The sequence below is a fragment of the Aythya ferina genome, assembly GCF_964211825.1.
Source record: "Aythya ferina genome assembly, chromosome: 1".
Lineage (NCBI taxonomy): Eukaryota > Metazoa > Chordata > Aves > Anseriformes > Anatidae > Aythya > Aythya ferina.
This window is the reverse complement of record NC_140296.1, coordinates 169,724,378-169,796,466: the sequence shown is the minus strand read 5'-3', so window position 1 is coordinate 169,796,466 and position 72,089 is coordinate 169,724,378. Positions and strand designations below refer to the sequence as shown.

Sequence of the window (72,089 nt, the reverse complement as noted above, 5' to 3'; positions counted from 1 at the left end):
CTCAAACATTCACGTTGTTTTCCTCTGCATAGAGGGTTATGTGCCAGTACCTTTCTTTTTAATGACCTGAAAACAGATTGTGCTGAATGTATCCATCAGCTAAGCATGGTGAGATCTTCTTCTCAATCATCCTCTGGTGTCAGCAGAGTTTTTGGAGAATATGGGGAACACAAGCACAGGTTGCTGGTCTCAGAGAGGCAAGCTGCTGATGAGCATGGCAGTACCTTCTTTCTAGCCATTTGTCACCTTGCAATCACTTTACTTGTCTCCAAACTTTGAATGCCCTTGGCCTTGCTCAAGTAGAATGGGATTTCTTTTTCTAAAATCCCCACATATTTCGTGGAGCAACAAACCCTCTTCCATTCCAGTGGTAACAGTAAAGGAGCCCCAGATAGCCAGAAATAGCCCGAAATTGAGAAGCGGGGTGGTGACCCCACCACCATCCACGCCGAAGATCCCACCTCACACGGGGGACATCCCAGCAGCGGGGGTGATGCTGGGTACCAACCCAAGAAACTCTAAATTTAATGTTGACGTGGGCTGCTCTTCTCCAGCCACCACCACGGCTGCCTGCTGGCTTGGAGTTCACGTCTGCCAGCCATTGTGCTGAGTTTTACGTGAAGCGCTCTTTCCTCTGCTGCGGGTAGAAAAACAGGCTGCCTTTTCCACTAACAGTGTGTGGTTTCTCATTCACAAAATTTTTTTCCTCACATATAGGAGTCTCGATTGTAAATACTTTATCAAGTGACTAATTTATCACGCCTGTGGTTTATCTTGTTGAGCTCTCTTCATCACTTGGAAAGTGCTACCAGTTATTCCCTGATTGTGGTACAGGAACAGAGAAAACACACTGACATGATCAAGTTTGTCTAGGAGACGTCAGTGGGTTCTTCGCTCGTGGTTAGGGACAACATTCAGGGCTAGCACGTATCATCTCTTCTTTCTTGCGGGGAGGGAGAAAGCAGGAAGGAATTGATGATGTTTAATTAATGATTGGCATCCATGCCAATTAAGTGATTGATGCTTTTCCTTCCACTTTCCCTCTCCGCTGCTCGTTGAACTCATTTTGGTGCTTTTATAGTGCAACCATGCTTTGAACCGAGCTGATCAGAAGGAAGTTACGTCCCTGAAGAAGCCAAGGTGCAGAGCTGTTTTCGTTTGCTTGTTTCTGCCGATTATTGGGCTCCAACTATGATGATCAGCCCCCTGCAGCCCTTCTAACTAACCAAACAACTAACCAAATCTTCAGCAGAAACAAGCTAACGTAACCTACTTCTCATCAGCTCAGTTGAAAGCATGGTTGCACTATAAAAGTACCAAAATGAGTTCAACGAGCAGCGGAGGGAGGGGGAAAGTGGAAGGAAAAGCATCAATCGGTTAATGGTAACAAGTGATTCGCACAAACAGGACAGAACTGTGGTATTATGTCATGCGTCTAAAGGTCTCCGAGACCTTAGAGAGAATAAAAATGTGATAATTGACTAAAGGCTGGTGGAAAAGCAAAGCCAAATTTGCATACCCCTTAAAGGGAAACGAAAATTGTGTGCCCAGCCGCCACTGGTCCACCAGTGCTCAGCAGTCAGCTGCGTCATCTCCAGATGAGTTGTCAGTAGTGTTCAGGAGACGTGGCAAACCTCCTGCCCCCATGGCCAGCTCAGGAGTCCACTAAGTGTCGGCTCCAAGGCTGAAGCAGGGAACACGTGCTGGATCCCAGGCTTGAAAGAAGCAGTCCAACTACGTGATCTACCTCCAAAGCTATCAGCAACTTTTGTGTGTGGTTCGGAGAGAATGAAGTGCCATTGATGAACGTATTTCTGAGTTAAGTAAAAGAGCACAAAGTGAATACAGGCATTTCCAGAGTCAAAATAGACTGTGGAAATGGCACTGATCTTCCTTCAAGGGAGATTCCCTCAGGTTAATTTAATGGAAATTAATTTTATGCCCTTCATAAGAAAAGATTACATCACCTTCTCACTATTTGAAAACTGCAGGACCTGTCCCTAACACTGTCAGGATTATAGTTTATTCTGGACACTGTTTTTGTAGCAGTAATGAAATTAATACCCATGTACGATCTCATGCATACTCTCTAATAGTATTTCATTATTTTCTCTGCAACTTCAGCTGCTGGAAGCCCCACTCCCTGCTATCTTTAAACTGTTTATTCTGTCTGCAAAGTATAGCAACAGACTGAGGCTAAAGCTGAGAACTGGACACCCTGAGCTCCTGTATTCTCCTGGTGGCGCTCTTCTGCACTCCCAAGCCAGCTTCATCTGGTGCCCTCTCCTTCTATATATCTTCTCTTACTATGCCATGTGAAATTTAGATTTTCATCTTTTTTTATCTTTGAATATTCAAAAATCAGGTAATAGTAATCAGATAGCTGTTATTACTTAAATATTTTATCACGATATGCTCTTTCACTGCCATGCCAAGTTGCTGGAACATAAGAAAACTTAACTGACACTGCTGAGTCTGGAAGCAAGTTTCTCACCCCAGGAAGTGAGGTATCTCCTAAAAAATCACCAAAAGCTGTGGCGAGGGGGTGAGACATAGCAGGGAGAGAAAAAAAGAGAAGGCAGGAACAGGCTGTAGGTCTCTGGTTTGGACACCAGCCTGCTCAGAGGGAAGGTCAAGGTCCTTTGCATGGTGTCTAACCTGCCCTAAAAGAATGGCCATCTTGGACTACGGAGTCTTCAAGGTTGGGTCCTGTGCCTGCATTTCTCTGCTCATTTTGCATGAAAAGCAAAAGCTTCAGCAAGGGGACTGCAGTCTTTCTCAGAGATAATTTACTAAGAGAGAAACATCTATGACTTCTTATCTCTCTTAATTATATTTCAAAACTTATTTAACCCTTTGCTCTGACAGGACTTGATGATCTCCTACAGCTATTCTTTCCCCCAGCACAGATATTTTATGGCAAGGCACTTGCATGTACTTTTTCTTTCCACTGTGGAAATAAAGCCCCTTGTCCTTCAGCTAACCTTCTCAAGACACAGATGGCCAATGGTGACCATGGGACTGTATTTGATGTAGCTGCAGCTGTACACAGAGGAGGGTTTGACAGGGCCAACTAGGGGGCTTCCAGGTATGACATGCATGTTTTTATGACAGAAGAGCATCACTGAGGCTGCATAGACATAGGCTGCTCACAGTCTGGCTGCATCCATCTCTGTAACACTTTATCTTGTCCAGAAATGGGACAATAGTCCTTAAAAGCCAGCCTTCTATAGCTCCTAACAGAGGTTTTTGAGACCTAACTAAATAAAGTCCCAGACAGCCTGATTCAACCCCCTGGCTGATGCTGCTGTGAGCAGGAGGTTGGACCAGGCCTGTGGAGGTCCCTGACAGCCTGAATTAATTACCCTGTGGTCCTGTGACTTTATGATAACTGATGCCTTTCAGAGCTGCACCACTACCCATGGGATTGAAAAAAACATTATTTGAAATATTTTGCAGCTTAGCATTCAAACCTACTCCTGACACGTTACCAACATCTTTATTCCATGATCATCTGCAGCTTCACTCAACAGTATTATATTTCCGTTACCTTCCGTTTCCATCTAGCAATGCTCCTTGTACACCTATTGCCTGCCCTTACAATTCCTAATCCCTCTTCTACTGGAGCCAATAGAATAGGGATACTGAACTAAATACTGTTTTTAAAGTGAAATCTGAATTAAAGTGAGACTATTCTCTGGATGTGTTCATGGAAAGCTCAATATTTCCTGTCAATTACCAAAAGAGAATATCGTGGTGACAGTCATTTTTTACAACAAATAAAAGCTTGAGTAGACATGGGAAAAAACTGCGAAGTGACCACATCGTGTTGGGCAAGCAGTGGCGTAATCTTTCCCTTCCAGTAACAGCGCTGCCTGCACAGACATCCTTTCTGTTCGCGGCCACATAGGTGCTGACGGGGAAGATAACATAAGCAGTACCTGGGCACAGTGGCTGCAGGAGGCCATTTTGGGAAGCATCTTGCCAAGCATTAGACCCACAACTCCATACATTTCACGTCCGGCCACACATCTTCGTGGTGAGGAGGCTACCACGGATGTTAGTGTATGTTGTGGGCGTGGAAAAACAGTGACCAAATCCAACACAAGTTACACAATCATCCAAATCCTGTTCTTATTCCCGTGTTTCAAGAAAAATTACCTTCCTTCTAAGGCTGTCTGAAGGAAACCATCACAGTGTCTGCAAAGGACTACTTTATAATGCCACCTCAGGGCTCCAGCTGAGATCAGGAATTTGCAGTATATAGTACCGGCTATAGCAGAAATTGCTTATTAAGAGATGATCTCTGGTCTGATGATTTTGCACTTCAGAGAAAAAAGCCTGAGAAAATAGATAAATTTTGTACTTTGTCTTACCTTTGATGGAAATTGTTGTCTTTGCTGACTGTTGCTGTATTATTTACATAACGCCAAAACTATACGTACAGCTGCCACTTTCCACTAGATCAGTGTTTTTCACAAAGTTACAAGGTAGTGACAATTTTATTGCACAGCCACACATTTTTCATTCTTACTTTTACAGTAACAGTCACAAAATACCCTTTTTCCCTGTAATAACAGTCAGTACTCCAAAAAGACCAAAACACTGTGATAAGACAAGCTGTGCTAAACCGTGTTGCCAAATAACACTACATACGTTAATTTGCTTCTGCAGATTCCCGTGCACAAAGCAAAGAAAAGCTAATTTATGCAAATAATTGATAGACATTTTTTCCACTTGCCACATGAGAATGGTGCCTGAAGTGACTTGCCTCAAGTCACATAAGAAGACTGTAACAAATTCAGGGACTAAATTAATATTTGATTTATAAACCTAGTTTTTGCTTAGATGCCCATCTTTCTTCCCCTGCACTTTTAATTCTAAAATTGTTGCAAATTAATTAAAAAAAAAAAAAAAAATCTTTGAATCCAACTGTTTATCTATCTCAGTTTTACATGCAAGGAAACTACTTATGAAACGTGATCTAACACTTTCTCCGTTAACTGAAGAGTCAAAAGTAAACTGGGACCAACATGAATCTTGTTTTCTAAGAGTGACACCTAGAGTTTCATTTGAAGAATGAAAAAGGTTTTCTTTACTTTTTCAAGGTTCAAAGGCAATAGGCATTTTTGTACAAGTTTATTACTTCAAATTGATGGTTAAATATATACAATACTGATTATTTTGCTATGTTTTTGTGTAGATACCATACACAAAATCTGTTGTTAAGTGGCTTGCATATGTTATCTGTCATTTGCTGGAACAATTCTCTATTAAACAAAAGCCTTTATTTTGCAGGCCCCATAATTTACCTTTCATTCATGAGTGATTAATTGCTTTGGAAATGTGATTTGCCTTAGTGTATGAAGACATGCACAACACCCAGCGGTGCTCTCATTTTATAGAATCACAGAATCACTGAATTTTCTAGGTTAGAAGAGACCTCAAGATCATCGAGTCCAACCTCTGACCTAACGCTAGCAGTCCCCACTAAACCATATCCCTAAGCTCTACTTCTAAACGTCTTTTGAAGACTTCCAGGGATGGTGACTCCACCACCTCCCTGGGCAGCCTGTTCCAGTGCCTCACAACCCTTTCAGTGAAGAAGTTCTTCCTAACATCTAACCTAAAACTCCCCTGTCTCAACTTAAGCCCATTCCCCCTCATCCTGTCACCAGGCACGTGGGAGAACAGGCCAACCCCCACCTCGCTACAGCCTCCCTTGAAGTACCCATAGAGAGCGATAAGGTCGCCCCTGAGCCTCCTCTTCTCCAGGCTGAACAAGCCCAGCTCCCTCAGCCGCTCCTCGTAGGACTTGTTCTCCAGGCCCCTCACCAGCTTTGTCGCCCTTCTCTGCACCCGCTCAAGCACCTCGATGTCCTTCTTGTAGCGAGGGGCCCAAAACTGAACACAGTACTCGAGGTGCGGCCTCACCAGAGCTGAGTACAGGGGGAGAAGTAGACAAGGCAACCAAGATTCTGCAGTGTCCTAAACCGTAGGGAAAATGAGGGTGAGAACCCCTTTATGCCATGAGATAACCTGATTTTCTCATCAGATGGATGGAGGCAGCAGGGTTCAGTCTTGATGACAAAATCCTCTTGTTTTGGAGGTCTCCTGCCCGTAGTCAGAGCCAACCTGCAAGAGCACAGCGTTGAGGCTGGGTTTGCCTTTCCTCACCCCACCACTGTGAGGCAGTGTCCAAATCACTGAAGAAGAATGTGCTGCTTGAGGGTTGACATATAATTAGACAAATTGCTTAAATTAATCTGGAATCTTTAAAAATTAGCTATCATCTGATCTGTTTAGGCCCTTTTCAAACTGTGTCTGTTTCTTTCTGTGCCACCTCTGTATGGCTACATCCCTTCTAAAAACAAAGCAGCAAAGCTTATTTTGAGAAGATGTTTTAAGCCACTTCACTAATTTGGAAGAGCTGCTGCTTTTTTGTTCTAGGAACTCCTTTTCAGCACAAAGCTCATGTCCATCTTCACCTCTTGTCACAGTAAAACACAAATAATCCAAATTCAGTCATTGCAGACATCTTCTGCAGTTTTTAATTTTCAACTCTGAACATCCATGAGGGGAGAAAAAGCAAGACTGCATGTGGTAGCTTTACCACAAAATTTCCACAAGAAGAAAATCACAGAAGTCACTCAAAAATGTTGCTCATGGATTCTCTGAATTAAATGTGGAGGCTTTTCCGATTGCAGGCATCCGTTGCTGTCTTCAATGACAGAGAAGCAGCAGCTACTCCTGCTCCTGCATCCCTGGGAGCCCCTGGGACATCTGATGGAGACCATGCTCATGATCAGTTTTCTATTCCATACTCCAGGCCCGTTCCTGCCCTGGAGCTGGCTCTTCTGCAGTGGCCATCCCATGGCAGGTGAGGCTTTCCACCACGTACTGTGCCAGGCAAGCATCCAACAAACCTGCTCTGGGCTGTCACCAGGTCCTGTAGCATTTTCAGCTGCTTCCCTTCCCTCAGGTCCCCCCGCTGCCCCACTCACACACATCATGGGAGAACATCCAGGCTCCTGCTTCAGCTGTGTGTGGATCCTGCCCCTCTGGATAGTGGGGTCCTGAGATCTGCCCTGCTCTGTCTCTGCAGCTTCCTGTTAATTAAAGGGCTGTGACAGCTTTTCCTGCTCCTTTTCCCTGAATATGTCACAACAACCAGCTTCATGAAATCCAAAAGGGAGAGTTAGGACTGCATTTCAGCATCTGAACCTCTTAACTTACTATATATATATATATATATATAAGGACAGCATAACAAAACGACAAAAAAAAAAAAAAAAAAAAAAAAAAAGGAAAATCATTAAGATATAAATAATTTGAAAGTGATTCCTTAGAGCCAAAAATGCTTTTCTTCAGAGTTTGTTTGTTTTATACTATAATAAGCTGAAATAAAATATAGCATCCTGGTAAGGTACTGCAATAAAACCTGACATGCTGTATTCTGCAACTCCCTCTAGTAATAACATAATAACTAATGGAATATGACATAACAGGACATATCATAATACTAGGATTAAATCTCAGTCTCCTGGTTAAATACACAGGTGGTTCAGGTGGAGCTGGTATTCCTCTGGAGCAGCTAGAGGAAGCAGTCTCTGACCCTACCCAAGGGATGGGAGGGGCAGAAGGAAGCTTTCCTGGTTTCACCTGCTCTTTTTATGTAATTTCGTATGTGTTCTGGATTGACAAGTACCTGTCAAATTTAAAATCATAGTGTAGGATGGAGTATTAGGTTTGCTGTCTCCCAGAGTATGAAAGTTATGTTCACAAGAAAAGTTTTTGTCAGGTATTGTCGTGGTTTAACCCAGCTGGCAGCTAAATACCACGCAGCCGTTCGCTCACCCTCCCCCCTCCCTCTCTGGGACGGGGGAGAGAAATGGAAAGTGAAGCCCGTGAGTTGAGATAAAGACAGTTTAATAAGACAGGAAAATAATAATAACAAAATAATAATAACAATAATAACAATAATGTTACAATGGTGATAATAGGAAAATAATAATAATATGTACAAACAAGTGATGCACAATGCAATTGCTGACCGATGCCCAGCCTAACCCTGAGCAGTCCGGCCCCCTCCCCCCGGCTAGCCACCCCTATATATTGTTTAGCATGACGTCAGATGGTATGGAATACCCCTTTGGCTAGTTTGGGTCACCTGTCCTGGGTCTGTCCCCTCCCAGCTCTTACTGCACCCCCAGCCTGCCTGTTGGCAGGACAGAGCAAAAGGCTGAGATGTCCTTGGCTTGGTATAAGCACTGCTCTGCAACAATTAAAACATTGGGGTGTTATCAGCACTCTTCTCATCCTAAGCCAAAACACAGCATTCCACCAGCTACTAGGAAGAAAATTAATTCTGTTCTAACTGAAACCAGGACAGGCATATCTGTTATTCATCATGAGGAACAGGTTTAAATTTATAGTGCCAGGCTGTTAGGAACAATTTTAGCAAATAATATATTCTTCATTGATTGGTTGCTTTTTGGTGTGTTTCCTTGTTTGTTTGTTTGTTTGAGAATTATTTTAGCAATTTTTTTACTGTTTCATTAGATTTTATAGGAGTTTGCAACCGAATTTGTCTTACAAAATATTCTCACTCTTCTCTTTCCCTTCTGTGTGCCCTTTAACTTCAGTTGATGAGGAAGCTGGAGATTAGAGATGGTGTGAAAATGATACAGGTCAAAAAAGAGTTGCTCAACATGGAGGAGCTGTCAGTCACCACCTGACTAGTTATGTGAGAGGTGCCTTTGTTTTCTTCATGTATCATATTAGTTCATCTGTATAACTGATTTTCTGTCTTTGGAAGAGTAACAAGAAATTGAGTTTACCTGAGAATCATCCATAGTGGAGACTGTTGGATTTTCTCCTCCTTTCAGAATTCAAGTCATCCCTTCTTTTTACAGAACCTGTGGGTTACATGTAATCAGGTGAGATTATAGTAAACAAAGAAAATGGTCAGCAAACAGAAAATACCATGTACGAACATTTCTTTACATCACCGTTAGACCAAAGCATCTTCAGTGTTTATCCTAAAGTGTTAACCCTTGAGTGTTAACAAGTCAGCTTCTCTGGACTAGGATGGATAATATGTGATGGCTGCAGTCAACAATGGGGCATCAAGAGGCCCCTGCAAGAGATGTGTGTGCCAGTGTCATGGCACTGAGAGATGAACTCTGGAATACACAAAGCACACAAAGTGCTTGCTTTTATTGCTGCCCCAGAACTTTAGTCAGTCAGTGGTATTCCCAAGAACATCCAGTACAACAGCAAAATGTCCTATATTTCAACATGTAATGTATATATTTGCTTGATGTTAATTGCTAGAATGTAAAGCTAGAAAACCAATGTTATGACAGTTCATTGCTTGTGCTGAAAGGCTCATCATGTCTTCATTGCATGAAACTTAAGCACAAAGCAATTGCATTGTGTTCTCATTGAATATCAGCACTTGTACCTGTCTGAGATCATTTGTTATAAAAAACAATATTTAAAATACTGTGTTGTCATCAGAAGCTGCTCCTGCTGGTATTTGCTAAATGCTTTGGCATGTTCCCATAATCACAGAATCACAGAATTTCTAGGTTGGAAGAGACCTCAAGATCATCGAGTCCAACCTCTGACCTAACGCTAGCAGTCCCCACTAAACCAAATCCCTAAGCTCTACATCTAAACGTCTTTTGAAGACTTCCAGGGATGGTGACTCCACCACTTCCCTGGGCAGCCTGTTCCAATGCCTCACAACCCTTTCAGTAAAGAAGTTCTTCCTAACATCTAATCTAAAACTCCCCTGTCTCAACTTAAGCCCATTCCCCCTCGTCCTGTCACCAGGCACGTGGGAGAACAGACCAACCCCCACCTCACTACAGCCTCCTTTAATGTACTTATAAAGAGCGATAAGGTCGCCCCTGAGCCTCCTCTTCTCCAGGCTGAACAAGCCCAGCTCCCTCAGCCGCTCCTCGTAGGACTTGTTCTCCAGGCCCCTCACCAGCTTTGTCGCCCTTCTCTGCACCCGCTCAAGCACCTCGATGTCCTTGTAGCGAGGGGCCCAAAACTGAACACAGTACTCGAGGTGCGGCCTCACCAGAGCTGAGTACAGGGGGACGATCACCTCCCTAGCCCTGCTGGTCACACTGTTCCTGATACAAGCCAGGATGCCGTTGGCCTTCTTGGCCACCTGAGCACACTGCTGGCTCATATTCAGCCGACTGTCCACCATCACTCCCATAATAATGGTGTCCTGTTATTGTTTTTTGTTGTTGTTGTTGTTAATGATGATGATGATTTTTTGTTTATTTGTTTTTAATGAAATATAGGGTATTAATGAGTAACTTGAACACTGTAGTTTAATATTTTCTTTGGCTTTTGCCACAAGTGGTCAGTGTTGATGCTGTGTGTTGCAAAGTTGTGGAAGGAGCTGGAAGAGAAAGCCAGCCATGCTGCAGATCTCTGAGCCATACAAAAGGCCAAGACCGACATGCTTTGTGAGAAGGGAGAGGGGAGGTGGGGTTGTAAGGAGTTGCTGAAACATGGGCTAACATATAGCTCTGATCCCCTCAAGTGCAGGTCACTAGCTGGATTCACTCATGCTTTCTCACTTCCTTGATGCTGGGCAGTGATTCACAAACTTAAAGAAGAAGTGATCTCTTCTCTCTCCTCAGCTCTCACCATCTGCAAACAACTCACCTGGATGAGGATAGAAGCCCTCTGGCCCTTCCACAACTTCAGGAGAACAGGTAGCCATCCTGCCTACTACTGCTCATGCTATCATCTCTGCAGGATCCCCAGAGACCTTCTGAGTGGTCCCTGAATAAAAATGAAGGTGCATTGACCTGAGCCTGTTCAGGGAGCACATGTAGTCAGATCCTAAGGCGAAAAAGTGACTGACAGAGACCAACCACCACTACTCCTGGGCTGCAGAAAGCCACAGCACAGAGGAAGGACTGCCTTATGTTCTTCTGTATCAGTGCACTGACGTGTTCAATGCTCTGAGATAACAATCACTGTGAGATCTGAAATCTTGCAGAATTTCACCCTCATGGAAGTTCAAACACATAAAGTATGAATACCTTCATTACCTAGATAGTTTCTTCTGGTAAGTGTTTGCAAACGTTGGAAAACCAGAACTCTATTTTCAAACTGTACCATATGAAAGATCTTTTGGAAACAATTACCAACACTGAGTAACAACTTCATATAAATCCCACTCACAGCATCTTGCAATCGTAATCAACGATGATCCATTTATTGTGTTTTCTGCATTGTTTAATCTCAGGTAGAACATGTGACATCTGAAGGTTATGTACGAATCATAGACCAAAGTTTTGTCATTAATTGGAGTATGTTTATTAGGTATCAATTATTAACTTAAATTAATAATAACAATAATCAGCATAAACTTCATTTTTCTTATTGATATGTGGAATGGCTTCTGTATAGTGACATATCTATAGCAAACAAACAAACAAACAAACAAAAAAGAGGTATAGCTTAGGGGAAGGATTTCCAGAAGTGCTTCATGTTGCTTTGACTCATAATTACACAGGGGTGGCACAAGGCCTGGCTGGATAATGCCCAGTGCACACAGGACATCGTGTCTGATCCATGTGGGAGCAGACTTCAAGTTAGGCTTGTGCAATGTGCCTGGGGGCTGTCTGCAGCTAGCAGGCAGGTAGGACACAAAGTGCATCATGCTGTAAACACTCCAGAGGTTGCTCTTGCATTGAGAGCAGGCGTAGCTGCTATGCCAGGTCAACCTTGAAAGCTCTTGAAAATCCATCTTTATGCCTCTGCATTACAGAGACTCTCTTCCAGTGTGACAGAATTGCTGCCAGGCCAGTTGTATATCCAGCTCTCAGTTGATTTTCATGCCTTTTGGGTAAGGATCCGTTCTTAGCACAGAGGTGGCATGTTGTCGGTCACCTCCTTGTTCCTCATAAGATGGTTTGTATGTAGGTCTGAATCCAGGGAAGGAGAATATCCAGCTCACTGATGGCCTTGTAGATTCCCTTCTCTCCAAGCTGTCAAGAAGATAAAGACATTAGAAAAGAAGCCACCCTCAACACTTAAGCAGCGCGGGTGAGAGCCAACACCTCCTGGTCTTACCTTAAGAAATGTTGTCTTTATAATTTTGACTGGTGGAGTTAACCTTGTGGATGGAGCACATGGAAGCTGAAGGGATGAGAAGAAACCAAAAGTTTGTTGCACCAAAGATGCTGATGGAAAGACACAGTGGTGAGGAAGAGTCAAACCCACAGTGTGGCACCATCGGACTACTTGTAAAATGTGTGAAATCAGCATCATCTCAGTACCTCCTGCTACTACACTTGTGTCATTTTACTTGTGTGCCTACTGGAAAATTGAGTCCATACCACAAAAACTATAAAGTGAGTATCACCACATCTTCATATTACACACTTTCTATCCATCTCAGGGCTCTTTATATCCGTGGCAGTTACAACCTTTGCACAGTGTGGCCTATCTCTAAGGTTCAGGTCCTTTAACTTGAATTTCCAGCCTTGAGACACTGCCAGCAGGGGGTCCCCAGGCCTGGCATCCACCACCCTGCGGGGCTCCACCTGCTGTGCCACCACTGTCTGCTCACTCTGCATACTCACAGGTAAGTGCTCTCTCATCATAACTCTTTCAGTTGTGTTTTTTTAGAGAAGTCTAGCTAAACTTTCTGAGCAGCACCTTCAACATGGCTTCCTGACTCCCCAGCTCCCTGTGCTTTACAAGGAAAAGAATCCTTCTTTTAGGGAAACAGTGGGAAAATCTGGTATTTTCCAATTTATGAAGAAAGACAATGTTTTGGAAAAGAAAAAAGGCAAAAGTCTTGAGCTCATATGAAGATGAGTCCATCTTTCTACATCACACAGACTTTTTAAAAAGGAACACAAGTATTTTCTTTTCAAGTTACCTTTTTTACATGTTTTATTTACATGAAAATGTATAAAAATGCAACTCAAATTTATAAACCTTAAACCTCTTTATAAATTTATAAACCTTTTATAACTAGTTCAGACCTTCATGATCTGGGGCTTTTTTTAAGGTACATCTGCATGATGCAGATTTCCATAGAAGTAAATTGGTAGCAGAACTGAACACTGATTCAGTGACAAAACTGCCCCAAGTGTTAGTATGCTTTACAAACTCTTCTCTTCTTGCATACAAAGCAAATGAACAAATAAGCAAGCAAGCAAGTTTGCTTATTTCAAGCTATGCTGCAATATGCAATATCTGCTGAAGACCTAAAAGCACTGCCTGTAATGATTAAAAATTCTGCAGTGAATATATTGCCTTCCTGCACTCCATTGAATTGCAAGGGAAAAAAAAATTCCACAACCTCCTATTTATATAGGAACATCACAAGCAGCTCATAAACAGCTTGATGCTGTTCTCAACAGTGTTGTCATCCCAATAGGGCACACGAGCAAGTAAATGCGCTTTTTGTTGAGAGCCATGGTGCTGCAGATGGATGTTCCCAGTTTCCAAGAAGAAATGTGTATTCCCTTTACCATGCAATCATATTCTAAATGAAAGACCTCGATTTCACCGCAGAAAGGGGATTTAGAGATGTTGGTACCTATGCAGTTTTAAAAAAACAGGACACGGGCTCTTAAGTTATTGGAAAATGTTAATGTTTCTTTGTTTGGAAAGCAATCAATAAAAAAAATAAAAAATAATAAATTAAAAAAAAAAAAAAAAAAAAAACACCAAGAACTAGCAACATTAAAATCATGATGATAAGGTAGTAGAAAATCTTCAGTAGTGGTTTGGAAACAAATGTTAAGAATTTTAAATAGCATGATTATATAACTTGGTTCTATAACTGCCTGAATTAGACTAGAGTTCATGAAAGAATATAGGGTGGGTATATATATAAAGATGTCACTGTTTCCCTCAATTGTATAAAGAACTTGACCCCTGAAAGAGGATGAATTCCTTATGGAAGTATGTTGTCATGGTGGAAATCCCTTCTGATAAACATCTTATAATACAACCAGGTAATAAAAATTAAAGAGCTTATGTAAACAGGTGAATGAGATTGCTTATTTATTGGGAAATAATATAGTGGATAAATCCCAAACTGTGTTTTAGCAGAAGATTCATCACTTTCATTCTGATTACAGTTTCTAGTATGCATTCATATGATTTCTTTTGTTGGCTTTGAATTAATAAAAAATCTTTTTAAATTGTTACAGTTTTCAGAAATTAGATGTCTCCCAGAAAATCATGGCAAGTCATCATTTCAGAAAGAGATATTGTTTTTCTACTGTAACAGGAAGTCTTTTCTTTCCTACCAGTATTTTTTAAGATCTGGAAACTTAAATCATTTAGATTTGTGTTGGATAAAACACGGGTGCTAATTATGAAAAAGAATATAGGAGCTTTGAGAAAATCACTGCATTTTGTCTCCATACAGCACTAGAATCAAATGTATTGCTATATATATTACTGTATATATTGTGTATATATATATTACTGTATTATATAAATGTATTACTATACGTGATTCTATGATTCTGTGATATTATCTCCAGTCACTGATGGTATATCAGAATAAGTAATGTTCTGCTCTGAGTTGAGTCACAGCTGATAGTCTGAACTCTTCTGTGTGTACTGGCACTTGTATGGGGTGTAATTGCTTTTCCAGGCAAGAATGGAATCTCTTTCAATGATATTGTAGCGTACAATACCAGGAATTTTGACAGACACAGATAATTACAACAGCGTATGGAATGCTGTGAATAATGGCTGTAAATTGCAATGATGTAACCTGAGAACTGGTGGAGTTTTCTCCCACTGGGGTCTGAATATTTTTATATTTTACAAATATTTTGGTTGTGTTTTGTAATTCAGCAGCGCAAGGAGATGTCTGAAGATGCTTATTGTTGAATAGCAAATATTTGTGTGCATGTAGAACCAATGTTCCTTTCTTATATGCCACCACACAGTTAAGAACAGACAAATGTATAACTCAATAACATTTCATTGACTTCTCACCCTGCCTTCACTTTTTAAAATTACCATAGACATTTACCTGGCCATTCATGGTTATAAACCCCAAGTCACACTTGAGATTTTGTGACACTGTGATTTGTGAGGACTACAGGTTTTGTGGAGAAAAAAAATATATCCACAGGTCAAAAAGCTTTAAGACACACCCTGTCTTTATTCATGTACTCTTCAAAAAGAAGAGCCAGGTGGTAAGACCTCACAGGGTGTTCAGCAAGCTCACATGTAAGTGACAAGTCTGGGAAGAGAAAGGACCCACAATTGACACTGTCATGTTAGCACCACCCAGTAATCTATGTGTATATTTTCAGCAAAAGTATGCTTTAACTGCCGTCCTGGTGTCATTTACAGGTGAGATGATGATGTTGCTGGTAGAAGCACCTTTTCTCTGGAACACCTGGATCCACTGTAGGGACATGTTGCCAGTGGGCAACTGCTTTGACTTACAGGTATAACTGGCATACAGAAACTGCTCCCTTGTGGTTTATTCAACATCATAGGATCATAGAATCACAAAATCATAGGAACCATTTAGGTTGGAAAAGACCTTTGAGATCATCGAGTCCAACCATCCACCTAATGCTACACAACCACGACTAAACCATGTCCCTAAGCACTGCATCCATATGTCTCTGATACTTCCAAGAATGGCAACTCCACCACCTTCCTGGGCAGCCTGTTCCAATGCCTAACCACCCTTTCCATGAAGAAATTTTTCATGATATCCAATTTAAACCTCCCGTGGCACAACTTGAGGACATTGCCTTGCATCCTATCACTTGTTACCTGAGAAAAGAGACCGACACCCTCCTTGCTGCAAACTCCTTTCAGATAGCTGCAGAGAGAGATGAGATCTCCTCTCAGCCTCCCTTTTCTCCAGACTACACAGCACAGTTCCCTCAGTCACTCCTCATATGTCTTGTTTTCTGATCTCTTCACCTGCTTTGTTGCTCTTCTCTGGACACACTCGAGCAACTCAGTATCTGTGCAGTGAGGGGCCCAAAACTGGACACAGTACTGATGGTGTGCTCTCACCAGTGCCAAGAACAGAGGAATAATCTCTTCCCTAGAGCTGCTGGCCACACTGTTTCTGGTGTAGGCCAGGGTGCTGCTGGCCCTCTTGGCCACTTGGGCACACAGATGGTTGATGAGCAGCACCCCCAGGGCCTTTTCTGCCAGGCAACTTTCCAGCCACTCTTCCCCAAGCCTATATCACTGCATGTCACTGCTTGCTCAGGAGACACCACCAGCTCTTTCCAGAGTATGGTGGAGCAGAGATGACATGTGAGTAAAAGAACCTGAGTCCACTGGGTATGCTGCTGAAGAAGGAAAGTATGACCAGAGTTAATACTGTGGAAACAAAGAGCCACATCTCTCTGTTTACTCTGCATCTTTGCAGCTTTGGTGCTGAAGGGCAGTATGAGGCAACATCATCAGAAGCACCAGTGGGGAAGTGGGCTGTCTCCATGTCACCTCCACCACCTCGCCTGCCCCCTGCACTCACTCTGAGAGGAAATGAGTGGTGTGAAACCTCCCCAGGCTCAGGGGGAAGCCCTCGGGAAGCTGGGTCTTCTGCGATGTAGGGCACACCATGACTACAAATCACCTCCTCTGCTTGCTAAAAAGGTGTGATCTAGCCCTTTCTTAGCCTCTCAGATGGACAGAGGTAGTTTAGCTCTCACAGATATACTCACACATGCATTCATGTTCTCTTGCAGGACCTGGAAGGCGCTAATAAGGTACAACTTTTCACTTTCCACTTCAAGATGACTGAAAACATTTTTCACGTAGAATGAGAGGACCTGGTCTCGAACACTGCAATTTGTCTGAAAACAAAGCAGGTAAGCAGCTACCAAATGAAAACCTTACAAGTCACATATGACCTAAAATTTTCACCTTGTAAAAATACATGTAGTTAGAAAGCATACAATCAATAGAAATATTTTCGTGAACTTTAATGTTCAGCTCAACATACCCCTTTGTTTTCTGAAGGTAAGGCAAGAAGATGTTGCACTGGCACAGAAGGGCCTTATTAAGACTAGTCATGAAAAGAAGTGACAGCAACAAATACAACTAATTCACAAGGAATAAATGGAAGTTGAATATGGGAGTTAAACCAGATTATCTTGGCCAAATTGTAGGTGTCATTGTCTGATTCCTCCACACCAGTGTCCCATGCCATTCGAAGTGCTGTAAGGAATCCCAACTATCCCCAGCTGTTGCTCCAGAAGAGAACAGTCATCTTGTACATGCTATGTAATACATGTACCTTACTGAACCGTAGGATCTGTTGGATACCCAACAGTATTTCAAATGGCTATATGCCCATTTTTAGGCAACTGAACCAAGTATAGGGTGCAAAATTACCACCAGGAGGGGAAGGCAGATACAGATTAAGCCACCAAAATGCAGGTGTCCACACGTACATCCCATGGGCAAGTGAGGGGCATTCACTCCCAAGGTGATCAGTGAGATCCAGGGGAGTTCAAAGGCCAATAGGTCGCTCAAGGATAAACTGACTCAATTGGCCCTGCTGACTAGATCTCTGCATAAAGGTATGTGAGCTCACATACCTATGAATAGACCCCCCAAATCAGTATTTTACATGCCAAAGCTTACAGGGGTACTCTGATCTCCCTCTTCTAGAACATCTGCCGAGTTCAAAACCCAAAGCAGCTCTTGGGTGCTTGGGTGTCCTGGGTGCTCTGTAGCATCCCTGGGCCATCTGCACTTCTGCACACCCTCAGCAGAAGGTTTCTCAGTTCATGGGATGGTGGCTTTGGTTCTGGCCCTCATGTAAATAAGCTACTGCCTGAAAAGCATTGCTGGGAAGGACCACACACACTAAAGCATTCACAGGAGGAGCAAGAGCTACCACAAACACACGCCTCCCCAATGCGGCAAACACCCTCACCCCAACTGTCCAAGGAAAGTACCGCTGCAACCACCAAGAGACAAGTGTCTACAGCCAGGCTTTCCACATCCTCTTCTTTCTCCCCATATCACACTCACATCCCCTTCATGTCCCATAGGAAAATCACTTTCTTGGGGGGCAGAGATAACATTCTTCCTCTAAGTGAAGGATTTCATTAAATGTACGGCTCTCATAAATACAAAGTCCTTCCCAATTAAACACAGCTGACTTACGTGTCGGCTGTCATTCCTTTTGATCCCACATTCTTATCTCTACAAACCGAAGGAAAATCAAAGCAAGAAAATGGAAAAACAGTTATATAAATCTTACCATAAACAGCACTTTTGTTGTCTTTTTTAGAAGTCTTGTGTTCTTGATGAGATCCTTCTGTAAAATACAGTGTGCTAGTATTAATTAATCTAAGCAGAGGAAGGAAAAGAGAGCTTTGTCTAGTTGGTACAAAGCTTCGCTCTGCAGTAGTGTTTCATACCAAGGTTCTTTGGGTGTTGTAGTAGGAATAATGATAAAAATCTTCTACATCTTATTCAGATGTAGAATGAGGACTCAGCAAATCTATGCTCCAATCCCAGCCTAGCTACAAACTTCTTCCATGGCCTTGGCGAACTCATTCCACCTCTCTATGCATCTTCTTTTTTTCCATCTTTATGAAGGGAGTAGCATTTCCCTGTCTCTCAAGACCACAGAGATTATTCAGCTTATTAAATTTTCCAGGTGGTCAATAACGAAGCTGCCAAAGAAGCATCCATAAATAAATAAACTTCATCTAGTGGGATCAACTTACAGGAACAGATGATTTTAAACTAGTTGCCTTGATATACAGGTTCTCTGTCACTTGGGAGAGGAGTCCTTTTCGGCAGGTATGCTTTCCTGTAGGTGACTTTTTGCCTTCCACAGTGAAAAGACAAAGTAAAACTAAAAAATGCCCAGATCTGAAAATAGAATATACTTTCATCTTCGCTCCCAAATCTTCGTGCCTCTACAGTCACAGCGGCGTATGTGATACAGCAAGACTGGTTAGACGACAGAGGTTAACCTAATTTTGTTAACCCTCAAAGCAGCTTCTGCACTGAGATGCTCATGTAGATAACCTATTGCTCGTGTGCTGGCTGATCAGTATTGTTGCTGCGCTTTTTTATACATCTTGCTCCACTTTCAACAAATTTGACCACAATCATCTGTGACGTTTTCTAAACGATATCTCCATATTTACTGGCAGCAGGGTCAAGGTTTCCAAGAAAGAAGAACTTCCCTCTCATGTGAGAAGTTTTCTTTCATTTAAGTGGTGGTCAAGTGAGAAAAAAATTGTTGAGCTGGTTAGTTTGGTTTTGTAACAAAGTACACCTAGTGTGTGATTTTTTTTTTATTTTTCCACAAAACCTTATGGTAGCAGTTTTGTAAAAGGTAATGGCCCAGAGGAAAAAAAAAATGTGTTAACTTAACCGAGAAATTTTAGAAAATCAGTTATCTATAAGGAAGCTGGACTATCCTGCCTTTAAAACTTCATTGCCTAGCCTTTAATAAGTGTTTTGTTTTCGGGGTACGGCAGCTAGTAGCAAATGATCTTGCTATTTTAATCTCTTGAATTAGTCTTCTACTAGGGCAAGATTTGCACCTGTAGAAGCAGCATGCTACGTATTGTGAAAGAGAAGGCTCCAGCAAGGGCTCTGCTCAAGGACCAGAGCATGCCTGGCTATTGGGCTGCTTCAAGAACCCACCAAGAACCAAAGGTTGCTGGAAAATGGCATGTAGGGTCCCAACATACCCACCACAAAGGCAGTAAAATTTAAACCATAGAGTCAGATGCTCACTTTTCTACAGTCATGCTCAAACATAGATTGGGAAGTCTGTATCTCTAGCCTGCTTTTGAGATAGCCAAAGCTAAGAGCTTCAGAGCTGTCTGAAGTGAAGCTGGAAGAATGGGATAAATTCATCTCAAGTACCACTCAATAAATGCAGGGAACATCACATCAAAGATAGACTTGGAAATCCTGAAGCAGCACCAGCAGTATGATGCTGTTAAGACAAGAACTGGTGTAAATCAGCCATCAGACCCCTAGGACTAGCTGAGGTGTATGCAAGAAATGGGAGAAAGCAGCTTTTGGTCCAGCATAGCAATTCTTCAGCCTACATTGATACCAGCTCTGGGAGAAAGAAGGATGAGATGAGCTAGATTATAAACTCACCCCAGCCTGGATCCCACTAGCTATTTTATAAAAACAAATATACATAGCCTCCAGGCCAATCTGGACTCACATGTGGCCCCAGGGATCCAAGGATCATAGAAGTATTAGAGCAAGTCCAGAGGAAGACTATGAAGATGGTCAGAGGGCGAGCAAGTCCAGAGGAAGACTATGAAGATGGTCAAAGGGCTGGAGCATCTCTCTTATGACGACAGGCTAGGGGGGTTGGGGTTGTTCAGCCTGGAGAAGAGAAAGCTGTGGTGAGACCTTATAGTGGTCTTCCAGTGCCTAAAGGGGGCCTGCAGGAAAGCTGGAGAGGGACTCTTTGTCAGGCAGTGTAGTGATAGGACAAGGGCGAATGTTTTAAACAAAAAGAGTGTAGGTTTAAATTAGATATAAGGAGGAAATTCTTTACTCAGGGGGTGGTGAGGCAGTGGAACAGGTTGCCCAGAGAAGCTGTGGGTGCCCCATCCCTGGAGATGTTCAAGGCCAGGCTGGATGGGGCTTTGGGCAACCTGGTCTGGTGGGAGGTGTTCCTGCCCATGGAAGGGGGTTGGAACAGGGATCTTTAAGGTCTCTTCCAACCCAAACCATTCTGTGATTCTATGATCCCACCTGTAACAGCTCCTGCAAAAGGGTTTAAGCACACAACCACCCACACATCCCATTAGCTTCACCAGTGCTGAAGAGCTCTTGGGGTCCAGGCCCAAAGAGGGCTGCCAAGAGAGCTTAGATTTTGGTAAGTGGAGATGATGGAGACCTGATTCCCTGCATGCATTGTAGTGCTCATTTGAACTATGGTCTGTGCTTAAGCTCTCTAAATGCTGTCAGACTTGCTTGATGAGATACACAAAACCTCAGCATACGATGTATGTGGATGGAACGTTAACCACTTGCTCCAAATTTCTTCCTAGAAAAGGATCTCAGGCAATTGCAAGAGTCAGAATACAAAACTGCCTCAGGTTCCCCAAGGTGTGGTACTCCCTGGTCAACAGTTTTCCTCTAAATGGGTCATACAGCCAGTTTGTAATGGCTTTTCACTAGAAAATCAATAATTTTAAATGTCTCTGAAACTTCTGTTGCTGGAAAACCCTTGAGCCCACAAGTTTCATTTTGTCTGTTCTGTGAGCTCCTATGCTTGGAGGGCTGTAGTAGTAACACCACATTGCATTGGGCTCTAAAGAGCCCCTATGGTGAATCAGCAAACATCTTGATGGATCTGGCTAACTTTTAAACTGAGTGGTGTAAACAAATGCAGATGGGTGTAGACATATGCTGTCCATATTACATATTGATAATATAATATATAGGGATTCCTTAGCATTCCTGACGTAGAAGAATGGTGGGTACCATTTAATATCAGTTCCTGTACAGTTACTCTCCACCTCTTTTGAAATGCTTACTTAGTTATCAGTCAGAGAATAACCATTATCCATTAACTTTCTGTTCCCTGTTCAGAGCAAAGTTGTTGTTTTCTTCTTTTGGGGTCTCATTTAGTGCTCTGTAGTACCACTACATTTTAGTGCCACTTTGGCTCTCAGGCATAATTATGATTATAAATAATATAGATTAATAAAGAACTGGTATTACAACATGTTTTAAAGTTGCATGAAATAGAGGAAGAAACAAATTCAGGGACACAGACCTTTTAGAAAAGAACAGTGAGAAGAGCTACAAAGCTTTGTGTGGATAGTGGAACTGACATACCCAGATCCAGTCTGAGGACAGTAGTAAAACACACAACAGAGCATGTTGACTTCCAGACATAAGATAGAAACCATGGGAATTTAAGGAGACCACCCCAGTGAAAATGGGCTCTTACAGCACGGAAACTTTTAGATGCACAGTATTGTGAATACTTAGAGCAGTACAACACTTTTGACACATGAAAAGTTCATGTATTACATAAATACAACTTGTGTAAATTTTAAAAAGAATAAGAAAAACTAACAGAACAGACAACATACCAGAAGAAAATCTTGCCTGATTTGCCCTGCCTAGGGACTAAGCTTCAAAGAAGGCTGAAAGTAATTTACAAATGCAGGACTAGTGCATGAGAAGATCTTTTCTTTGCTAACTTATTGAGAAACATTAAATTGAACCATGGAATGTTTTTGATCTATATGAGTTAAATAGATATTATTAATATTAAGTTATCTTTATCTATGTAAAACACACAGACACATCTACGATTGCTACAAAGTTCTTAGCCTATTTAAGGTAACAAACATATCATCTCATTGTTTTGCAGCTTATCTGGTTTTCTGATCTGCATCCATAAAAAGCCCCAACTAGTTTCTTACTTCTGAATCTTTTCACCTTTCACATTTTCTGTTTATTCAATTTCCTGTTAGTATAACTAAATTAGCTGTATGCTTCCTATAAACATTAATAACACTTGTTCATCTGCAGCTAATGTTATCTTATGCTATTTCTTAATCCCATAATTTTTGTTCTCTTCTCCTTTGATATCTGACTCAATTCACTTTGATCTTCCGAAAAATAGTAGGTCTACATGAAGATCTGTGGTGTTTATGCTCAAAAATTTGACTTGATAAGTAATAATGAAGTCTACTGAGAATTGGGGATAATAATACCTATCCTACTATAGGACTCAAAAAAAAAAGAAATATTCTAGTGCCTCCATCATAGAGAGAAGCTTGGATTGGAGAAGCTCCTATCATCCAGAGACGATTCTGCAATCTTCTGAACAGGGTTGTAATGAACATAGGCATATAGCTAATTCTGAAATATGCACAGAAATGCCCAGCACTGCTCCTTTTAACCTTCTTTTACCATCTGAAATAATAGCAAACTTCGGAGCTGGTATAGATTTTTTCAAAATTAATGAACAATTATGAGCCAAGTTTTCAGAGAAGAGAAGAGAAGAGAAGAGAAGAGAAGAGAAGAGAAGAGAAGAGAAGAGAAGAGAAGAGAAGAGAAGAGAAGAGAAGAGAAGAGAAGAGAAGAGAAGAGAAGAGAAGAGAAGAGAAGAGAAGAGAAGAGAAGAGAAGAGAAGAGAAGAGAAGAGAAGAGAAGAGAAGAGAAGAGAAGAGAAGAGAAGAGAAGAGAAGAGAAGAGAAGAGAAGAGAAGAGAAGAGAAGAGAAGAGAAAAGACTACCTGGTCCAACACCCTGCTCAAGCAGGGCCATCCAGAACAAGTTGCACAGGACTATGTCCAGGTGGCTTTTGAAGATCTCCAAGAAGGAGACTCCACAGCCTCTCTGGGCAGCCTGTGCCATGCTCAGGCACCCACACAGTAAAGAATTGCTTCCTGGCGTTTAGATGGAACCTCTTGTGTTATGGTTTGTGACCATTGCCGCTTGTACTGACACTGGACACCACGGAAGAGTCTATCTCCATCCTCTTTACACTCTCACATCAGATATTTCAATAAGAAAGATTCCCCATCCTCCTCTCCCTTCCCCCTCCACAAACTTCCTCTTCTCCAGGATAAGCCATCCCAGGTCTCTCAGCCTCTCTTCAGATGAAAGATGCTCCAGCTTCTTAATCTCATTTGTGGCCCTGCACCAGCAGGACCACATGTCTAATGCACTCAGAATTTTTTCACTTTACGCCTTAGATGAACTTCATAAAAATTTTAAGGCATTAAGTAAAGCAGAAATCAGACTCAAACATAGGAAAAAAAAAAAAAAAAAAAAAAAAAAAAAAAAAAAAAAGAACCAACTAAAAAAAGAAGAACAACCACAATTACATTTCCTCTGGGCATTTGCATTTCTTTGCACATTATGAGTAACATCTTGTGATTAAGCCTCAAATGTGAATTGCTATAAAACATACTCGTAATGCCCTCTCATTTTCAAGGAAAGGCACAAACCGTTTCAGGTAGTAGGTGTCCCTGGGCTACTGGTCTGGTTCTCTGTTTCACTGTGGTGACAGATGCCCTGTAACAGTCTGCCAAGCTAGTCTTACTTCAGCTGCCTGATAAGAAGGTCTCAGCATGCTGTCACTCCAGAGACAGTTTACAGAGTGTGCTCATAGTCCATTTTGAAATCATTAAGGTACTAAACCTAAAATTTCCCTCCATGCACAGAAAATAAGCAGCAGTTTAAGTTTTCAAAGCAGTAGTGAATCATTATGGCCAACAATTAGCTGTCTCGGAAGAATGCAAAGCACTCCCTGAATATCTCAAGACACTGTTCAAATATCTCCAGCTGTGTAATTAAAAATCAGTAATCACTTCATGACTAGACAAGGATTTGTGTTTGACATAAAACCTTTATACAGATATCCTTTACTAGTCACATCATTGTAGTCTGTTGGGGAGATTGCTATTTGAGAGGAACGATTATTGAATATGAAAATATATTCACATTGTCCCAATCAACCCATTACATGCTCTCACTTAATTACAGTGATTCAGTTCCTATACTCTTTAGAAAATGTGAGTTTAATCCCCACCATACTCTTTAAGAAAATTCCTGTACAGAGGTATTATTGCACAGTTTACAGAGATGCTTGGCAGAAACAGACAGCTCAGCTTCCCCTTGTAGACAGACAGCTGTTCCAAACTCTTGACTTTCTCTTGCACATAGAAGAGTATTCAGAAGCCTGTGACCTGCTTTCTCTTGAAATTTCATTATGGCTTTATAAAACAGTTACACTAAAATTGTAAAAGGAAAAAGCAAACCATGTGGAAACCTGGGCACGGTTCTGGGGGAGGAGGGTGCCTACTTCTAGGCTGGTAGAAGTGGGTCATTTTGCACGGCACCACTTTTACACCCAAGAGCTTCTGTTTCCTTCCATCTTTGTACCCCACTTTTCAGCTTTTTCTCTTTCCTTCATTTTTTCTTAACCTTCTTGTCCTGTATTCTATTTTTTTTACAGTTTTAAATTCTAATTTTTAAAGCTTTTTCCCCTCCATTCTCTTATCCTACTACATCCCTGAGCAGCTTGGCAATACCAACAGAGGGTGCCCAGATGGCTCTGTGAATAATGTCGACTGGGAGCTGGGCTAGAAGACTGTGAAGCTGCAGAAGCTGATTTCTTGGTGTTGGAAATGAACATTGTATCCTGGCTGCTGTTGGACTGACTGCCACAGGATGTCTGCAAACTTGGTTCTCCAACAGTAGCATCAGAAAAAAACAGCAAGGAAGCAATGGCACAGTAGGCAACAAGATTTTCTAGAGCATTTTTCCACTGGAGGTACCATCCTCCCTCTGGTGAAGTTAAACCTATAAGTAATGGATGTGGTTCCTTCAGCTACATTTCCCTTGGAAGTAGCCCCCATTTGGTCTGTGACCCAAAGTCAGAGATTGCTGCTGTGGTGGCATCTCTTCAGCTTTTGTTCAACAGCCACTTAAAATCTCCAGGTTTCTCCAGTTCCCACTGTGTATCTGCTTTCTTTGTGAAGTGCTGCTTTCAATCTCATTAGTAGGGGCCTTTTTTTGTGGAAAATATAATTGTCAGATAAGATCAAGGTTTTTTGCTACTGAAGATATAGGAGCTGAATAACGAATCACTCACACAGGGTTCATTTTCCAACACATCTAAAATCCTGCTGGCACAGGCCACATAAATAAACACCAGCGAAGTACTTGAGGGTGGAGTAAAATCTACATTTCTTGTTGGCAGTATTTATATAAAAGAGATTGCATTGTAAAGACTTTAAAAGTTATAGGGGAAAAAAAAAAAAAGGAAAAACGAAAAAAAAAAAAAAAAAAAAAAAAAACACAAAATATGAGTAGCACATAGACAGATGTGCCAAATGTTAAAATATGAATTGACATTTTGACTTAAGATTAGGGAAATTTTAAGTTTGTTTGTTTGCTTTTCCAATTAAAAAAAAAAAAAACACCTTTGCTACCATCTAAAATATCATTGCTTATTACAGTTAGTATTTAATTATTAATTATGACAGTAATTAGATCTAGAAACCCAGGAGAAAACAATGAAGTTCACATTTCCTACATGATTTTAAAGTCTTTTTTAAAAACTTAAGAGAAAATAAAATACTGATTATATCTAACTTTGGATAACTTACTTGTCTGACGTTTTACTCTTTTGCTTATTTTTAGGCTTTATTCCTCATTAGTCTGGAGCCAATATGTAAAATCATGCACAATATTTTAAATTACAAAAGATATGTTTAATGAATAACTTATTTAAGAAAACATAAATATATCAACTTTAAATTTTTGCAAATTTAGTAAAGCTTTTATGGAATGCTTAGGTGCAAAATTATAATTACAGACCTGAGCATTGACCTTAAAAACTCCCATATATTCCATTAACTTTGTGCCTGTAAGAGAAGTTTAAAGTATCTAGTATGTTCATTGGACTGAATTTGAAACTAATTAGAAAATTGTTGATGTCCTCATATGGAAATAACTACTATTTTATGTATATAAAGATAGATAGATTCATACCTCCCAGTGAACAATCAATAAATACTGATTCTTTTTTTCCCATTTCTAAAAAACCATACTGGGCTTTTTGAATTCCAGGAGAAAGTCAATACTTATGTAGAAAAGCAGCAAAAACATTCTCTTCTTCACAAAACTCATCTTCTGTCAGAAGAAACAATAAAAGGCCTCCAGAGAGAGAGAGAGAGAAATCCTTTCTCATCATTCTTATTATTTGAATTTGTTACATCAGCAAAAAAAGGCTAAATCTATACCTCTCCTCATGGGCTGGGAAAATTTCAAAACAACCTTGATTTTAATGTCTTTTTTCCAGCTCTAATTAAATCTTTCAGTATTTTTAACCAATTGGGAATAAGCTTTTGTCAGTCTCACTGAAAATGTCAGTGTATGTTGGCCCAATACCAAACACCAGATAAACGCCTCTGGGACTATTAAACCTTTCCTCACATTTCCAGATTAGATTAGATTATTTGAAAGCAAATTTTTCACAGAAGAATTCCTTCCCTTGAAAAGGAGTATTTTCCCAGTAAATTTACCTTCATTGCAATTAAAAGGTCCATAAAAATCAGATTTCTTTTGCTTTGGTATTCAACCATGCTGCTTCAAAACTTTCAGGCAAGCCCTGAAAAGAATACCAGGTCTGAAACATTTGATCAAACCTTTGAATTCTACTGAGGTTTGCTCTTACTCATCTGTCACTTCTGAAAACAAACATTTTATTTATCGCAGCAAAGAACAGGAGATACTTTATCAATCCACAACCTCTTTTTTATCTCAGTTCTGATAACAGGGTTACAGAATAAACCTAACTTTCTTGGCCAAAACTTCAGATTGTGGCTCTAAGAAATTCTCTGTTTTACTTTTCGGAAATGTAGAAAAGATGAGTTGCTCCCTTCTTCCTATTTTCAGAGAAACCTCGCATGTTCATCTCACCTAAAACACATTCTTTATTATTAATTGTTCGTTTCCAGCATCATTGGAAACATTGCATAAACTGAAGTTTGTAACTGCAAGTGACATTAAAATAGCAATGGAAAACAGTTACGAAATGAAAAACAAAATCTAAATTTATTGCCAAAATGTTTCCAAAGTAAAATACAATAGATGAAGCTGTTTGTTTCTGGTTCTCTCTCTTGCCAGTAGCTTGACCTTGGAGCAACATAACTCCCTGCAGTTCACAGCTGACATTTGTCATGCTTGGCCATAGACCTCTGGAGGTTGGATCTCTGAGCGGAAGATGGATCTCTCATCACCCAGGGTTCCCTCTGTGGCTGGTGGAGGGGAATGGGCCCTCAGAGGATGCCTCACCTCATCTGCCTGACATCCTTGCTGCTGAAGGAGCTGGAGATGTCAGTCTACATCACAGGCTCTGTGGAGACCAGTGGGCACCAACTGAGAGTTTGTTGGCCAGTTTTTTGGCACCCAAGGTAGAGGAGAGGACTGATATAAGGCCATTTTCAAAATGAGGAAACCATGTGGTGTTTTACAAGCTTGTTGGATCAAAGGGATGGTCACTGCTTTGTTTTGCATTCCCAGTCACTGCCCAGAAGACCTTGTCACTTAACAACTGAATCATTGGCAGATTCAAAATGAGAGCATGATGCCACAGTTGAGAAGCTCCCTGTTTTGAAGGCTTCAGCCTCACCCATCAAGTTAAATGAGAGGGTTGGTGTGTAAGGAACTGACTTCCATTTTCTGAGGCACACAGGGGTCCCAACAAACCAAGATACTTTTCTGATTGTTATGCAACTTCTATTACATACAAGACTAATGATCATCGTGTTGAAGTTAAGAAATTCACGCCTACAAATGAATCGTATTGTTTGCCAAATTGTGTGCTTGACAAACACATATTGTCCATTTTTGTGTTACTTGAAGAAGAATGAACTTCAAGTCTGTTAAATTCTAAATCTGGGATTATCTACCTAAAATGTCAGTTATTCAAATTGTTTATGATTAAACATGACAAGGGGAGAGAAAATCTGAATTTTCTTCTGCTGTTCAAGACTGACAGAGTTTATATTATAAAGGAGAACCATAGGAATTGGTCAAACCAGAAATTTCAGAGACGTGTTTGATAACAAGTATTAACCCAAAACAAAGTCTGGATAGTTTTAGACCAACAAACAAACAAAAGAAAGATCTCTGCAATGACAAACAGTGCATAATCTTTATTTTGGAGCCTTTGTTTCCCAAATAAGTGTCATTATTGTGGACTTTCTGGAACAAGTCTTTCCCTGGCACAGTCCAATTTTTCACGTCTATCTAATACTTGCGCTGAAATCTTTTGCCTTTTCTGTGTAATACAGTTCAGTTGATACACATACAAACAACAAGCCTTATCTTGAAGTCAATAGGAAGTTTCTTTCTATATTCTGTGGAGCAAGACAATATACATGATGACCTTTCCATTGGGGAGATCTTACACATCATGGCCTAATGCAAAAGACAAATCAGAAAGTTAGTCTTCAAGAATGCATAACTTTTAGACTGCCAGAGAGAAAACTGCCCATTCCTTTCACAGTTGGAATCAACCAAACAGAATACCATCACCACTCCTTAAATGTACTGTTGGGTTTGGAAGTGCTTCTCTTTTGGAAAACTCTTTAAATTGGTCCAAGTTGGTAATTTTTGGAAGACAATATTGCATTCAGTCATTTGAAACTAGTGCTACAAATTGCACTGATATGCCTTAATGGTTCTTGCAGAAACAAACATACCATCGTTTCAGTCAGTTAGTCAAAGACACATTTTTCTCTCTGTTTTTTTCTCAAAATTTTTCAATGTATGTTGTACTGAATAAAGCAGAAAAAAGGTTTTATTGCCATTTCTCTTTATACAGCCCTACAGAACAAAAATGGCCTGACCTTGTAAATATTTATGTTGTGCCTTACTCTTCCAAAATCAAAAGATATGTATATTTGGGTCTTATGAATTAATTTGTTGAAGATAAATGGGCAGTACTTCTCAGGAGAATTTTCTAAATTTCTCCTTACTGTTGGAAAGCTGTAGGAATACTTTCTTTCCCAAACCATTCATGGGTGTATTCCAAACAAAAAGACAGCAATCAATATCTGTGAATTTGGCCAGAGATTTGGAATTTAATGGTTAAGCAGAGAGAGGGATTTCCTATACTTCAGAATAAATCATTTCACTGACACAGTAATTCAATACTTTTGCTAGTGTTGAAATTCATACAGTTCATCTGATAAAGTCTGTCTATGTGTAAGCCCAGAAAAAGTTGTTAAAAATGGATATGAGTTTAGAACCACGTGTGGTCCCAGAGATGCCATCAGCCTTAACACAGTTCGTATTTAGTCATTCACCTCACTCAAATAAAACTTCCTAACAAATTCTTGAACAACATTGAATCCTGGCTTGGATCCCATGAAAGGTTGCATGACTTTCCTACCTACATGTGCTGGTTTATGCACCATGTCGTAGGTAACCACCCACCAAAAATCCCTGGAGTCCCATGAGACTGCACTATAGGTTTTCCTTCTTTCCATGGCCTCTATCTTCTTCCTGGTAGCATCAGTAATAAGCCTGAGGTTGACTTTAATGTCTTTACCCATCCTGCTTCATGTTAGCAGGCCAGTTTTACAAACATCCATCGGCTACCGATGATTGCTATGACTGAAAAGGCACAGCCTATCAGGAATGTATGGTTATTCAATGCAGTCTGTACCTCCTTCAAAGCAGAGTTTAGCTGATTGTGTTTTAAAGCACAGGCTGATATAGTCACATGCTGCTGGTTAACTGTTGGGATAGCTCCAGCTCTTTGCAACCTCTAAAATATAGTTCCAGCAGCAAACTGGAAATATCAACGCTTTCTTATTCTAGGTCACTTAAAGAGTATATATTCAGACACTGAGCATGTAAATCTCATAACTGAGTAAAACTCAATATAATATATTTAACAGAGGTTTCTTAAACTGTCACCAATACTTACTCAGCAGGATGTGGAAACTTCTCTTCATGCTTTGGGTTCCCCTCTCTTCTCTACATGAAGTTTCAGAGTTAGCTTAAATGTTTTATAATTATCTATGTAGCAAGAAAGTGCCTGTTCCGGTCCCCTAATGTAAGTGAAGGGGAGGAAAAATCCACAGAAAGTAAATCTGTCCTTTTTTTTTTTTCCTTTTAAAAGGTCCTCCAGCCTCTACAACAGAGGTGTCCTCGACAAAGGATGTGGAGCAAATGTCCTCCCTAATAACACTAAGTCAAGAACTTCTGGGAATTACAAATAGTCCATAACTCGCAGGGTAGCGGTGAGGAAAGGAAAATAGGGCAACGGAAATTAGAATTGTGCAAACAGCAGGGTTTCTGTTTGGTGACCGAAAAATTAAACCAAAAAAAAAAAAAAATCATTTTGGGTCAGCCCAAAGTACTTGTCAAACTCAAAATGAAAGAGCTCATTTCGCTTTCGTACCTCTTTTCATCGTTTGAGAGAAAATGTAGGTAAAATTCTAAACCAAAACAGTATTTTGAAATATAAAACTGAAATATTTTATTTGGAAAATGTCAAAATTCAATACTTCAGTATGATTTCCCTTTTCCGAGCTGTAACTATTGACCGAAATGAAACCAAGCTTGTCTGACTCAAATTACTTCTTTATTTTCTTTTTTTTTCAGTAATTGTTTGTCCCAGACATTTCCTTGGTTATAAGGGAAATCTCCAACTTCTACTTCCTTTGTCTATTCAAAACTGACCATTACTCAGCATCCTTCACACACCCACAAGCCACACATACCCTGCAAGAAAATCTATGTAGGAAACTCTGCAAAATTTGCCGTGTGCCATTTTCAGGGCTCCAGCACATTAGGTTACCATGGCAGAGTCTTCCATCTGGTGGTTTTCCAGGTTGAGGAAGTTGATACATAAATTACTATCATTTACACTGGTGAACAAATGGTTTATTTGGGTTTGTCCCAGGGTGGAAAGCTTGAGAGATTGATTTGATGTGTCGGGGTAGGACAGCTCAAAAAGGATGATGTGGAAGGGGTCTAGAGGAAGTAGAAGAGAGAAATAAATTAATTATCCATTTGTGAAGCGATGCTATCAATGAGGAACAGCACAAATGGTTCTAGGTCTAGCCTCTATAACCAAGGAAGAAAACAGGTACTTCTAGAGAAAATCCCTCTCATTCTGTTCAGAGTCACAGTCTTTATAAACCTCTAATGTAGATCAGATGAATCACACATGAATAATTCCTATTACCCTTCATTACATGTAAATTGAGCCAAGTATAACTTTGGGATAGGCTTGTCTATGAAAGGTCAGTGAGATGAATTCTCCAGCTGGTGTTTAACTTCCTTTCTTTAACTTTTACTGTCAGCTGTTGCAAGTTTGAATGATAAGAGAAAGGATGTCAGACAAAGAGAAAAGGTGTTGGACAACAGCTCTTGATAATGTCATTGCTTATCCCATAAGTAAGAAAATAAATATCCTCTTCAATATAGTAAAAGGTTAAATCTCTAACGCGGTCATATGTTATCAAAGCCTGTCTGGCTGTCACCATTGGGTTACTTCTGCCTTGACTGTGAGCAGGGATGTAATTCATTTGTTGAGAGACACACAGCAGAGTGTGGAGCAAAGCAAACCACATTGATTGCATCTAGGTTGACAGGCAATGGACATCTATCACCCAGATGCATCATATATCAGCTCAGTATGTGAGTTCCCACAAGAAAGTGTTATATCGGTTAACATAAACCTTTTTCAAATTGGGTGTGGGTGGATGTTTTTTGTCCTGAGAACACTCTGATTCAGGACTGGCATGGCATAGCTTAATCTTGCTTTAATGACAGTTCATTACAACAGCTGATGTAAGACGCATTGAAACTAACTAGATCTGGACTAGCTTTGATTCCTCTTTGAATCTAATTATGAAACTATCAAGACAGAAATCATTTCCCCCAAATATTTTTACAATTTACAATACCTATTCATGGGAATTCCTCTAGACGTCTCTTTAGCAATCATTTTTTAATTTTAATTTCCCTGAGATGCCATGTTTACAAGACTTCACCTGCACTGCCAACTCAACTGGATCTTTTATTCTGAGGAACTTCATCATGACTTTTTTTTTTTTTAAGATGTGGACAGAATACTGCTGACTGGATGAATAAACAATAAAGCCTTGTTCAATAAGTCTTTACCAGTTGCTGACTATCCACAATTATATTTACTCTGATTTTCTGACTATTTGGATACTTCTGACCTCTTCAACCTTTATCCAGCCACCAATGACTTTGACTGTACCAGAGCAACTCTTTTGTCTCCACCCAGGGGACATTGCTGAATCTCAGAAGAATCACAGAATCATAAAGGTTGGAAAAGACCTCCAAGATCATCTGGTCCAACCAGATCATCTGAAAAACCTGATAATGAAAAAAAGTGTGTAAAGTGTTCTTCAGTGATTTCACATTTATATGTCTAGGAGCTTGTGTCAAGAGGAGGCACCAAGCAATTCCCTTATGAAGTGCTCTCAATCCATGATGCTGCAGAGCACTGTCTGGGCTCAGCATGCCTATGGGTCAGTGAGAACTCAGTGCTTTGAATTTTCAATTAATTGCTACTGCTTGACTGTTTCCATCTCATCTGACCTGAGAAGTGGGGGACAGTTTGAGATATTTTTTTTGCCAACGAGACCAGATCTTTCCTAGGGAGGTGCTGAGGCAGAACCAATGAACCTTACCAGTGACTCTCAGGAGTGTTGCTATTTTTCCCAACCCACCCACAAGAAAGGCTGATTCATGTGCTCCCCACTAAGCCCCAGCCTGTGACAAGTGGAATTTTCAGCATTAGGGTGAAGAAGCATTTCCCCAAGCTTTCCTAAACTTGCATCCTTTCTGGATACAAGGATATAGCCACTGGCCCAGCAGCCCTGCATGCATGGCATGTGTCACCTCCCTTGCATTTGAGCAAAAGAGAAAAGCTCTATAAAATAGCAATATTTGATGACTCAAAATATTTATTATAATAAATTATTGAATAGGCATTTATAAAACAATACATCTGCATATAAATATTACACAGCTGTTTTAGTTTCATAGTTCATGTAAAAGCTTCTAGTACAGCTTCATAAATACATTTTCTTGGCTATGTTTCAATTTATATAAATAAAAGTATGTATAATTATTACCTTAAAATAAGTTACTATTAAATATAAGTGAAAAAAATAATTTCTGAATGTCCAAAATACCAACACTTCAGGTAAGGGTCAGAAGAGGGCAACATACACAAGAGAGATTTCCAATAAAAGACTCAAAACTTCCTGGCCACAGAGCACTGCCTACCTTGACCAAAGCTGACACAGGTGTCAAATCTCAGCCTATTAAATACAGAAATAGTTGCTTTATTCCGATGCAGATGAGCAGAGTAGGAGCATGCCTTTGAAAATAACTCGTGTGCTGTGTTGAAATGTAGCCACACACACTGTTCTGGAGTTTTCATTTGCAAAGAAGACAGCAGTATGCACCCTGTCTCTGCCTAATTAGTTAGCTATTTTCAGTACAGGTTAAAAAAACATATACTGCATCTACAGACGTGACTTTTTTCCTCAGTAGTTAATCAATTTGAATAATAGCATGAGTTTTTTGGAGACATCTCTTGAAGACAGATCTGATATTTTTTCAGTTTTTCTTCTTATTCCCTCCCTTCTTTGGGGCATCAGTACAAGCATTTTCTACGTAGTCAAACAGTAAATCCAGTTCTCCAATGGCTTTATTCTTTCCGTTCTCTCCCAACTAGAAAAGAGCAGAATACAAGCTTTAGCATCTCACCATTTCTCAAATTTAAATTAAGCTTGTCACAGAAATTGACTTGGGAACTTACTCTCCTTGTTCTCACAAGCAGTTCTATTAAAGACATTATACCATAAGATACAAATTAGCTCTTTCAAATCCAGTCTAGGATACACAATGATCTGCAGACTGACTTCTGAGGGACAATTTTAAATTACTATAACACATGCAGAGAGTTAATAGCACCAATGAAGGAGGGCTGGAAGTAGAAACATCACTAATCCCTTCTTTTATGCCCCTGCAAACTTCACATCTTAAATAAACTCCAGAGCTTGTTTCATAACTAGGTCAGCCTTAATTCAGCTAAATAATTGGGGTTTTGAACTGTTCTATTTAAATGTTGGGAAAACATGTACCTGTTTCATTTTGCTCTTCATCTCTTCCAGATTCTTTTCAATGTGCTCTCTGTTTCCTGAGAATTTCTATTAAAAATAATAATAATAAAATTAAATTAAAATTAAAATTCAGAGGTAACATTGTCATCTGTATGTGACAGTATGCTGCTGCTTTTTCTACTTTTTTTTTTCACACTTTCCTATCAACCTCCAGTTTGGTATCTTAAATCTGAGGTTTCCTTTCATATCACTGTCTTTCGCCGCTCTTTGTGCAGCTTTCTGAGATTCAGGAGCAGTGATGAGATTCATGAGTCAGCAACGGGAAAGAAGCCCGACACAACTTACACATCTGCTCAGCTCCGAGGTCAGGGATGCCAGGAACTGCGCCACCTCCTCAGTGTATGGGTACTTCTCCCTGGCCTCGGTGAGAAGGACGTCTTTCACTATAATCTCCACAATTCTCTTCATCATGTAACAGCGGTTGTTTTCCTATGCACACAAGTAGAAGGTCACGTTAAATCATGGTGAGAGGTCAAAGAGTGCTGCAGAAGGATGTCAAATCGTCCGCCTGGTGTAGGACTTACCTTGATGTTGATGTAGAGCTGCTGCCCAATGAGCCTGTTGTCAGTGTCCTGGTCTGAGGCCCTGGCCTGACAGAAAAAAGGAAATGTCAGATGTGGGTGGAGCCTTACCTATAAGTTGACAGTAAAGCCTAAGGTTTTTATCAATAACAGTCCAGGTGACACAAGGAAATGGACACCATAGATATCTTGTTCAGGGTAGATAAGCTCAGACATTGTGGCTGTTTCTCCCCTTAACTGTCTAAGAATCAAGATCATTGGAAAATAAATAAGCAGAAATCTGAATTCATGTCCCTCTCTTAAACATTAGATGTCATAGTGGTTACAATGACTAAAGCAGATACTGTGGGTGGCCATGCTCAGCGTGGCCCACAGTGCTGCAGGGAGGTGCTGCAGCTCTCAGTGGTGTGCAACAGGGGGACCCACACATGGCAAGGGCAGGCCAAAAACCCGTCCAAACAGAGAACCCCAGGAGCTGCCTGGCCAAGGCTGGAATCCCAAACAGACCCAGCTCTGAATGGGCTGGGGAACAAGAGAAATGTAAGCTCATGCCTCACAATTGTCACAGCAGCCACTCCAGAGGAGCTGAGCTGCACCAGGGCTGCAGGACAGGCAGCATCTTCCCCTGACCACACCACCAGTGGGCAACAGACCTACTCCACATGTCAAGAACCACCTCACTGCAAGTATGCGTTGCTCTATGGAAAGGCATGAGAAAGAGAGAGAAACACTAAAGGCTAGAAGCCGGGGAACTGGCAGAGGAGGAGGTCCCCATATCCTGCCATGAAGGGTAGATGGGTTACTGTACCATTTTAGCCAAGGTGTAGGTGCGATTCCTGATGTAGTGCTGCTGAAAGTTGGTCTTCCTGAGCCTGCAGGTTTGGTGGCTGGTAGAACCCACCCCTGCCCCTTTTGGAGGCAGAGGGCTGGTGAGAAGAAGAGGGAGACAGCAACAGCAGCAGAAGAAGACCCATACTGAGAAGCTCTTGGTCAAGGTCTGCAGGGAGGCCATGGTTCGCGATCCAAAGTCGTCCGTCCCAGCAGGCTGCAGTTACAGAGGTCAGCACTGATGAGAGAGAGTAATGTTAGCATCAGGGAGAATAGGCAAGGGCAGAACAGGACAGGCACAAAGGCTACTAGTCTTACCTTTGCTGTGATTCTAGATGTGCTCTGAAGGAGGTGAGGTGCACCTTATATAGGGCCATCAACATCTCTCTCAGCTTTTTTTTTGGTATTGGTGGTGAATTAAAAATGACATCAGCAAGTCTCTTACTTTCCAGTATCCTCTTCTGAGAACTACCTAACCACTATAAAACCCACAAATACAACTTCAAGGCCATTGTAGTCCTTAGGTTCTTATAAAGCAAACCAACATTTAATGCAGGGACAAAACAGGGGGTTTTACTGGGGCAAGAATCCTGAATCCTTTTCACATAAAAACATTTGAGAAACGTGTGAGTGTGTGCCTTCTGTCCTGATTGCACCACACTAATTATATCGGCAATTTGATGGCAGGTAATATCATCTATATTTATTTCTGTTCATCTTCTGTTGTAAAGGACCCATGCCCCACTGGAGCTGATGGGGGTACACAAATGGTCAGTCTGCTCCAGACTCAAAGGACTGACCAACTGACCACCTGTGGTTCTCATCCTGCAAACACCCTTCCCATGCTGCACCCCAGTGGAGTCACAAGCTGTCTGCCCATCACTGCATATTTCCCTCTGAGAGATCAGAAACTCTGGGACCAACACTGTATTTCTCATATCCCTTATCTCCCAAATTCCCATTTTCAAAAAAAAAAAAAAAAAAAAAAGGATCTGTGTTCCAGGTTGTATCCAGGGGTGATGATGAGAGCCACAGTCATGAACTTATTTGTCCAGGTGATTTCCATGTTCCTCATCCTGTTCTGCTGATGTAAAGGTGCAGTACTGCACCTTGAGCCTGAAATATTACGCAGGGTGCTAGAGGGAAACTGTACTCTTTTTAGAGAGCAACTTGCAACCCAGCTGAGATCACAATACATGAGGATGCAGAACTGGTACAAATGCAAGCTCCTGGTTGCCTAACACCCACAGGGCATGAAGGTGACAAATACGAGAAATTGGACCCAGCAAGCCAAAGCTCCAGCTCTGCATCTGAGAGCAAAGAGGGGTGACCCTAGGGCTGACCTTCACCCCCTGTGGCTGAGGCTCTCGGGGCAAGCATAGCTCATCTGGAGCTTGCCTTATTATGTGCGGAAGGATAGAGCAGGAGGACCACTTGCTGGAGCAACTTAGAGTTACAAGATGGGGAAAAAAAATCCCCAGGGAAGGGCAAAATGAGGTGGGGAGAATTTGGCCCTTACCTATAGTCACTATTACCCTCTGAGCTGAAATGCCCATCTCTTTTCTTATACCTCCTAAACAGAAGCAGTTTAAGGCCAGCTGGCACCAGGTTTACACTTTAGCTTCCTCTAATATATCCACATCCTTCACCTCTCTATGCCTCAGTCACCCTCCGTTACCTCTCAACTCGGCTCTGCACAACCCTGTGCCCTTGAAGCTGCACCCCCTCACTCTGGAGCTGGTCCCAGCAGAGCCATCATCACCGTGTCCCTTTCCATGCCTCACAAAGATATCCCACCCATTCCCATGTCTGGCCTTCAACAGCATCCTGACTGCAGTGGGCAGAAGAAAGAGAGAGCAAGCCTGGACCCAGGGTGCTGATGACGCAGTTCCTGCCCCAGATGTACCAAAAGACTATTCAAGAACATGTTTATAAACTCTTTTCTGTGAATTTTTCATTTGCCAGGCTAATAGGTCCAGCTGGGGAGCAGGTCAATGAGAAGACATGAGGATGAGCTATACTTAGCCAAAAGACAGGCATTTGTGACCAAACCAGGAGAAATATAGACAGAGAGGCTGTTTCAAAAGGATTGACCTCCTCTGAAGTGCACTCCCATGAACTCCTCTCTGGGTGTTACATAGTCTGACAACCACAGTCTGTTTCTAAGTTTGGTTTCTCTTACTTTTCCACCAGCTCATCCAGCAGACCAGATGTACTAAGACCGAAACAAAGCTGTGAACAGGCATTTAGACCTTTCCTGAAGGGAGCAGGAGCCCTCCTCCTGCTCCAGAATCCCTGTCCTCCTGACCTTCTGGATCCCACCCCACCATCCCTTTGGTCACTCACTCTCATCAGAGGAGAATGCAGTTTTGCCTGACCTCTTCTTGTGGTTCAGAGCTCATGGAAACAGTTTGTGACTTGCGCATGCAAGTGCTGTGGCACTCGTGTCTGTTCAAACTGCTGTGAGGAGCCCACATGCTCCCAAGCTTTCTGCCCTGGTGGATAACTAAATAACACCAGGCAGAGGGATGAGGAATTAAATGCAGAATCTTTCTTCTGCCTTCTTTTATGCAATGATTATAGGTTCTCTTCTATCTGGCTTCTCGAGTAGTGCAAATCATAGATGGGGACATACCTATTTTCATAAATTAAGTTAGACTATGTAAGGCTTTCTTTCTTTCTCCTATGCTTTTAGTCCTCTCTCAGTCATACATCACTGGCTGTGCCAAGATGTCTTCCTCCTGAGGCTTTCAAAAGAGCTTGTTTCATTTGTTTAATTTACCTCCCTGCCTCTGATATTCACCTTTATTTTCCAGACACTTAAATGACCATTGTAAGTTCATTAATTCATACTTCACAAATTACCTTTTCATGACATTTCTAAAGCCTTTGCATTAATTCACCTTTTGTTTTTGTGAGTTATAACAAAACTCTTGTCTGTTTCCTAATCACCTTTCATCAGGTGACCGGTGGTTCTTGATGTACCCCTGAGCTACGGTGTAGCCACGGGCATGGTTGTAGTTATTCCCTGTAGCTTTTCAAGAGAAAATCTTCGGAAATGGGGCTATGCCCTCCTTTCCCATGGTCTGCTATTTCTGTTCTGAGACTGCACTGAACAAGGATGCGACCGGTCACCGCTATCACTGACTAGCTCACTGATCCCTACACAGGAGATACACATCCAGCTTTCTTCCTCTGTTAACATTGCCAAGTATTCTAGCAAGTAATATGGTAATGAGCATTTCCCAAGGGCCTGAACTACTGATGTCTCATGATATACTATAGTCATAAGCTTTTATTTTTAAAGTGTTCTCTCTGAAAATAAATAAATAAATGCCCTGAACTCTTTGAGCTTGGGGAAAGCAGGGAAGGGGGAATCAAACAAGCAAAATTCAAAAATCAATTTTCATTTTGAAGTGTATGAGGTTTTGTAGGTTTAATGCTATTTTAATTTTTTAGGCTAATAGTACAGTTTTAAAAAATATTATGAGAAAACATACCTGCTCTTGTTCTATTTTAATTAAAACTTACAAAGATCTCTGAACTTTTCTAAAGTAGCCCCTGCATTGCTTTTTAAGTATAATTACTTCAAAAATTAATTTTGAGATTTTTCACAGATCACCTTTTCTCCACAGTGATGCCCCGAGAGTTAAACATCTATCCTATTGCTGACTTTATCGATAAACTTTTGAAGTGTAATTGCATGGAGTTTCCCTACTTCATTAAGAAACCATAGTGGTTGAATATTCTCGACAATGACTTCTTGACCCATATTGATCACAGGATTTTTTGAGGAGGTCTGGAACTCTGCATCACGTCTGCCTCAAAAGCCACAAACACTTCCTTCTTTGAATGAGGCCACAGGTGAATAACCAGTACTGTACTTCAGTGCTCATCCGCTGTGTATTACTAGCACACTGGCATGCAGGAATTTTCTTCAGCTTTAATACATTTTCAGTTAGCTGGGATTATATTGCTTTATTAGAAACATCCTCAGGATCAAGCACTGGACTGGAAACATTGTCAGGAGTAGGCAAGTGGAAGAAACAGTCTGTGTATTGTCCTCTGGGGTCTTTCACCTGACAAATGGAATTCTCTTAAATACCTGTACAAATGGACCACAGATAACATAGCACTTAAAACTGAACAGGCAATTCATCTGGAGACATCCCCAGCTTTCTCATGGCCTTGTTTTTGCTCCATTATTATTAATATTTAATTAATTTTGAATAACAATTTTATTTTATTAAAATAAATGTTTAAAAATGTCTATTAGCTCATGTGTGACTGTGCAATTCATTGCATTTTATCTCAGTTCTTCTACACTACGTTTCTTTCCTAGACTTTCATGCTTGAAAAGATGAAAGCAGACATTAAAAATGTTCCAGACAGATCACAGAGTCCTAGGATGGCTGCGGCTGGCAGGGCCCAAAGCAGGGACACCCAGAGCAGGCTTTCCAGGACCACGACCAGGTGGGTTTTTAAAGATCCCCAAGGAGGAGACTCCACAGCCTCTGTGAGCAGCCTGGGCCATGCTCAGGCACCCGCACAGCACAGAAGTGCTCCTGGTGTTCAGAGGGAACCTCCTCTGCTCCAGTTTGTACCCTTTGCCTCTTTTCCCAGCACTGAGCAGCACTGGAAAGAGCCTGGCTCCATATTCCTTGCACCTTCCCTTTGTGTGTTCATGGACATTGACAAGATCCCCCCTGAGCCTCCTCTTCCCCAGGCTGACGAGGCCAAGCTCTCAGCCTCTCCTCACAGGGGAGGTGCTCCAGGCCCTCACCATCTTGGTGACCCTGCATTAGACCTTCACCAGTATGCCCAGGTCTCTCTTGTACTGGGGGGCCCAGAACTGGACCCAGCACTGCAGGTGCAGCCTCACCAGCGCCAAGAAGAGGGGAAGGATCACTTCTTTTGAAGTGATCAAGCTCCACAGGAGTCTTATTTCAGTCAGCTCTCTGCCCAGAAATGAAAACATCAGTAATGGAAATTGATTCTTCTTTACAGAACTTGAAAATAAGCTTTTCATTCAGCTATTCATTATGAAGATATCCTAACACATTTCTGGGCATGATCGTTAGCAATGGCAGAAGGGATTTGTTTTCTATGGAAGAAACGATATTAACACAAAGACTAGGAGAGTACATATAGCATTTGACCTTTACATTTTTGCCTTCTTCATGATAGGTTTAATGATGTGTAAAACACTGAGAATTTGTTGGAAGGAGGATTATTTTATTAAAATTGCTTAGCCTGAGACCGTTAAATGAATTCAGAAAATACCTCAGCACAAACAAGTGCCAGACTTCGGTGCCGACACTGCTGACTCAGGCTTTTAGTGGAGGATGTTAGATTCACCTACCTCTCCTGACAGTAACACTTTTGTTACAGGGTAAGTACCATATTTCCTCTGACAGTAACACTTTTGCTTATATATCTGCTATCCCATCAAAACCATTTTTTTCTGACCTCTGTTGGGTTCTGTTACATAATTTCTGGGTCTATTAAATAAAAGATGCTACATTATAAACATCATAAAATCAGTATTTCATATCATGAAAAGTCTACATGGGTGGGAACTAGTAGTTTGTTGTACTCCCAAACTGCAGTTGCGTTCTTGGTGTAAACAGCTTTATTTTCACCTCAGAAACACTGATGTAGTGGAGTTCCAAGAGAGTCCCCAGAGACAACGTGGGACGACAACATGCAGCTGCTACTGATATTACTACTGCTGCCCTGGGACCACTGATGCGGTAACTTCTATTGCAGTGTCAGGAGGAATCAGTGATTAATACAAAACCAAAAATTAACAGTCAGTGGAAGTGCACCAGATGTTAGTACGGTGGCCCTGCCTCTGCACAACTGCTGCTGACATGGGTGAAACATAAAGATAAGTTTTAGTCGGACTTGCCGATCGGAGCCATCACCTAGCTCACGCGGACGGGAGAAAAGAGAATTTAGACCATATCAGGGCATATCAGCTTCATGCCACCAGAAGTACCTCTATTTGCCTCTCCACCATACAGCTAGTTCTCCTAATTTGGAGCATAAAATCAAGCATCTATTATGCGACTCTGTCACTTTATTTAGTGACCTACATATATCCAACTGTGTCTTGCAAATAGTCAGATCAGGTGAAGTGAAACTTCTGTGCTTCCTGTTAATGTGGTGTGCTTGCACAGCAGTGACTCAGTGGCATGGCAAAGTGGAATTACTGACATAGTGCATCTCAAAGCAAACCACTCTAACTGGGAACACCATTTTGCAAGCTGGTTTATAACCCAAAATTCAGCGGTATATGCTTACTCGGGTTAAGAAATAGCCTCAGCATCACGCACCTTAATTTACCAAGTACAATCAGTTTTACCACGTAACAAATCCACAGCATCATCAGTAATTAAAATTGTTCTGAAGGGGAGCAACGTTGTTTAAGGTGGAGTACTTCTACCCAGATACCGCCCACTGAGGGCCTGAGTTCAGCAGCATCTCCTGACGGCCAGCCCGTGACTGCTCGGTCATTCTGTGTGAGGGGGCTGCTGGAGAAGGAGGTGACAGTCCCCGTGGTGCTGGCAGTAGTCTTCCAGTTAGCATTGGTCTCTAGGAAGTCATCATTCCCCACTCCAGCCCTTCTCCAACCTCCAATAGTTACTCTACTGCCCATCTCCCAAGGGAGTATCTTAGTCAGCAAGTTTCCTGTTGGAGTAGGGCTATTGTCAAGAGCGTGAGATTTATGGGGCCAAAGGGAGGCCAAACAAAGTAACTACAGCCTAGCAATTAAGATGCTGTTTTCCTGGGTTATCTGTTTTTAGCCACATGTCGTGTAAGCTAAAATACGTAAGCAGGCTGGAGCCAACTTCCCCCTGGAAGCACAAAGAGCACACTCCTCACGAGAGCACTCCTCTGGGAACACCTCAGGCCAGGAGGACACCGAGCTTCTGCATGTTCCCACCAGGCCTCACTACAGCCCTCAGGGATGAGAGCTGGGCACGCAATGCCCCAGAACAAGGAGCATCACCAATGCATCTGTGTGCGTGTGTCAATTTACTGGCTAGAAAGGGACCTGGGAAGGGTAATCCCAGAAGTGTGTGCTTCCTGGATCCTGTCAGCCACTACTGTTCAACTTGAAGTCACCCCAGGACATGGAGACACCCCAGGACATGACAGTGTTAAACAAAGCCATCCTGAGCAAAAAACGTGTTTATAAACACACACACACACAACATGCATAGGTATCAGACTTAAACACAGTTAAAAGTAAAAGCTTTGAGGCCCGCTCAAAAACCTGCATAGGTTACGACCTCAGTTACTTCAGGAAAGGCAAACTAGCATCAACATAGATTAGTCACATTTACAAACTCACGTGCTTTACTAGAAAACTTGATCGAAACCTCTGAAGGCAATGGGGAGTAAGAAACTTCAGCCATCCTTTTTCCCTCCATCCAAAGAACTGCCTGCACTCCGCATTTACTGCCATGACTGTACGACCAAGGGGAAGCTCATACCAGCAAAGGAGTGCTTTTGTTCTTGTGCCTTTGTTCCAGCCCCATGAATGAACTAATCTGATCCTACAAAAGGTAAATAAACTTCCAACACTATCAGGTGTTACTTGGCTTCCCAAAGGGCTGCCAGCCTCCAGGTGAACCTTGCGTTGTTCTCAGTCCTCCACATCAACAGGACACTGAAGGACCACTGAGCACCGTCCCTTGGGGTTTCTTGGGACTCTTCCTATATCACATATACTACAGACGAGCTGTAGTCAATATCCGAGTATTTAGGTAACTCCTTTACATTGTTCACATGGCACTCCAGATGTCCCTTCATCATACCAGCAAACTCAGAACAAAAAGCAAAACAGAACTTGGATATGTAGGAAATTGGGGTTTTGGGGTTAGCTACCACCCACTGCCCTCTTTACAGCTTCTGCTGCAATCATTGCATACCAGCATCATTTTCCTACCAGTTTTCAAAGCCAGATGAATCTGCACCAAAGACCTGGCAGCACCCCAGGGAGTTAACTGTAGCTCCAAACACTTCAGGAGACACAGGTCTGTAGAGGTTTGGGTAACTGCAGGAATTGGGAGTGTAATTTTAGGTGGCTTCAAATGAAATTAGTTTTGTTTTGTTTTTATTATAACCATTTAAATACTAATGAGAAGTTTTCATTATCTCTCATCTGTGTGTGCCTGGGTAATGGAACTATTTTGTTACAGGCTCTGCTGAAAATCAGTCAACTAGTGCATAGCAGAACTTCCACTTGCATCAGATGGTGACCGGGCTCTTTGCAGACAAAATTTACCACCCAGTAACAACTGCTCTGACACCACAGCACCAGCTGCCAGCCCAGCCTTGCAGGAACAGGCAGCTGTAATGAAGCAGCATGGCGTTATGCAAATAAAAGCACGCGAAGTTTTTCAAAGAAACTGTGCTTCCTGCCCCTCTTCAAATAATACAAAATTGCTGGGCAACTATTACAGCTAGCAGAGGAAGAAAAATGAATTTCCCAGTGCTGTCAGCAATGATGCCGAGAATCAGATGAAGGAAACATCTTGGTAACATGAAGAATTGGAGTGAAGGATAGATGTGGTGACTGGTAACTTCCCTTCCCTTCACCCTTCTGTAACACAGGCTGGTTTTCAACCTGTGGCCCTTAGGTGCAGGGCAGATTCAGACTACCTGTAAGACATCAGTGAAAGCACATCTGTTTTCAGGAGGCTGTTAATCACTACACAGGGATCCACATGAGCAACACATGGGTCTATTAATCAAAAAGGCTGAGAATCCCTATGTAACAGCACACCCATAGTGACTTAGGCATCACTGGAAGAGCACTGGGCAGCCTTAGGACTTAATCCAGACATAAACATTCCTTCTTGTCTACCAATTACTTGTCATTAAAAGTAATCTAGCACTGGTGGCTAAAGAAACTGACTGCTCACATTTGGAAGGTTAATGACATTCATACACTTCACATAGGCATTAAAATTTTAAAGTAACAACTAAATATTACTGCAAAATCACTGCATTTTAGCAGGACTTTTATTGGATGGAATTACCCACAACCCAACATTTTCTCAAAACCCTTTTCTCCATAGCTGTAAAGCCCTAACTGATCCTTCCTTAACTGTTCAGTCCAGGGTTTCAGGGATACACTCAGCATTTTAAGGCTGACACACCATGAAAGGCACTGGAAATTGAGACACTGGAAAGAAACAAAAGTCCGGTGACATAAAATGATGCCTAAATACTACCTTGCTGCTACTGTAAGCATGAGGTAAATCCTCAAAACTCTCTTCATTCTCAGGGGGCATCCAAACTTTCCCAGAGAAATTGCCTAAGCACTTATAAAGTTGTTTCATGCCTCCCACTGAAGCCAAGCCACTGTGAGCAATTCAGCCAGGAGGAGGAGGATGCTAGAAGCGAGCACAGCTTGGGGAATAGTGAGCACAGCTTTGCTCCAGTCCTTAGTCCAGCAACTGTTTATATGCAAAGTAGAGAAGATTCAGTAGAAGTATAAGGTATGGGAAGGACTTTTCCCCAGTGGCAGTGGTCTGTGAGGAGAAACTGGCTGACTGATGGGTGGTTGAGAGCTGTGAACCCACAGCAGTGAGATTCACCCGCTACTGGAGCAGAAGACCTGCAATTCAACCAACTATTGACTGGATCCATTGTTAATGTGCTGGTTTTGTAAATCTTGTCCTTGACAAGCTCCCAAAGCTGTTTCTTCCTTACAGATGCATCTCCTACTGGCAACTGACTTCCTCCTTGTTTAACTTTTTTGTCTCCCCACTCCAAGGTTTTTAAGATTTCCTTGACTGAAAACAATACACAGTCACTGTACAGCACGCATTTGTGATTATTAATAAAGGGTGCACTTTTGAACTTTTTCCATGTTCAGATTACTGGAAAACACAACAGGAAACATGTTTGAAAGCTGGACTGAGTCAGAAAAACAAAATTAAAAAACTTTCTTGAAGAACTAGATAAACAACAATAGCAGAAAGCAGGCCCAAAAAATTGTGTCTGCCTCAAAGACTGCAGAAGAGCATCCTTCAGAAGCTTTGCACTTATGCTAGAGCAAAAAGGGTATTTTATCTACATTTCACCTATTTCTGTCCCAAAGTAACTTCAATTAGAACATTTCAGACAAAAGCTAAAGTGTTCACATGGGAAATATCACGATGAAGTATGGCATGCCAGGGGTTTCCATTTTCATCTCTAAACTGGTCTGTACCCTTGTGCAACAAAATCATCTCCCTCCTCTACCACTTCTGTTGTCTCCCTGCCAGAAAACACCAGACTCACAGTGCAGGACTTGAAGCAGAGCTGATATATATGCTATTAAAACTCTTTTTTTTTTTTTTTTTTTTTTTTTTTTTTTACTTCCAGGCCTTAAAATCAGGCCTGCACAAAAACTGATTGAGCTGCCAGATAACCAGAAAACCCAGGCAACTCTAGAAAAGTAAAAAATAAAGTTTTTTAAGAAGAGGACACCGCTCATAAAACTCATGTTGGTTTACCACAGGGAAGTATTGGAAGATGAGAGCTCTTGGCTATGACAAGCATTAAACAATATGAAGAACATGGACAGAAGACAACCAAATTAAACCTGCCACAACATATCGCAGCAATGTTTCCATCTTAACAAAAAGATTTCCAGCTTTAGCCATTAAATCTCCCACTGTAAAACTATTATTTTACAGGAAAGCTGTCAGTTTTCATAAAATATGTTTCACACAAAAATAGGGAATCTTCTTCATTAGAAACTTTCTGACCAATTACAACTTCAGTATTAGGTGTATCCCAGAGAATAAGTCCAGAAGTCTTTGAGACAAAATAAAATGCCTTGATTTGTTTCAAACTCTGCTGGTAGGAAGTTACCGCAATGCAGAAATTCTGGAAGTGGACACTGGTTTCCATCATGATCAGTGCTGGATACCGTTCATTTTGTGTATCAACACCTCATTTGTTGGGGACTATCCTTTTGGGCACTGCAGCCTTTCAGCTTGTGTAGCACCCATCTGCTCAGGACTCCAAATATCAACATATCTGCATAGCTTTACTAAGTTATTCTTTCTAAAGACTTGTTCTGAGGTCTTGTCTTTCAAAAGTCCATTGATGTTCCAGCTGAACAGCTGTCCTACTAAACAAAGAAGTGTCAACATAATAGACTCTACCAGTTTATCTGGCATAACTTGAATAGAAACAAAGCCAACTTGACCTTTTTTTATTTTAAGTATTACACAGACGTAATTGTGTACAAAATCAGAATGCATACAAATGTGTACAAAATTCAAACTGTTCTAGTACAAAATTTCCAAATTAAATATTATTAAAACTTGAAGCCGTGTGAGAAGAAACAAACCACTGTAAGAGTTGGCTGCTAGCCATCTACTTCTTCTATTTCATGTTAATTTGTTTGCATCAGTTGCAAAGAGAAATCAGGCTGTCAGCATAAATCACAAATATTTTTTGCTGTGACAACCGTAACAGTAGTCAAGTCTCCCATAAACACGCAACTAGAAAGAGGTAATTAAAATGTCAAAGTCAAGAAAACATTCTTCTTTTATTCTAAGATATCAACTACCCCTAAGTACCTGAGGTTGAAGAGGGGTGGGAAAGACCATTGTTTAAAGTGGCTAAGGTTGCTTTTTCTAGGTAAGTTGACATTAACACTAAATATGGGTCTTGCCCACAAAACATTTCACTACATCTGACAAGCTGCAGAACTGTACACGTTGATCTTTAACAGTCATCCTGGCCAAAAAACTGTGGGCAATCAACAAACCCTGAAGCTTAATGCCCTTTTCTGAAACTCTTGTATGTTCCGTCTTAGCTTCCCTAAGAAGTAATAAGAGCTTTTTGGTAACAGGCTAAAAGTATTAAGTAGCAAAAGCAACAAGTTTTGCGATAGTGCTGTGTTGCACTCACACTTCATACAGTAACAGAATCAAATACACCACAGTTGCCTTTAAAATACCTGGTTAAATTCAAGCAACTGAGATGTTTGGTGAATGGTATTGCTCCCCCTGAATACTGTCCCACATCATACTGCCAGACTGCAGCAGGATACCCTGAAAAGTAATACACAGGTTACTGGGTATAGTAATTGTCTGGGTTTCAAGAGGTGCTATTAAAAACAAAACAAAGAACAAAAAAAACATGGCTGTGTAACATAATTCTCAAATATGAAGGACCTGTATTTTCAACACTGGTTTAAATGTCAAAATTTTAAATTGGGATGGCAAGTCCTAAAGTTGAGCCATAGTAGTGACAAGTGAAAGGATGCTACATGGCACCTACAATCATCATTTTTAAAAACTTACACTATAATCTATAAAAATAAATATTTTTACAGTTTCTATAAAACAGGTGGGAGAGCCTATGTCTTGCCCCAGAAGTCCTCCTTCCTCTTCTGAGCTCGTTCCAGTATCTGAGATGCAAGTGAGCTAGATGCTGCCGAGCGAGCAGAAATCTGAGATAGCCTGTCATCTGTTGGGGAAAGCAACAAGGAAAAAAAATAAACACAAAGATTAAATATGCATTTAAAACACAGTCACGTTCATGGCAGACTTGGAAAGTACAGGTATTTTTATACCCTCTATAAGGGTAGATAATAAAATAGTATCACAATATACTTTGATTCTATTACTTGGTAACTTACACACAGGAGAAGAATTTCACTAAAAAGCTACTATGAGACCATGTAAAGCTTAAGAGAGCTACATGCCCAGCACCTAAACTCAAGAATGAGATCCCCACTGTCACCTGGGGAATTTTGAAAGTACTGCCCAATTCTCCAAGTTGTCTTTACATTTACTCTCCTGTCAGGGACCTCAGAAATTGCTCCTGTGTAGAGACTAGACTCCGACAAAAACATTCATGAAAGCAAACCACTTCAAGCAAACAGGACAACCTTTGAATGCCACAACTAAAATATCACAACCTATGCTGCCAAAAGAGCTCTTTTGTGCCAAAAGCAGTTAGTGTGCCACAAGCTGTTAAAAGAAATGTATCTTCTGAACAAAACAGGAAGTTTAACACAACAGCAACAAGCACACTTTATAAATGTACTTCTGAAAGGTCTTCTTTCTGAATATAGGATCCACTTCACACCCAACAGAACTTTGAAAATTAAACAGCCTGGATGCTGCTTCTCTAGTGAAGCACAACGTTTTACTTCTGCAACATCATTATTAACATGTTGCTACAGCCCTGTCAAGATGCTTTCTATGAAAAATTACACCCATTCTTCTGCAATGGATTAAAAATATGTATATATGTCACTGCTTTCCAGGCCCCCTACCACCAAAACAACGAAGATTCTGCATCTACATTCTACCTGACCTGTACTTTGTCAGTGTTTCAACCATCTGTTCAGCAGCATTTCTACATCCCTGAAATGCAGTGATCCAAACAGCTCACACCAGACTCACACACTGTGCATAACAACTGTATTCCCACGTATGAGAAAGCTGCTAACTACACTTGTGTAATCAGACGTGTCCTTGGAGTAACTCCCAGTTTTGTATGCACATGAACAACTATGGGCTAACGAAATATCTGTGAGCTGGCACGTTGCACCTGTTTCTGAAAGCTCATACACCATCACTCAGCTCATAGTAAAAAGAAAGAAAAAGAAACAGCAATTACTGCACTTCATCTGAGAGCTGCAAGCTTGTGGGAAGCTGCAGAGTACTATAGGATTTTGCATGGTTTACGTAGATACACAGATGCTTGGCTGAGCCATCTGCACAGCCCACACATTTTCCAGCCAACTGCAATGAGTGAAATAGAGAATCAGACTGAACCTTGGTTAAAACCAAGGAGCCAACAAGCATAAGGGGTACCAGAAAGGGCTTTGGTTATTCTGGGGTATATCTATAAATAAACCGCTGTCAGATACAACCTCACGCTGCCCATACTCTAATCTGAACCAAACACAAGGGATTGCAAGTTGCACAGCACCACACCAAGGTCAACCCTATACGTCAAGCTAAGAAATGATGTGTATCAGCCCAAACCTAATGAGGCTACAGTGCCTTTGGTTGACTCACACGACCAGAAGAGTTTTTTTTGTGGCTGCCCACAAAAGGGCCAAGAAGACACACTGGTGGCCCATGCACGCACTGGCTGCTCCCCCCAAGTAAATTTACAGTAAATGGAAGAAAAAGCCAAAACAGAAATCAGAATAACAGGATGCCTCTGCTCCCTAGCACACGTAGCAGAGGAGCAGGTTGAAAATTGAAGTCAGAGGAAACATTTTATGCTACGTATCTGGTGGTGAACACTCAAGCAAAATCTTTATCTGAAGATACGTGGTACCTTCTAAGTTGCATCCATAATTACTGAAGCTGCAACCTGAGCTGTGATCATTTTGCAGTTTGCTTCTGTTGCTACCAACACAAAGGCTTAAAAAAATTTGTGGGGAGGAAATGATTTTAGGTATGGAGTTGAGTAAGCTATATTAAACATACTGAACCACAATGGGCTGGTTAATTTTCAGCTGCATTTAATGGTTTATTTATTCTGGAATATTCCTTCATATTCCTACTTCACATTACCGGGGTGAACATTTTTAGTTTCTTTTGATAAAACAAATAGTGGGGTAGTTATTCATGCAAACGCATAAACCAGTATTAGTTTTGACTGCAAAAGTAAAAAATTAATCTAGGTAACACACATATGATATACAGGAATATTTTGTGATGAGAAATACCTTCATCGTTATAGTTTCTTTCCTGAAGGGGTAACTGGAAAGATCTCAGTTTTGGATTCCCAATGTTTCCTAAGAGAAAAAAGTCAAAGCACATTTTGGAATCATTTCAAAAGAGACAAAGCATAATATTTAATTGTACAACATTTTAAAATGTTGCATTATTTCCATCAACACCAGTCTTTCAAACTAAACATGCCAAGAACTCCATGAGACTCCTTTACCCTAAGCTGATGCTGAGCTAGAACACAGCACCAATTCTAACTTCTTTCCAATGAGATTCTCTGGATTTCACTAATCCTCTTAACCTGTGCAGTACTTGCTCCTTTCTGAAACGAAATTATTACCTTATTATTACCTAACAATTATAACACAAGAACCAAAAATTGTGGGATCATTTTGGGCAGCTATTGAAAGCCTTTCTGGAATGGCAATGCAAGTACATAAACTTTATTTTGACTAAGCAGTGAGGGATTCTTCATTATCAGATTTATGCCCTCAGCGCCCTTAACAGTTGCCAAAAATCTCTTGAAATGCTCTAGCACAAATTCCTCCTCAAAAAAAAAAATTTCACAGGGAATTAAAACAAAAAACAAAACCAAAAAACAACTTCAGTGTCTTTTCTCAATATCCACTAAATCTTTATGTTTTTTTTAATTATTTTTTTGTTTCCATGTTCTGCAGAACTATTTAAGGAGCTTATTTCTCAGAAATCCACAACTTCTGCAAAATAATACCATGTTTTAGAGGTCCAGTTACACATCACTCCACATATACATACCAGTTGTGGCCTCAAGATTAAACGTAACAACTGTTCATGCTAAACCAAATTATTCTCATAATGAGTAAGTACTTATTGAAATTAACATAGAAAAATTAGACAACGGACCACTAGAACACAATGATGTTGGTGGAATCTGAAACCAGGGTGGACAGCTGTGCACACCCTCTCAGCAAGCCATGGTAGAAAAGCTTCCATTTGCAAACACCACATTCTTTATGGTCATTAAGGCCAGAATACTGCAAGGTAACCATTTCCATCCCCTGACACTAACACAGCCAGTTAATAAGCAAAACCCACCATTATGCTGGAATTCAGGATCCTTGAGAGTTCCCTGAATACGGGGAGAGGGACTCCAACAAGACACAGGGCAGCTTCTGGCTGACTTCAGCAGAGGAGGTACAGAGGAATGCTCTTCATGTGCTGAGTTATGAGAAACTCGCTTATCAGAAACAGCGTTAGGAGGCCACCGATCCTGCCTAAGTGGCAGAGGATCCAGAGTTCCCAGCCCAGCAGGTGGAGAGGTAAGGAGTGAAACAGCTTTCATTTCCACATCAGGCTAAAACAGAAGGTGGAAGGTGGGGAGGGAGAAAAGCAACAACAAAAAAAAGCAGCTCATATATACTGTTTTAAGTATACGCACACCAGCCTTCAAGTACAGACCCTCATGTATACAACAAATGTTTTTAATAGGAAAAAAATTAAGGGCTCCTTATTGCAACTTGTGTTTTTGTTTTAAAAAACATACATGTAGCAGAAAAAGCCAAAATGGAGCTCATCTAATCTCTCTCTTTTACTTGATAAAAAAATACATGTTTATTCAGATATCATCCCTTTTAGTCACAGATGCTGATAACTTTAGGATAAAATATCACACAAGAAAAAGAATTATCGAGTAAAGTACTCAAATTACTTTAAAAGCATTTTCCTGAAATGCAAAAAGCTAAGTTCCCTTACTTACTTACCCGGAAGGACCTTTTTTTTGTAGCTTCTCTTATACTTTGCTTAGCTGAAGAAGGGTCTGTTCCTAAACCTCGCACTCTCGGCTGTGAAGATGAAGACCTGAGTTTAGGAGGAGACACTAGAACTGCACCTCCTATTGTAGTGGAGAAAATGAAAAATAAATTATTACCATAAAAAAAAGCTTACTGAATTAATTCATACATGTCTTTTTTTTTTTCTTTAGTTCTTGAAATACATTTTTGCATTTAAAAGCCTTTTTTACCAACAGCAGGGGTAGTGAGATCATGATGAGTCCTCTGTGCTCTACCAAGTGCTCTCAGCTTTGGAGTAGGAAGTCTGCCGCCTGGCTCTGAGGATACAGAAGAAGAATCTGACACAGCTGCAGAATTCGGCAGTAAGGCATTCTCACTGCAAAAATGAGAAATGATTACCAGGTTAGCTAAGGACTCAGGCATCTTGCATTCAAACTTTTGATTTCTAACACATCCCTACAATGAAGGTAAGTCAGTGAGGGCCATAAAATACCAACAGCCTGTAGCTACAACACCTGTTTGCAACAGCAAATCCTGAACTCCAGCCCCTAAGTCTCGGTTTCTGTAATTTTTTTTTGTAACGTCACTGGATAAAATACGTAAACAGTTTGAAGCTACAAATTCAGACTCCCTCTGTCCCAATAAACTTTGAATGCTTTGCAGCACAGTAGCACAGACTCAACCTGAGGGCTGGAAAAAGTCCTTGCCCAGCATAACTTTGAACCTGACGTTGCCAATAGTCACCTCGGAGGTGGGAATGTGGGTTTGTCTCTTTTCAGTCAATGTGGTGGAACCGAAACCAAGTATCCCACATTTATGCAACCACTCCAGCCCCCAGGTTATTATATAAATCAGCACTACCACTTCTGTCTTCTTCCTCCAGATGCATCGCAAAATAGGGTGGCAGCATGCCCACACTGTGTGAGGAACCTGATCCTACTACCATGCTAGACACGCTCTGAGGACCTCTAGGCAAGGAGTGCCTCGTTTCTAGCTCTCAAGCAGGCTTGGATAGCATGCAGTTTTTAAGCTGCATGGCCACACCTAGAGCAGGTCTCAGTGCACACACAACCACATTGCAAGATGACAGAGAATCTTCGATGTCAATCCAAGAAACATCAATGAGCTGCATCATCTCTAGAATCTTAGAAACTTGAAGTTTTCAGGTGACAGTTTTGAATGTTGAGGCCTGCGTTTCATTTCTGTCTGGGTCTAGCATCTCAACCTTTCCTTGCCTGGTTTTGCATACAGGATATAATCCCCAAAGGAGATCATTACCTTTCCTTACCTTATATTTGTGGGGTGACACCAAAGATAAAACACAATAGGGAATACAAAATGCTTAGATAGTATGGTAACAAGGGCCAGAGTTATTCAGCTTTAAATATATACCAAACTAAAATACTGTTCTACCAAAAAAGCCTGCAAAAGTTGCACAGTAAAAAGCCAGAGACTTCAGTAAGTAGATATAACATGGATCTTTCAACTGCCAAACACAGTGCTATGCACTGTACAATTCACATGGTTCTGAATATCCCCACACTTTTTTCCCACCTGGGCTCATTAACATAATCACTGGTGATTACTGGATGCTAGTAAATTTTTTTTTCTCCCAAGTCCTCTATCTCTGCCCATGAGTTTTATTCAGAAAAACAGGCACTTAAGAACAAGATTAGCATGGATTCTGTCCTTTGAATCTTATCAATCCTATACTATCAACCTGAAGCAAATTGTGAGCTTTAATTGTCACTGTACTTTGCTGCTGTGCAACGAACAGCCTGTTCTGATAGGCCTATACCACAATTTTTAAAGTTTCTGGAAAAATGCATTATAGTTTGTCATGCTTCTATTGATATTACAGCTTCAGCCTGACAAGCTAGAAAGCCAGTATTCTTCTATCAACCAGCTCAATGTCTTGAAATTTCTTACTCCTTGTTGTACGATTAAAAAACAAAAGTAGACACACTAAATTATATTCTTATAAGAACAAAAACTAGTTAACATACAATTTCTGAGATGTTAGAGGAAAAAATTAAATATATGACAAACATGTTCAGTTTTACCCTTCAACTTTGTTATCTTCATTGTTTTCCTTATTGTTTTCTTCTAAATTCTGCACCACAACTGCAGCTTTTTCATTTTCTTTTTCTTCTTCTGTTGATTGCTGATTCTCCTTTTCCTCAGTAGCTTCTTGCTCACCCCAAACTAAACGCCTTTTGACTGGAACAGTTGAAGCATTTGACATGTCTTTTTTCTCAGGGCCGTTCTCGTGTGACTCTTCTCTGGCGTCAGGCTCCTGCAGCATTTTTGGCCTTGGTGCAGTCTCTTTTTCAGAAACACTAGGCAACAAAGAAAGCAGCATCTCTTACCATCGATTTGCATGAAATACGTGTGCCTATATAGAGCGTGCTCATTAGCTTCAGTCCTTCATCAAAAGTACAGCTCAGATATTAAGTGGTACAGTTAACATGATGTATGATTAAACTCCCATTGCAACTTTAACTGATGTTTAAGAACAAGCCATTTTCAAACTAGGTTCTGTAAAAACTCTTTTTGAACTTCTATTTCCAGAAATGGACTGTAAAATTAGCTCTGTATTTTGAAATATAAAACAACAATTTGGATTATCAGAAGTGCTCAAAAAATAACTACCTAATTCCATGTGTAGGAACTGTCTGATGGCACAATTTTGAAAGCCAAGCAGTTTAGGAAACTACTTTCTTGGCACAACTTTTCAAAGTCTTAAACTCTCAGTTGCTCACAGAAATCAACGCAGTGCACAGAAATAAGATCAGTAAGAGGGTCTGTATCTCATGGACAAAAAAAATAAGCTAATAAATCCCCCAAATTACCACCCCATACTTGACATCACTGTAATAAATACAGTTTTATTGAGTCATCCCTCAACCCTTACAACAGAGACAGTCATACAAATGCATGGATCTCCCCACACCACAGAAGCAGCAATCTAAGCGGAGCATACACAGAAGCATCCAAGATTTTGTTTTCAAACATCAGATCCCAGCAAAGACACAGATGACTTTTCTTCCCTCTTCTTTTGAATATGTCTGTGCATTTCACTAAAACACTATTTCTGAATTTTCCTAGCAAAACATTAAATATCTGCCAATTCTGATGGCACTCTAAGAAAGGAAAAAATGGATGCACACTATGCCAGATCCTAAATCTTCATCTCAGAAGTAAGCAGTGTCTAAGACTTAACCACTGGGTTACTAATTAACCCTGACAAGAACATGGATGAATTCCAAGCAGGCAGAATATATTTCACATCATTCCAATGCAAAGAGGAATATTACTTCAGTATGACTCAGTGATAAATTCTCCCATCCTTGATGAAATTAAGGTTGTCACACTAAATATACATTTGTGGATAACTATAACGGAGAAGCATTTCTCTTCTTTCAGAAGATTTGACAATGTCTCATTTTAAATCAGAGAACAAATCAACTGATACATCTGTGAAATGGTAAATGCCTACATCTGTTCCAGAAAATTTATAGTCAAACATCAAAGATCTTAAAGCTATGCTAAGCCAATATTCAGCATTTTGCTCTGTTTCAGAGCTGCAGAATAACATGAAGGAACGCCTGTCTTACCCAGCAAGATCTAGTGCTCTAATGTCATTGCTGATGCCTTCTTCTGAACTGGAACTGGAGGACACATCCCAAAGACTGTTATTATCAGACAGGATCTGGTTGAGATGGTATCGGGAGAAGTGTGTTCCCTCTATTCGCTGTCTGTAAGCCTTTGCTCTTGCTCGAAGTTCTCTCACCTGCACATCAAAGTTTCGTTAAGTTGCACATCTCTTTAAAGTTCCCTTATATACTACTACAAAGTACTTGCATTTGCTAATGGCTGCTAAGGGAGAAAGGCAAGTTACTCACAACAGGGCCACCCACAGCACAAATATTGCATGCTACAGTAAGTGCAAAAAAAAAAAAAAAGGAAAGCAAAAATAACAAGTTTACATTTAGTAAGCATGTTCCAGCCATTAAGCCAAAGCAAAATTATCAATTACTTATTCAATGAGCACAAAAAGTTATGCAGCAGCTATAAATAAGTTTAGTGTTGGATTCTATTTTTTTTTCATCAGGGTTTAGGCACAGCACAATGCTCCAAGCATTAACACAAGAACTTAGATGCAACCAACCTCCATATACCACATGGAATTTAGGGGGTTTTGAGATGCCTAAGAAGAGGAATACAGAATTATTTTTACATTTCTTAATTTCCTCTCAACGCTGTATCACTGTTCTAACTTTATTGCAGTCTAAGTAAGTAACTAAAGACTGAAAACCTGTCAATACAGCTCTATGCTGCCTCCCTGAGATTCAGTAACAAGTTGTAACACGAACACATCAACACTGGTATTTTGACAATTTTTGTCAAGGTTAAGGAAATTGATTTAGATTTCTAAGCCTTAACACTCCAAAATTCAATCAGTACACATTAATTTCAGAGTATTTCTAGTCGACAGATCTGTATGCAAGTGTACTACTGAGTTAATAGTTTGTGAGCACTGCTCCTGTCTATTGCTACACTGATTTTATCTCAGCAAGGAGCTGACGACTACATGAGATCGCTTAGTGCTATTTTGTGTAAGTCATAATATCAAAATCATTCCTTCTAGGCTATCACTAACTGTAAGAATGAGACGCAAAACTGCTAAAATGTCAGTTTTAGTTTCAAAAATAAGCATTGCAAACCCTCTCTTTAGATGTTATGCTGCTGATTTAGCACTGCCATTTTTATGGTTAAAAGTGTTGCAATACTCACCGCCTTGTGTCTTTCACACAAACACAATTTAAAGCACATGACTAAAAAGCAACAACAAAACTTTTATTTTTCAAATGATTAAAAGTAAGTTCTTGATATGTTTGTATGTATCCTGTTATCCTGTCTCACTAAAAAATGGTTCAGAGGAAATAAGCACTTTGTCAAAGAGCAAAAAAGCAATACTGACACTACCCTTAGTACATTTTTACGTTACTATTATTATTGTTATTTATTTCACAATAGGCTTAACATAGTTCTTCCTGTAAGGAACAGGGATAAGTGGGCCAAATTCCACAAATCCCACTAAAAGCACACAGATGCAGCAGATAGAAATCCACTTAGCCTACACCAGCTAATACCCCACAAGTTGCCCCACTAAACTTCCAAAGAATAGCCCGTTAAAAATATATGCTTGTCATTTTAAGAGGAGAGTTTAAAGTTTGAGGTGCGAGTGATTTACTGGATTATTCACTTTAAGAAGAATGAAAAATTAATTACGATAGCCACAACAGAAGGAATATAAACCCAGAGCAACAGGATGCTGCAGAGGGAGGAAGAATACTATGTCTCCAGTGAATTGTGAAGAAGTACAAAGGACAAGCGTCTCCTTCAGTGACTCAGCAGGCAGCATTATCTCAGCAGGACACAGGCCCCAGAGAGTCCTGCTGTGATTATGAATTGTTCGCATTAATTTTTCAAAAGTGTAATTCAAAGAGGTCTTTTCATTCTACCGCTCAAAAGAAAACCTTCATGATACGTATTTTAGGTAGCAGTCTAGCAGTAATCACTACAGCAAAGGTCAGACCAGGACTCTCTTACAATCTTTGCTGTTGGGCTCAGAATTTCAGAAGGTCCATTTTAGACCCAAAGCTGTCTACGCATGGTCTCAACTAAGGGGGAAACCCGACTGGAGCAGTCAGAGCTCATCATCTAATCACTTACACTAAAGAGAGATGTTCTGTAGGCACCCTCAGCAGGGGGGAGTCTCAAAGAGCAGCCAGAGGCAGCAGTTAGATACAGCTCTGCAGAGCAGTTGTGTCAGTGCATTATTAGCAGGGGAACAGGTAGGGAATCATTTACAAACCAAAAGGACTGTAGAGAAACTGGTAAGGAAATTGTGAATGGCCAAAGTACCTTTGTTGCTTTACAAATGAAACTGCTTGATGCTTTTTCCAAGTTTTACATCCCTTTATTAATCTGCAGTAGTGTATTTCTCAAATGGCTAAATTCTTTCTTAGGTCTCAACTGTGAATGAAACATTTTATTCAGTTCTGGTAATTCAGACATACTGGATTCTTATTCATTAGAACACAAATATTAATGAACTCAGAAAAAAAATAAAGCCTAGCAAAAGATAAGGTTGCTGTTGTTTTTTTTTTTCTTATACTACCTGAGGTTTTACGAATTAATTTAATTAATCTTGGTTTCCTTCCAACCTATCCAGAAGAGAAGACTGGAAAAATTTCAAGCTTTAAACTTGCACTACGCCCACAAAAACTTAATTTTAAGAGTCATAATCCTGTAAGATTTATAAGGAAATACTAACAAGACACTAACAACTTAAAAAAAATACACAGAAAATCACACTAACACATTTGCAGAAGCTAAATAGTTTTGTCTCTTAGACAAATTAGTTTGATACTCTCACAGGCATGTGAGTCCAAGTCTAACAGAGGAGAAAGTCAGGGAACTCCAATTCTAAAAACCTCTTCTGTATGAAGTCATACTAAGATCTAACATAGGTATATTCAAAACCGTGCATGTCATATAAGCATATTTATAGTCAATAAAACATTTGTTATTATTGTCTTAAAATTGGCTCTTCTAGCTACCTGGCACAACTCCTTCACTTAGAAGGCCCTAAATATCCTAATAATTCTTTGTTGAATTCTTCATGAAGTGACTTTTTTTATCAGGTTTCCTCTGCAAGTCCCTCGTCAGCAACAAAACCTCCACACAAGAGTCAGACCCATCCAAACCACCTATCTACCGCGTGGCAATTTCTTGTGCACTCCAATTAACCTCCAGAGGTATTTACTTCCAGCTTCTCCCAAACACATCCTAAAAAGGATCCTGCCTGGTAAAGCTGAACGCCCGCCCTCCACCTGCAGTCTCCTCATTCCTCTCCTTGATTGTACTGCAGAGACTCCTCTCAGCTGGCCGTGTAGCAAACAAAACACACTCCATGGCAATGCGTCCCTGCTGTCCCTCTACTTGCCTGCTGGGCAGCCACTGTTGAAGCAGACGCTGCTCTGGACTGCCGCCTGCTGCAGTTTTGAATGCTTCTGACACAACATCCAGTCTCCAGACAAAAGCCTTAGATGCCAGACAAATGAGGTGATATTCCACAGAAACATTCTGTAGACTTGCAGTCAGGCTGCAAGCAGTAGCTTAGATCATTCTACAGCCTTAGGAATAGTTAGTGTAAATTAATGCATACATCAGTATTTATCAAAAAGAAAATACTGCACATTTTTAGTCCCCTAACCTCCTCAGCAGACTGTTTTTGCAGAACAGATTATCTGATGATGGATACAATAATTTGAGTCATCACGAACTACAATATAATTTCAACTTTGAGACGTATTTCTCATTCTTACCTATATTCAATATAAATTTCTTTTTACCTAAGAAGAAGAATAGAATGACATTTTAGATCCAGCAAGAAAACATAGAACTATTTGCTGAAGCTCAAAGCCCAACACCCTAGAGCCAACCCCTCCAGTTCTGCCTTCCACAGCAGCTTGGTCTTGACCAAAGAGACAACTTTCATTTGCCAAGCACCTACCATGTATTTAGCAGCACTCAGTGTCTCAGGAAGGCTCCCTCCATCACATGAGAGAAGCCTAGGCCACTTCAATGAAATCTGTCTGCTGCAGAACTACCTCTGGCAGTTTTGTAGCACGCTGCTGAAGGTTTTGATGTACTTGGGTAATTCAGGGAACCTTGAACCTCAACAATCGCTACAGAATACTACGTTCCTGAAGCTGCTGAGTATTTTCAGAGTTCTCAAACGAGTTCCTATGGGGTATAACACTGATAGTGGTTGCTAAATAAACTACAAGAAAATACTTAGGTTTGCTAACATTGGACAGAGAAATTCTGAATCTTACAGTGTATGCGACTGAACGCAGCTGACTGCTTTGAATGGATTTATGTTGGCAGGCTAACACACCGAGTCTGACTGTCAGACTGACTTAGGCTGGTACATGTGTTGGCATTTCCTTGTTATTCCCTTGAAACTTCTACATTTTAAAACTGGGCTGAACATCCAACACTACAATTAACTGGTTGAAAAGACGCTGTTCTGGACAATTCTGATTTGTAAGGGAAACAAAGTTCCTCCCTTACTTTCCATGTCACATTAATTAATTTATTTTTAAAATCACACTGCATCTTACTTTTTCTTACTACATATTATACTGGCTTGTCAGACCTTAATCTTCTTCGTAGTCACCTTTGTTAGCACTGCGATCTCAAAACTGTATTTTATGAAGATAACAATTCAAAGTTTTTTGCATGTAAAAAATGATAATACAAAGCATACTCAGGTTTCAGATATTTTTTTTTTTTAAAGAATACTCACCTGATTGGGAACTTTACTCCTAATACGAGACCAAGCTCCATCTTTGTAGAAATACTGGGCTGGAGACAAAAATTTTGACCTATATTCAGTGTTCATCTTCCTAAGATATCAAGAATGAGGATGTGGGGGGGGGAGGAAAAAAAAAAAAAAAAAAAAAAAAAAAACAGAAAGAATAAAGCTTGATACCCAGGAGACTCTTTAAGAACATTTTTAAATTTATATTACCAATAAAAAGTATTCTTGCACTTAAATTCCAGGACTAAGATATGAAGGTGCATTTAAGTAAAATTGCCTGGTCTGGCACTAAGGCGCCCAAGATGTTTCTTTCTATGAGCTCCGCTGTAAAGGCAATATGCTCTGCATGTGGCTGGGGTGGGATCTTGGGGGCAGAAACATCTGACAAGCAGAACAATGTTCAGTAATAATTCATCTAACAATGGCCTACTGTCTTTGATCTTCAAAAGCACTCGGTACTCTTAAAGACAGATTCATTTTCCCTTCAGCCACACTCATGTAAACAGAAAAATTAATATAACCCAACCTAAAGCAGGCAATAAGCAATACTACAAGCCCTTTACACACTGAATTGTGGCTGTATTAGCTTAAATCTAAACAGTTGTGTGGGTTTTGTTTTGTTTTTTCTTTGCTTTAGAGCATTGCTATTTTTTTTCACCTGATATTTAATATATTAAAACAAATATACTTTTTCAGTCCTTCAGAAGTAGATCATAGAAGCCCAAAGTCAGAGAATACAACACATCTTTTAAAACAAAAAGTATCAGGGTGAAAAAAAAAAACAAACTGTTATATTCAGAACTTCTTTCCATATGGCTCCTTTTTTAAGGCTCAGATCTTTTTCAGCTTTACTTGCAAAACTAATGGATTAGCTCAAAAACACATCACTACTGTGCCTCAGTCTGTCATTCTGTTGCAAAAGCAGGCCATGCAATGCAGGTTGCATACAAAGTGCAAGTCCTGTCTACTTACTGACAACTTTTGCTCTGCACATTTTCACAATTATTTGCACAATGACTTTTGGAAACTTTTGTTTGTGCTACCATACTGAAGGCATAAGAGGCAGAAATCTGTTTTCTACCAATTTAAGGACAATCAAGAATTTTACACAGAATTTTACACTGAAAAAATGACTACAATCTATGACATCAAGGAACTATAAAATCTAAAGATTTAAAGGCTTCAACTACCTTACATCCGCTCACTTTTTCATAAAGCAGTTTTATTTCATAGTATTTGGGGAGATGATTTTGTCATTATCTGCCAATATCTGAAAGCATTCAGGCCTTGGTAAGTCTCCTCTCCCATCTTCAATCTAATACCTTAACACTGACAGAAAGCCATGTGAAGGAAAGCAATCACTTGGAGATATACGAAGCGTGAAGACAGCAGAGATGGAATAGATTTAGCCATTTTTAACCTTACTTCTATTCTGGGCTTTTATTTCTCTGACTTATCTCAGATGTGTGGAAAATGGAAACATGAGTTCAGTTTCTACAATGTAGGCATGTGGCAGGAGAAGATATTTGGCTCTCTCTCAGTAACATACAACGTCATTTTATTTCAATGTTTGTCAGATTACCCTATACTGCCCTATAATATTTTTTTTATTTCCCTTTTGTCTTGTATGGTCTAGAAAAACAAGACATCAAGTACAATCAACACAGCTTTAAGACATGTGGAACAAGCATAGGAAAGCAGTTTGAAAGGTGACTACAACTTCCAAAGCACTCTGTGAGAGTTTAGTAGCAGCGCTGCATCGATTTAATTTCAATCCTTTTTAATTTATTAGTAATAATGTTATTGCATCAGGAGGTTCATCTGAACCAGTGTGTTTACAAAGCTTCCACTGCCTGGAGAAAGGGATACAAATTAACATCAGGTTTAGATGTCCCCACAGGAAGCTCAGACTAAGTGCTGGGTCATACAGACATCACAGTTGCTCTTGTGACTCTAGGATCATACGGATAAAGACCATCATAAACCATTCTAAAGAGTCAGCTGTACAGCTACTTGCTAAGCTAGGTTTTCCCATTTTATACATACCCACGATTTGTACGTAAAGAGAGGGGTTTTTGATTGATATGCTGCTTATTTTTTTGCTTAGGATGTTTCTGCTCTGATTTCCCTCGTTTTGATGCATCTTCTGCTGGCTTGTGAAGTGGTTCTTCCCTCTTCCTCTAAGGCAAAGAAAATTTTAAAAATACCGTATTAGCTAACAAACTGAAAACCCTCATGTTCCTTTTGACATCAAACTTTTGCAAAAAGTTAAGTTTAAAATGTTAGCTGCTTTGCATACTTAACATATTACATTTTGTTAATGCAAAAGTCAACCAGCAAAATGCCAAAGCTACAATTCCAAGTGCAACATTCACTTAGTTAGATGATCTATTCCGTACACTTCACAAAATGAATTTAACACAAAAAAGAAATAACAAAAGAGTACCATACCTGTGCATTCTAACCAGACTCAACATGTGTATTTCTGGAATTTATAATTAAAATAAATACTGTTAGCCTTATAGTAAAGCAATATAAACCAATTTATAATAAACCAAAATGTGATTTTTTAGTTTGCTGTCCTTTTGGTTTTGAAAGGGTCAGATTGACTTGCTCAGCTTCCACATCTAACATTTTTTTTCCAGTTTATTTCATCTTCTTGGAAATCTCAAACATTATTTCTGTTTCTGCTGGAGACCTTTACAGAAATTGTTCAAATTCAAGAAAACAAGACTGTAAAGCAAGAAAAATAGCACACACAAACTCCCAAATGTTTCTTTACAGAAATTCAGAGAAGGTGTGTGGGTATAGACAAAAAGCATTTTAAACACTTTCACCAAAAATTCCCTTCTCATGCCTTCTTTTCCTTTCCTTATTAGTTCTCATGGGAAAACATAACATGAATTTCTGATATAAGAAACAAAGAAACACTTCCTGAAAGCCTCGTGACTTTTAGGCTTTCTTCACATTTGCTAGAAGAGGCAGGAAGGGCCATAATGTTTGTCAGTCTCAAATGAGACTTAAAACACCAGGCAGGTCTAGGTTCTAAATCATAAAGCCTCCAAGTCAACAATCGTCTTTAAGAACCTCTAAAGTACCAACAGCTTAAACTGAGCCACAGGCACTCCACGTTAAGGATGCATTTTGCTCAGTGCCAGTCCTAAGGAACGTGTTGTCTTACAATGGCTGTTTCTGTTTATCAAGAAACAGAGATGGGCATTGAAGCGACTCACACGTGGTCCTTCTACCTGAAGGAACGTTAGCTACCAGACATTTAGACAATGCTACTTCTCAGCACCTTGCTCCAAGAAATTCATCTTTCCACCTTGCAAAATGTCATGCAATCTAAATTGCTCTCTCCTATTTTCAGAAAGTCTTAGTCTGAAGTAATTCCTTGTTATTAAATGCATTTGGTAAAACTACAACCACATTTACTACAATTCCACCAACGTCTGTCCAAGCCAACAGCAAGACAAGGAAATGCAAGGCCTCACACAGCTGAATGACTTTTGTAAAAGGCATTTTGCTCTGGGCAACAGAACTTACATAGGCTATACAATGTCCTGCATTTACCTTTCAAGGTACAGGTAAATCAACGATAACCCTTCCTCCATATCTCTTTTCTAAAAAAAAATATTGTCTGAAAGTCAGTTCCAACTGTGACAGTGTGATTTCTTTGTTTTTAATTCACACGCTACCTGACTTACCTAAAAAATTCCAGGCCTAAACAGTAGTAGAAGCACAAGCCTTCCCATCCAGTTGTCCTGCACCCTAATAAACTGCACTGCTAGCAATGGGAGCATAAACTGGAGACTTAGATTTCAGAAACTATTCCAATCACTAAAAATGTTTACATGGAAAAAAAAAAAAAAAAGAAAAGAAAAAAAAAGAATGAAACTCAAACTAAGAACTCAAAAAAGAACTTGAAAGCTCATAATCAAATTAAGGTGACAGTTCAGGAAAAAACATGTGGAATGACTTTGTAAACTGAACAAATGCACTGCAGAAACCACTAAGAGCAAATAAAGCCATACAGTGCTATTTTCAGTCTTTTACAGCAAAACAAGTACTGAGTCCAGTCCAGTGTCATTAATAACAGCTATAAAATGTAACTAAAACAAGCTTTTAGAAAACCTCACACCCACATTATTGAAAAGAACAATCAAAACTATTAAAGCATACTTAGTGCCTTTCATTTAGGGAAATATTTACTTGTTCACAAACCAGAAATTCTTTCTCTTCTGAACAGCATCTCTCTTGTGGGCTCTTAGCAGGAGGAGAACCTTTGAAATTTCTCTCATGTTCTGTTTCAGAAGTAATTGCAGGAGATTTGAACGGAGGTATGGATTTACTCATATTGCAAATAACCTTTAGGTAAGGAAAAGAGATGAAAAAATAGTATGGTGATTTGCTTACCTTAAGGCTAAATTTTCAAAATCAGTTAACCAATTCAACATACCAACAGAGAGCCAGTTATGAATAAAAATACAGTATGTGCAGGCTAATTAACATCTAGGACAAATTGAAAAGAAACTTACTTTCAAAAAAATACATTTGAAGGAGACCAATTCAGGCACAGATGAGCCTGTGTTCAAATGCTGTTCTTACTGAAGTTCACTAGCAAAGTTGTTTGTTTTTTTTTTTATTATTATTATTTGGGAAGACAGTGGGGAATGCTGCAGTTCAGCTTCAGGCTTACATGTAGGATTTATTTATTTTTAAAACAGATGCCATAAAACTTCTCTAGGAGTCCTGTGCTTAAGAAACAACAGACGACTGTTCTCTATTTTCTAACTCAGTGCTTAGGGCTTGGTAATTTGATCTAACCATTTTCCACTCGCTACTGCATTATAAGCCAAGGTACAGAATTTACCTAATATGTGATCTGGTATCATTTCCTCATGGGGTGTTGAGAGTTGAAGACCAGGCCATATGTCACATGCGGCATACGTTTTCCTCAGCTTTGTTATGTGAGTTTAGGTGAGACTTACAACCTAACTTGGGTAACTTGGTCATTTTCACTGCATTTCTTCAAGGGACAGGTATTGTCATTGCTCAGTATTCAGGTACGTTCTCAAGCATATCAATAAGAATCAGAAGTAAAATATTTTTAATATCTTTCATTTTTATCATGGAATTCTTAAGCTTAGAAGCTTAAGAGGCTTCTTAAGCTTAAGCTTAGAAACTGCGAACAGTTATGTTCAGAAACCAAACTGATTTCTAATAATATCAAATGGAATTCCATATGAAATTTTCTGTAAGGTGACATTCTGGGACTGGCCTCTTGCTGAAATGGTCCTTTGGTTTCTATGCTACTGTCACACTTTTCAGTGAGTTCTCCTTGCACAAGGGACTGCTGGGAAACTGGTATCTCAAAGTACATCTACCTGCTTGGCAGTGCAACAAGAAAAATACAGGACCAGGTTTATAGTGATTGACCCTAGTTATTAACTGCTATCACCTCTGAAAGCCATTAGGGAACAAATCTGCTACCTGCAGATAGCAAAAAAGATAGCATCATCTGTAGTAATCCCATTAATGCGTATGCCCCTAGTGAACAAACAAGACAAAACAAAAGCTCTCTTTTACAGCAAAGTTTAAAATTCCAAATTCTGCAGAAAAGCCTATACTGTAAAAGGACCAAAAGACAGAGTGGGTCTCCTTTGTTCCAACCTCAGTAACAATATATTGAAAACACGAAGCAGTCTCGCAAGCACAGTTATTCTTCCAGGTCTGATTAGCAGCATTTCCAATACTATGAAGTCCAAAAACTCCTAAAATGCATCAAAATCCCACAGGAGTGTCTTAACATCAGGAAATTCCACTCTGACATATAAGCAGTTCTCATGAAAGAAAAAACACAGCTGACAAACTACAGAGATGCACTTTAGGGCCTAGAATTTTATGTGCACAGAGATGGAGACTGAGAGTAAGAAAACATGGTAGCACATAAAAGACCCTGAAAATAAATACTGAAACCTGCTTGATTTCAGTGGCAAGACATGTTATTACAATAAACACCTGAACATTCCTCTGTTGATCAGCTATATACAAGACAACATAACAATTATGAAAATAAAGGGCAGTACTGAGTAGGACCTTTGAGCTCCTCAGATAAAATTAATGCAAATTAAAGAAAATGGTCCTGTTAGAAAGAACTGAATAAAACCAGGGTGGAGGAGATCAAGTGATTAGACTTGACTACAATGAAGAATCACAGGGAAACACATCTAATTATCCTGCACTTCTTTATACTAGAAGAAAAAAAAAATGTATGTAATAGCATGTCAGTTTATGAAAAAGAAAAAAAAAAGAAAATCTTGAAAATTAAGAAATTTTCCTTAGACATAAAAGAAATTATTCATTTGCTTTTTGAAACTTTTTGAAAGTTACCTCTTCAGCTGCAAGTATTGGGGACTTTTCATGAGAACTCTTCCAAACAAACTGGCTTTGATATTCAGAATTTCTGGGGAAAGTATTTAAACGTGGAATATTCATGCCTGCTTTCCTCTGAAGGACTCTGTGAAGCTGACAACAAACAAACAAAAAATTAGCACCAATTGTTTCCTCCCCTACAATGTTTTGCAGGTCAGAAATCTTTCAATGCACATCTTCAAAACAATTTTGGTTCTTTTTGTTATAGGACTTCTATGAAAGCAAAGTACATTTTCTCATAATAGCAAACAACCCCCAGAAGTCTATAAATCACTGGCTAAATCGTCGTTTAAGTGAGATCCATAAAGATGGCATGTGAAGGGAAAAATTTGTATCGACCTACATGGAACCAAAGGCTGGTCTCAAAAGTACTGTTCTCCCACCAGAGAAGCTACAACGTAGAACAACATCAAAATACAGAACCAAGGAAAGCTAGACAACAGAGGTGATGTATATGTGCTAAGTTTCTGTAAATATCAGATTAGCAATTTTTATACCAGTCAATTAAAAAATAATTACCCCTTACCCCATTATCCATTTTTTCTGATTCCTTTTTTGAAGACACCAATGCTTCGTTTTTATTTGGTGGAGCTACAGTTGGTGATCTCTTCATATTGTTTTCTGGAAGGGCAGGAGCAGTTTCAACTCTAGAATCTGCAGAATGTGACCGAACTTTTGGGGGGAGCCTTGGTCCTTCCGGTGTTTCAATTTTTTCCTGATTCACATCATTATTACAGTCTGTGTGCAACTCTGCAGTCTTAAGAGCCTCAGTTTCAAGTGGGTCATCTAAATCACAATCTGCTGTCCACTCAAAGGACTTTGAAATTTGTGGATTATGGTATGGTACCCTTCTCTTGGAAATGAAGTTTGGTTCTCTTGTGATTCCTAATAAAAAGACATACAAGGTTGAACTAAAACTTTATCCTGAATACATAATAACACTCTACCACAAGAAGAAACAGAAAGCATATTATACAACAGACTGTTAGACAAAAAATATTCTAGTATCTTTGAGCAATGACAACCTATTAGTTATGGGCACAACCACGTAATTATGGCTTTTTTCACGTCTGCAAATGCCTTTCCTTTCTACTCAAGAGGGACAGCAACACCGTGCCCCAGGACCATGTTGGATAAAACCCTGTAAAGAAAACATGGCCACAGAACAATCTTTTGCAAGTTGATTCTGGGAAAAGGAAAACAACAACAAAATTAACAGAGCCACTGAAGAGAATGCTGTTAACACAGGTAAAGAATAACCAGCCTATAGTGATAAAGAATATCATGAGCACTTCGAATTACACGTGCGCTATTTACCTTGCTAGACAGGTTCTCATTTACTGTGCATGGACCATGACAGACCCCTAATACAACTGTGGGCCATTAAAGAAGAGATACCTGAACTGACTTCCACTTTGAAGTATCTTGAAGAGCCTATTTTCTCAGATAGCTGGTAACTCTTTATAGTGCAACCATGAAATAAATTCCAAAATTCTAAAGAGACCTCCTAACAAAACAAGGTATAAAGTTATTTTTAAAAATTGCTGACACTTACACATGCAGATGCAAATAGAATTACCCTACCATTTTAAGACAAGGCTGAACGCAGTTAAATTGGAAAACCACAATCCAAACATTAAGTGTGCATATGTGATGGAAAAATAATTGAAGGCCTATAACTGGCTGAAAGAAACAATTTCTAGGAGAAAGAAACTCCTGTCTCATGGAAAAAAAAAATATATAGATATAAACTTCAGTGAAAGATCTATACAGAATGTCTGTATGCCCAACTGTATATACAGGTATTAGGAAATAATTCCAGTGGAGAGACACTGGAAAAGTAACAGGAAAGAACTCAGAGCACCTCTTAACTTTTTCTGCCAGTATTCCAAGTCATTCTTAAAACTGTCAATTGTGCATTTCAACAGGAAGAACAGTAAGTGCATTAACAACAGCAAACTGCACAGATGACAAAGTCCTACAAGGTGTCAAGAGTGACATTCAAAGATGCACGCTGTTAAATGGCCACAAAATATGTGTGAGTGCAAATGAATACAAAAATGTAGGAAAACTACACCAAGCACACACAAAATCACAGCTACAATGTGAAAAGGAGAAATTGCTGTACTGCTAACTCATGACTTTATTGCGAGTCTTACAATATTTGTTGTATGAAGTTTCACCATCCTACACGTGAGAGGAGGCAATGCATAGCTCACAATTTTCAAAAGAGTTTAATATGTGTGGATATGCCCATGTTTCAGAATTTGGGGAAGTTACTCTCTTAAATACAGGTACTCGCACCTCCAGGCATGTGCAAGGAAAGCAAGGTTAAAGAAAGACGTATCTTGAAGTAACGAAGAAAGCGGTAATATTCAAGTAAAATCTGTGACAAGATTAAATTATTTACTGAAATGTCTAGAATCTCAGATGATAACAAACCATGCTCCCAACAGTTGGTTCTTAATTACTAGGCCATAACAGAGATCACTTATTGTATTGTCTAATGAATGTATTGGACTCCAATTACACAGACTGTGCAGTGCAATTGCACTGAATTGCACAACTTTGTTAATCTGCTTTGTGCCACTACCATAATTCATATTGTTTTAATGCTCCTTTTCAAAGCACTGACAGTTGTCATCACTCTACAGCTTGCTCCTATTCCTCAACTCCCTATGGGTCTTCCAATCCAGATGCTATTTCCTTTCTCTCCTGCTTTCCAATCCCACATTTCCCTGTCATGATAACATCTATAACACTAAATCGCATTTAATGTCCGTCTTTTTTGTTTGTCCCACCCAACTGCCCTGATAACTCTTCTTAACAATTTTACTTTGTATTAGACTTTGATCAAATTAGTCTTTTCTTAATACAAAGTTTTACTTAGTGTTTCTATACACCACAGGTAAACCAATGCATCCTTCGACACGCTCTGTATGGGTTAACACTGCACCTGTGCTTCATGTTTGGGATTTAGCTTATGCTGCATGACAGAAACCACGTTTTTCAGGTTTTGTATAAACAGAACTAACATTAAAAGAAAGTTTCGTCGTAGCCTGAAGGAATATGGCATTCAAACACGCATTCCTACAAATGGTAACTGGGAATACATGTTCAATTGTGTAAAGAGTCCAAGCTGCCAACATTACTGGTTTGCTGTGGTCACACACCCCACCACAGCGAACCTCTCAAGACCCAGGGCAGGTAAGGCTGATTTTGGCCAGGGCTGACTCAGGTGGTGCTGGGTTTTGCAATCGAGGGGCAGTTTTGGGGATGCTTACCTAGCTGATCCGACCGAAGTCCTGCCCACTGGGATTTCTGCTCTTGGTCTGGGCTACACAACTCTGGGGTTTTCCACCTGAAGTTTCTCTTATATTCGCTCAAGCCCTGCAGCAAACAGAGAGGTGTCTGTCAAGGGAGTGCTGCCTGCCGTGCTTCTAGCACCTGTGGGGACGCGATCTGCGAGGAAACACCTCACAAGACGCCTGCACGAAGCACTTAAAGCAGGAGGCTGCTCTCCACGTCCCAAGCCAAACCCCACAGAGACAAAAAACTACCCTCCGAACTGCATGAGGAAGAAAAAATAAATAAATAAATAAGCGTGGAATAGCGTCACGCACACAAAAAGCATACAAAATCACGCTTTAAACAACCTCTTCCACGCCCACCACGGCGCTCCTTCTGCCGTTTGGGGCCGCTTCCCCTCAGCACAAGGCCCCCCCTCTCCCGGGCCGGGCCCCCACCGCCGCCCCCGGCCGCCCCCGGCCGCCCCCGGGACTCCCTCTCCGCCTCACCCTGAAGCGCACGGGCATGGCGGAGCGCTGGGTGCCGGCCCCCGGCCTCCACCGCCGCCGCTGCCCCGGCAGAGCCGCCGGCCCCCTTCACGGGGCGCCTGCGCGGCGGCTGCAGCACGGGGGCGGGGAGCGCCATGGCCCGGGGCCGGGCGGCCACCGCCTCCCTCCACTCAGGGCGCTGCCCGCGGGGGCCATGTTGGCCCCGCGCCTCACGGAGTCCCTGTGCGCTGCCCACCGAGCCCCGAAAGCGGCACGGCGTCGTTTTGCTGCTGGTGGTTTGGCCCCGGGAGCTCTGGCAGAGACTGCCGAGGGCTTCTGGTGGCGGAAAAATAAGGTCCTTCGCCTCAGCCGCCCTCCCGGCGCACCGCCCGCCCTCAGACCCTAATCCATCTTCAGGGCCACGTCCTCCTCCGGCTGGCTGCCCGCTGCTGGTCTCCCGCCGACACCCTCTCTTTGGCTACGTTGAATTAACAAGAATAAAAGATTTTAAAAAATAAAACAGAAATATTAAGCAAAATGCCTTAGGCAGTCTGTACTCCCTCTGCCCTTGGCTGCTGGCTCTCCCTCTGACTGCTGGGTGCAGCCTGTTGCTGTTCTCCAGCACAGCCTAAACTGCTTGAGCAAGGGCTTTGCCATCTCTTTACGCACCTTTGTTAACAAATGTCAAGACAACCATTCTGTTAGAAGTTACTGATCGATTACCCTTGAAACCATTAGGTTCCCCCAAATCAACTGGTTTGTTTTGTTATTACAGTGGTTGTTTTCAGGCAGGTCTAGTTTACGTTTTCTAAAATAATGCTAAACTTCTTATAGAATATGAAAATCCAGCTGGCAAAGTCTTTCAACATAGATTCCAGGTTTGCCAGGAATCCCTCTTCTTTGATATGTATGG

The 72,089-nt window shown here is 40.5% G+C and overlaps 3 protein-coding genes across 5 annotated transcripts; all 3 read right to left on the bottom strand.

Annotated features, from left to right (window-relative positions):
- Positions 1-11,477: 11,477 nt before the first annotated feature.
- On the bottom strand, positions 11,478-18,914 carry IL26 (interleukin 26; the record flags this gene model as incomplete). The annotated part of the gene is made up of 5 exons (XM_084506818.1): positions 11,478-12,029; positions 12,115-12,180; positions 16,722-16,853; positions 18,272-18,328; positions 18,744-18,914. 5 exons carry the CDS (start codon positions 18,912-18,914, stop codon positions 11,943-11,945), a joined length of 513 nt encoding a protein of 170 aa, XP_084362944.1. The 3' UTR covers positions 11,478-11,942.
- Positions 18,915-33,484: 14,570 nt separating this feature from the next.
- Positions 33,485-36,422, bottom strand: IL22 (interleukin 22). The gene is made up of 6 exons (XM_084506911.1): positions 36,397-36,422; positions 36,059-36,316; positions 35,254-35,319; positions 35,015-35,158; positions 34,691-34,756; positions 33,485-34,277 (listed from the first exon to the last, which is right to left on the bottom strand). The coding sequence occupies exons 2-6, from the start codon at positions 36,260-36,262 to the stop codon at positions 34,164-34,166; spliced, it is 594 nt and encodes a 197-aa protein (XP_084363037.1). The 5' UTR covers positions 36,263-36,316; positions 36,397-36,422; the 3' UTR covers positions 33,485-34,163.
- A 10,864-nt stretch (positions 36,423-47,286) lies between these two features.
- On the bottom strand, positions 47,287-71,291 carry MDM1 (Mdm1 nuclear protein). Of its 3 annotated transcripts, none has more exons than XM_084506433.1 (15): positions 71,198-71,291; positions 70,685-70,790; positions 67,927-68,285; positions 67,359-67,493; positions 65,178-65,333; positions 63,012-63,145; positions 60,951-61,050; positions 56,739-56,777; positions 56,185-56,360; positions 54,631-54,906; positions 52,798-52,943; positions 52,538-52,668; positions 51,873-52,131; positions 50,795-50,863; positions 47,287-48,567 (listed from the first exon to the last, which is right to left on the bottom strand). In XM_084506433.1, the coding sequence occupies exons 1-15, from the start codon at positions 71,213-71,215 to the stop codon at positions 48,458-48,460; spliced, it is 2,214 nt and encodes a 737-aa protein (XP_084362559.1). In that variant the 5' UTR covers positions 71,216-71,291; the 3' UTR covers positions 47,287-48,457. The 3 variants fall into 3 exon arrangements, with proteins under 3 accessions (XP_084362559.1, XP_084362560.1, XP_084362561.1); XM_084506434.1 differs by having other exon boundaries at positions 65,190-65,333; XM_084506435.1 differs by lacking the exon at positions 56,739-56,777.
- Between the last annotated feature and the right edge of the window lie 798 nt (positions 71,292-72,089).

Bases quoted from the DNA above. Each gene is read 5' to 3' on its own strand.
- IL22 (XM_084506911.1), bottom strand. From the start codon at position 36,262: ATGGCCTCCCTGCAGACCTTGACCAAGAGCTTCTCAGTATGGGTCTTC. The intron at 35,159-35,253 runs GTAAGTCCTACA...TTGTGTGCATAG, and splicing joins AGCTCTACATCAACATCAAG to GAAAACAACCGCTGTTACAT. The intron at 34,757-35,014 runs GTAAGTTGTGTC...TATTTTTAATAG, and splicing joins CCTCGGAGCTGAGCAGATGT to AAATTCTCAGGAAACAGAGA.
- MDM1 (XM_084506433.1), bottom strand. The intron at 65,334-67,358 runs GTAACTTTCAAA...CCTTACCTAAAG, and splicing joins CAATACTTGCAGCTGAAGAG to GTTATTTGCAATATGAGTAA. The intron at 63,146-65,177 runs GTAAATATTTCC...TCTTTGCCTTAG, and splicing joins AATTTCTGGTTTGTGAACAA to AGGAAGAGGGAAGAACCACT.